General features: G+C 36.2%; 1 protein-coding gene and 2 pseudogenes across 1 annotated transcript; 1 reads left to right on the top strand and 2 right to left on the bottom strand.

The window, feature by feature from the left end:
- Window positions 1-11,646: 11,646 nt before the first annotated feature.
- On the bottom strand, window positions 11,647-63,379 carry LOC115624425 (dopamine D2-like receptor). The gene is made up of 6 exons (XM_030519164.1): window positions 63,149-63,379; window positions 25,756-25,988; window positions 25,470-25,698; window positions 22,086-22,224; window positions 21,641-22,000; window positions 11,647-13,517 (listed from the first exon to the last, which is right to left on the bottom strand). Exons 1-6 carry the CDS (start codon window positions 63,369-63,371, stop codon window positions 12,122-12,124), a joined length of 2,580 nt encoding a protein of 859 aa, XP_030375024.1. The 5' UTR covers window positions 63,372-63,379; the 3' UTR covers window positions 11,647-12,121.
- Window positions 32,903-33,430, top strand: LOC115624427 (annotated as a pseudogene).
- LOC115624426 lies at window positions 36,389-37,169 on the bottom strand (annotated as a pseudogene).
- Window positions 63,380-72,089: the final 8,710 nt, after the last annotated feature.

The following is a 72,089-nucleotide window of genomic DNA, read 5'->3' as shown; positions in this document are numbered from 1 at the left end:
GCTTCTAATGCCTTTGGCCTGTCACTGATAACGAATCTCATTGCTTACCTTCGTCGCACACGTGCAACCCAATTCGAAAGAAGGAACAGTCCTGAATGAAAATTTGTGTCTACTTATCTGTTTGAGCCAACAAAAAAAGTTGAAGCTGAAATCGCACATGACTGCCGCTGAGATTTGTATGCGCATTGAGTTCTGCATGTGTGTGTGTGTGTGCGTGTTTGTGCTTGTGTGTGTGGGAGTATTGGCAAAAGCCTAAAAAGCGACTTTAATATTCCTGTTTGGTGCATTTGCCAAGACACGTACGGGTCGCGCGCCAACTTATGGCAAACTTTTCAACTCATTTGCGATATTCATTTTTCATTGTGCCAAAGACAGTCACACATACATACACACACACACCCACACACCCACACTCCCATACACACACACTGAGGTAAAGTTTCGCTCGCTTTGGCGCACGTAAGTATGCTATGTATATTTATAGTGACTCATTTGTTTCACTTTTTGCCTGTTATTGCTTGGCCTCTTGTTCGTCTCCCCCTCTTTTAGATTATTACCTTTTTGCTGGGAGCTTTAACGCTTTTGTATTTTTTTTTTCTGCGGAAATACTTTTTACTTCTGTGTTGTTACTTCCTTTGTGCTAACTGCCTTAACTACAGTTATGCGTGTGGCAAGGCGGGCAAAAAACTGTAGTCAGGCTTTTATTACATGATATTTGATAAGCATTGCATTGTGCACTGGAGCTATGGAGAGAGTGTTTGTGGAGATAAATGTGCACGCATATTTCTTGCCGAGCTAACGTGAATGGAATGGAATTGTGCTGTTATGTATAATATTTTAAACTAGTTCTCTGAATTACGATCGACTCGTTGAGTAAAAATGAAATACATTTGCAGTATAGATAAGATTTGAAGTATATCTTATTTTGTTTATTGTGAAACCAAGTGAACCTCATTTCAGAACCAGTTCCCATTGCAGGGAGCAAACCATTTCAGCTGGCAACGATAGCAGATAATATGTAGTGGCTGTCTATAATAATCCAAGGTTGCCGGGGTCGCTTTGTTAATGGCAGCTCGTTACCATTGAAAAATGCATAACATTCATATCCGAGTGGTGTGCTTTGCTGAGCTAAGCTGCACTGCGTCCCTGAGCTCCACTAATTGCCAATGCAGGGAGCATGAAGTGCGCCACTTGGCCAAACAACCCCAAATGGTTGTGGCAGCTTAAAATCAAAATAGTTTATGGCATGAATGCAAAGCTGCGGCAAAAATCTGTGGAAAAATGAACAAATCAAATTAAACGAGCAACGCGTTCTAGCCACTCAGCCCCAAAAAGATGGAAACGAAAAAGGTTCTGTGCGGTTCGGAGTCAGTAATGCGCGAAAATATGTTTACAAACTAATTTATTTAGAGCGATGCTCAAGCTTAAAACTGCAGAATGCCAATTTAAATTGAGTGGATGAGTTGAAGAATTTTTGCTGTCAACATGGCGGACCTGGCGCCCGCCCGTATTGACAGGCAGTTGGACAGATGCCAAGGCTGCGCCAACTTTGATGTAGACTCGTGAAATTGAATTAACACAAAAGCCGCTTGCCGTCAACTTTAGGCAATCAACTCGAGGCATTTTAATTGAAAACAATCAATAAAGAGCAACATCATTGCTGGGGCAATAGACAGGCGTGGCGTGGTTGATGCCATTGTCTTAGGCCCAGAAATACATTAGCCATTATTAAATATTAAGTTCAAGCCTCAAGCATGGTACCCTTGCCAAATTTCATTAGCAGGTAATGTGCACTTATGTAGATTCAAAGCCCGTAGTGGCTGAAAAAGCACACTTCGGATGTCCCTCCATACAACACTTCCAGGCTGTCTTTAAAGCTAGATTCTCATTGATTTTTAATGCGTTTTTGAGGTCATCTAGTGGGAAATGCTATTGAATGAAATAAATAAATAATTTTATTTGAATTTAAATTGGTTAAAAAGGGGAGCTTTTCCAAAGTACAAAAAAATCAATACCTCTTACATCATTTGTAGAATGCTTTAAAAATGTTGAAGGCCAAATAAATGTTAATTTTAGCTGTCTAAGGAATAATTATTTATTTTATAATTTCATCATCAAGAATTCAAAATTCCTCTCAAGAACTTTGAAGTTTTTTGTTTATTTGAAAATTGTGTATTTTGAAGACAAGCTTTAAGATATTGGTATCATCCTACAGAACTCCTTAATAGCTGGTGAACGGAAGCCGCAAAATAAATGATACAAAAATAATAAATATTAATAAAAAATTAAAATTAATTAATCATACTTTTTTTGATTAGTTAAGAATACATTTGGAATAGAACGGTTATTTATGCATGAAAGACCTCTAAAAGAAGCTAAAAATAATTTATAAAGTATTACAGTTAAAAGTCTATTAAAAATTGAAAGTAGTATACAAGTATGAAGATTGTGAAAATGAATTAATAAATTATTTGTAATAAATTATATAAAGTAACAACTTTGAGATTATAAAAGGAAAAGTAACATTTTCATGTTTTAAAGCATAGCTTCTATTCTTCAAATGTTTTCGAGTGGTTTGATTAAAACATCAAAACTGTGTGCAACACCTTTGCTAATTTAAACAATTCTAATTATCGCTCAACATCTGTTGGTTTTCTCTTAGATTAGTCGCTCAATTTCACATAAACAAAGCCATCCAGGCGACATTTTATGCAAATGGGTTGGCATTTAATTTTTGTCATACAATGTGACATTGTGAGTTATTTGAAATTAATTGCGTCGAAGCGCGCTGCACAAAAAAATAAATAACTATAAATAACAGAAAAGAAAATGCTGTCAACCCATTAGGCAAACATGCAACATGCCGGCCTACATGTCGTATACACAATACCGATTATACCATGGCATTATAATTGTTTTATGCTGTCATAAATTGCATGGTCAGCGTTCCAACAGAGCAGAAATCACAAATACATACCGCCCTCCAGATTCCCACACACCCATCACACACACCTACAAGTACAATGTGGCGCACAATCAAAGTTCAACACAAAACCGTCATATAATTTGTCATACAAACTATGCATAAACTTTTGTGCGTGGGCAGTTATGTGCATGTGTATGTGAGCGCTCTATGTGTGCGTTAATAGCACAACGTGTGACTTTTCCACACCCACAAGTTCGGTACCGCCATAATAATAATACACTAAGCGCGTTGAAATGCAACAATTCAATTAGATGTGACATTTCAATGGGCATTGAGCTTTGACATTGCATACATCAAGGCGCACAGGCAGTTAAGCTCTCAGTCTAATACTATTATGGTCACTATACGCACCAAAAGGCACTTGAACTTGCCTTCGAGTTGAATAATTCCAATGCATTCAATGCCCAGATAGCTTTAATGGTTTGAATTCTACGAATATGAATGTTTGAACTGCTTGCTCTGGAGTGTTTGGCCTCAACCATCAACTGAAAAGTCAACTAAAGTGGTTATAGAATGCTGTAACAAGCCCAAGTTGCACAAACACGTTATTTGAATGACACGCAACTTTCAGGGAATGAATAAATATATACAGCAGATCGCTGCACATTTCAATAGAGATGGGCATTTTAGAGAAATTGGGGAAAGGATGTGGATCATGGCGAGCCATGTTGAAGAAATTTCGATCAACTATGTTATTAAAGGGTTAATTATAAGTATACTTGAGAAGACTTGCAATATGATTATATAATAATAAGTAGAACACTATGTTGAAGAAGTATAAGTATATCAGAAGAAGTTTAAAACGTATTTTCATATTTCATTTTTCAATTTTGCAATTTTATATATTTTTTATATTTTTCTTAAATTACTTTTCGCTTCTTGGTTATGGGTCTAATGGACTTATTTTGTAAGCCAAATAGAAACAATTCGGCAGATTTTCGTAAATATTTGTACACCTGAGGTTTTTATTGTCGTTTAATATTCACAATCATTAAAAAGTCGATTAGGCACAAGAAAGAAGGAACTTTTCAATAATAATTTCTCATGAACATTTTGAGAAGATTACAATGTTTTCATTTAAGTTAAAGTAAATTTTGATTAATAATCAATTAGCTGGATATGCCACAATGTGATCTAATTATGTACTTACATATTAACTTTGTATTCATTTGAATTATTTAATTTAAATGCTTGCACATATTGCTAGCCATAGCTTTAGTTTTCTTCTTTGTGTTCAGCGCTCGTTAATCTCCTTGTGGATCGCCACATTTGACATTTGTTCTCACGATATATGCAGAAGTTGCAGGGATGAGGAAGAAGGAACACCGTAGAGAACTTTATTTGTTTAGTTGAAGGAGAAATGGAGATCCTGCACTTAGCTCAATTAATTAGCAGGGGGATTTATATGGCACCACAATTGGCCTCTTAAGGGCTAACCAAACGCTGAACATTTCATGAATTCAGATAGAACATCGCTAATCCCAAATATATGTATATTTGTTCATTGATGTGTGCATGAAGTGAGGCGATAAAGTTCACACTACTGACCAGGCGTGAGCCTTTTATTCTTCCTCATTGTTCAATTTCATTTTTATGAGTTTTTTTTTACAATTAAACAAAAATATTTTACAATACTGTGCAGGTAAAATGCACACAAATACCAAACCAACAAAAAAATCTCGCTCACACAATGATGAAATACAAAAAGGAAAACAAACGGATGGCGACGATTTTCACATTCTTTGTTGTAATGCCCGTAGATTTTAATGCGCTTATTTGTGTACAGAGTGGCCTGCCACACCCCACCTACCCTACCTACCTTCCACACCGCACTCTGCGTTTATATGCACAGTTGAACCTGAAGAATAAACAGAAATATTTAACACAAAAAACCATTAACGGGCTGTGCACTCGGTTTGTTTCTTCTCTCGGCCGTGGCACGCACAGAAGCGCACAACAAGTGCAGCTTTTCGCGAGTTGCAACTGTGTGTCTCTTTGTGTGTGTGTGTTAGTGTCTTTGTATGTGTGTGCATGACTTTTGTGGGCGCACCAAACTGAGCTGCTTTCGTGTATGGTAAGAATGCTTGAACCAATGGTGAATGCTGCACGGTTTTATTTTTAAAGCCTTCCTAATACTCGTACATACAAGTACTCGTAACAAGTTTGTGTTTATTTTCTCAAATATTTATTTAGAAAAAGAGAGAATTTAGACAAAAGATGCAGTTGTTTATTTACAAGCTTTAGGGATAATGTTAAAAAATATTATTTTCTTATTTTATGTATTTCTAAGTATAAATATATAAAACATTTAAATACCAATATATTTAAAGTGCCCACCAAAAAGAAATGGAAAAAATAGCAGTGAAAATATTGATTTTTGATCATTATGGAAATTGCCAGAATGTTTAAAAATAAGCCATTCCGCCACTCCCCTTGGGCGGGCAAAAATTGGCCGACTGTGAGGAAACTTAAGGGGAAACTTAAATACTTTATACACCGATCGAATATTTTAGAAAAAGTGTCATGTTGGCTGGCAAAATATAATTTCCAGCTATCTGTTTCCAATTAGATGACTTCGTATAAGTATAACAGTCAACAAACAGCTGACCACCCAATGATTAAAAATGCAAAAAAATGTACTGCTTGTTTAGGTTTTACACCAATAGCCAAAAGATTGTAATTAATTTGCTAACGTTTATTATTGACGAAATGTTAGCTACATTTGTGGATATTCTGGAATTTGGATTAGTTAGAGTTCACTCGAAAATTATCATAATATATATTTTTGATTAGAAACCGTATCCATCTACAAAAAAAAGTTTTTTCTGTTGCTTAAAATTGTTTGTGAATTGATTTTTTGGCTTTGCAAATCGTTATGGAAATGCTATGTTTGGAAGCTCATGCTTTAAATTCGTCTCACATTTTCATGCGAAACTTTTCTGGCGTTTTTTCCAGGGCTCTTAATGCTGTAAATAAATAAGCACGCCTTAATGTTCCAGATTCTGTGTAGTTGGCTTTCAGACTTGATTTCGTTTGAGTTTAATGGCTGTGCTCCTTTTTAAGGATTTCCTTTGTAACTTTTCTGTCGAATTTGCGGCATTAGCGTGCATTAAATGTTGTTTCCTTGCATTTAAATATATAATTTCCATTTAGAAGCAACAGGAAGAACATAAAATGTCGTGCTTCGTATTCACCCTCCCGTGTCTGTCTGTTTGTTTATTTGTGTATTTGTTTGCTTTTCACAATGTTTGTGTATCTCTATGTCTGTCAACACAACTGCCCTTTGCTATTCGAACACGTGGCGTGTACGCGATGTGCGAATGTGTGCCATTCAATTGCATTTTTATTGACTCGTGTGCAGAAAAGCATATAAAAAGAGCAAATTGGCAAAAACGCTTACATCGATGTGCGTTGCTTAATTGAGTGGAACTGCAAATGGAAAATAGGGCAACAGAACTTGCAAAGCTTCATCGCCATTTGCTGCCACGCGTATGAATTGCAATTTGCTTCTGATTTCTTGTTGTTGCCATTTGATGGGTTTATTATTAGCATCACAAAGACTGTATTATTTTTAGTGCATTTATAAACAATTCAATTGAAAGACTTGGGTTCGTTTACATTCAATGCACATTTATTACAAATCATAAACAGTTTAAGACTTTATACAAAAGAATTGGTAAGCATAAAAGTTTAGTTCTAATATGTTTCACATATGTATTTCATTAACTACAATTCAGTGTCTTTGACTTAGTCTAGAAGTTACAACTACAAACACATAATACACATATCAAATTGTACACAGAAATGTATAAATACTGATATATGGTAGATAATATAGTTGTGCTTAATTAGCAGTTACATGCAATGCTTAGAAACAATAAATGTGGATATGTCTGTGTGGGATTAGCACAGGCTTAGGGCGAACTTTCTCCTTTAGTTCCACACCGCGTGTGAAAGTTACTGTTTGTTATTAATGGTTGTGGCTTTTGAGCATTATTATTGCATGCTTCTAATGGCCTGACAGAACATTCGTTCAGCCAACCACTTTAAATTCCAATTAGAAACACCATCATGTTTAATATTATTATGTTTGCTGCTATTTGTGGTTTTCTTCAATGTTTATTTTTACTTCGTAAATTACCACACAGAATAATGTTTCGGATTAGTTTTCAACAAATAGTGGAAACCTTAAGGTGTAGTTCAAAAATGCGCTGTTACCCTTGGTTTTGTTTGTCTATTTTCTAAAATACAGTGCCAGATAAGTTTCATTTTTTTACTCAGATTTGCAGCCTTTACTTAGCTCGTATATTTGGTTATCTTTTCATTTATATTGCTTAGCCTATTTCTATATTTATCAGGGCACGGCTTGATAGGTTTTGGAAATAGCTTTGTTGTCTCAGCATTTTAAATACAACAAATATACTATACATACATATTTGTAAACACTACGATATATTTTCAATAAGTTTGTATGCCCCAAGGGTATTATTGTTTTATTTTTTTTTTCCTACACACACATACATGAAGCTACAGATTAGCTATTTAAGTAATTTCTAGACTTAACATTCATAGCACCCAAAGCACGCGTGATGCTATCATTTTACTTACAATCGTTTCATTGCCATTCTAATAGTATATAATCGTACTTCACTTATCGTCTAGCTAAGTTTTAAAAGCGTTTTGTCACAATGCTCCCCTTTTTTTTCGGCCTAACATTTACAATTTTTGTCGTACTGAGAGAAAAAACACTAATTAAGACTTATATAATACATACAACTAGTTATCTTATGATACACAAACACTTAAATCACAAACAACATTCGGAAAATGAAAACTATTTTAAGTTTTCTCGCATTTAATTTTTGAAAACAAACTATTTATTCATTTATTCGTGTTTTTTTTAATGCCCTATTAAGTTGTGTTTTTATAGCATATGTTGAATTTAAATTCGTTTTGTTGTCGGCATGCCGTGTTGAATATTAATGTTGTTTAATTACTTACGAACTTTTGTTATTATTTGCATTTTTTGGTTGAAGGGCGCAAACTTTTTGGGACAGACAGCTAGACAGGCTGGGCTGGCAGTCAATTTGGTCAACTTTTTAATAAGACGACGAAATAATGCCCGACGGCAAAAAGTTTTCAATAACTGTCAGTGCGCAGAATAGACTTTATGTCAAGTAAATATAAAAAAAAAACACCACACATACATAGACATGTAAAAAGGAGCAGAGAGCAGACGTAAATATGCTTATTTATGGATAGAGTGAGTTGTGGAGTTCAAATATAGATGCCGCCTAAAAGCAGGCAATAGTTTTTGCAGGCCCCATTTATGCCAAAAAAGCCAACGAGTAATGGGCCCATAATGGCCAAAAGTCCAAGAAAATGTGCGCCATATGCAGTTGACTGTTGATCTGCCACAACAAAATTCGTGGGCTGCATGAACAATTCACAGAAATGTGCAGAGCGTTCTCGAGGGTCCTAGATGGTCTATCAACCTGGTGCCGAAATATCTTATAAGAGCGTGTACATATTCGTTTCAAATTAGTATGCTCTTCTAAGTTTTTCATCATATGTGACTATTGTTATTACCATTAGCCTTTAAAGGCTTGTACAGACCTTTTGCGAAAAGTCGCATTAAGCAAAACTGACTTCAACTGACTTTTGGTTTTTAAAACTTTTGCTCACCTTAGTTGCAGTTAAGAAAGACTTTGTTTGAGTTGAACAGAAATAAAATAAAACCCTAAACAAATTGAATAAGTCATCATTTCGTTTGATCGGAAAAAGATGAATTTGTACGTATGTAGAGACTTAAAAAATCACACACTTTTATTAAATTAATTAAATTGTGGTTGCAATAACTACTTTTATAGGTATTCAATTATTGAGTGGTGCTTATAAATTTTTAGTTTCAGAGTCACATTTATATATTGAATGAGTTTTGAATTCCATTATAGTGGAATGGAACTTAGAAGCATTAAGGTAATGAGGTAGACTTTAGAGAAAGATGTGAAAACTCTTGCAGATTCTGAAGTACTATATTTGTAAAGAAGTAGAGAAGAGTAAAGCTCTGGGAACTTAGTACTGGAATAATTTCTTGATAGTGATGTTCATTTTTACTTGCAGAAGTTAAAGTTGGGACTATTGCGTATATTTCACTATTATTATTTTTTCATTCCAATAGTTTTTCAAGTTAAAGTTGGATCTATTGCGTATACCTCTCCATTATTATTTTTTGATTGCAATAATTTTTCACGTGAGAACTGTTTTCTAAAGTCTGCATTAATCTGCATATTAACAACTACTTGATCTCTTAATAAAATATATTAGAATATTGTTAATACTTAATACTACCCTCGTTCAGCCAATATTTGTCGTCTGGTCTATTCAGTTGTTGCTATTGTTGTTTGCCCTCCGGCAGGCTATTAAAGTTCAATGAAGTTTCCTAAGCATGACACTTTTTCGACGATACCATCGTCTTCCTTTGCCTCTGCCTCAGTGTCGCCCCTCCCCGCCCACGATTTCCGCATCCGAAGAAAACGCCCACGCCGTCGCATCAATGAAGTGGAAAAAATATTTCCGTTGGCGATAAAATAGCTATAAATTTTCAAGTGCCAGAGGCAGGGCGTGTGACTTTACCGTTTTGGCATTTTGTCTGCCGACTCCCGTCTACCATCTACCATCTGGTTGCTGGCGCAGTGCTTGGTAAAAAATTTGTCAAAAAATTTTTCATTCGCGTCGCTTTTTATTGGGAAATTTACGCGCGTAAGCGATGCGTCGTTACTTTGGCGTTTAGGTGTCGCTTGCGTCTTTGTGTCTCTTTGAGTGGGTGCTACTAATGGCGTCATTACCTTTAATGCGGTAGTGTGTGTATGAATGGGTGTGTGTATGAGTGTGTGTGAGTGTGGGTCCCACCTCCTTGGTAGCCAACTTGTGAGCATTTCACTAACGAAAAATTCTTGCTTTAAACTTGTCTGGTGTGCGCTAAAAGTTTTCAGCAAATAGCTTTCGTTATTGCACTTGTTTTTGTTTTTGTTTTTGCTTTTGTTGCTGCTGTTGTTCAGCTGCCTATTCTTGTTGTTGTTGTTGTTGCTGCTTTCTAAGCAGTCCATAGACGTGCGCACAGCTGCCAAGTTCCAGTTTGACCGGCCACCATGGCCTTCGGCAGCTTCGGCTTTTTACGTGACCAACTGAAATTTTTCATTTAACAGCGTGCGCGCAAATAAACCAAAATGACAACAACAACAACAACAACAACAAAAACTGCAATGAAAATAAAGTTAATGCTGAAACTTTTTGTATAAAATGAAAAATTAAGGTAATCCCATTCAATGCACTGAAAATATTGTTCTTCGCATGTCAATTGTGGCTTCTTAACATTGCCCATAAATTCTGAACATAATTGCAAATGGCGAACGAATACCATTTATATGCGCCTAATCAAATTTGTTTCCCATGTGCCTGGATGCAGGCCATGTAATGTTCCCATTGCTTTAATTTGCTTGCTTTAAACGTACAAGCGGCTGAATTTCCTTAGCAGCTGCCTGGCTGGCGAAAAACAAAAGGAGCTTAGTGGTCATGGAACAAGACGGGCCAGAGAAGCGAAAGGGTTGGCCACGTTCCAAGACAAACTTAATATGGCCGAGCACCACAATTAGACAACGATATGCTTGCATCCTGGCTCGAAAGCCTAAAACATGGCGTGGGCAGACAGAACATAAGCCGGTCAGGCGGGTACATGACAAGGCGCTGGCATGGACAGATAGACAAACAGGCAGACAGACACCCTGAAAGATGGTGAGGAGGGGACCCCGTGTAGGCGGCATATGCAGATGTATAAGGGATCCATGGCATGCAAATTGAATTTGAATTTAATTAGAGATACATAAGCGCTTAAGCTTTGCATGCAAAACCCACAAGAAACGCAAAAGTTGTGCCAGCTTGATTGCTATAGGGAACCGGATCGTTCAGTTGAAAGCATTCTTGCTATTGTGATACGAAAAAGGTTGTATTCAGGTGTAGTATATTAGTTTATTCATTGTGCTTGGAGCTACATTTGTATTAAAATTTTCACACATTTCAACTAAATTGCAAAAACAAAAAAAAAAACAAATTACAGGGATTCGTTCATTCATTTATATGTTCCTGAATTATTTTCATAAATATATTTTATTTTTTGTAAGCAAGAAGAAACATATTGACTCGAGTTTTGATTGCCCTTTTAAATAGAATAATTTGTAATTTATTAATTGAAGCGTTTTTTGGGTTCAACAGTAAAAAAATATAAATTGTTTTGTGATGGCACCCTTTCTTTGAGAGCAGTTTGAAAGATGAAGCTTTGTGGCAATCGATTATCAAACTACCCAAAATTTCAGAGATTATTTTAAACACATGCATTTTCCACACAGCTTTTGCTCAATCCGTTGGTATACAAGTATAAGTGGAAATAAAAGCTTGCAAGAAACAAGAATTCAATTAATTTGAAGCCTTATCCAGACCACACTGCAACATGTCTCAAAAATCTATAAAATCTCTACAATTTTTTGAAATGCTATGTGATTTACTATCTAACCGTGCTAATTATGGAACTCGTTGCAACAGTAAAACTAAATCAAGAGCAGATTTAAACAGATTCTTTCGAATTTTTATCCATAGCTGGCCCAAACAAATTATATATTTGTTTGCATTGTATATACGGGTATTTAATCCAACATTAAAGGTCCTACAGATCCTATACAATTTTATGTGTGTTTGCAACTATGAGTTGGATCACAATTCTTCATTCTTTATTCTAATTCTTTCGAACCAACGAAGTTCTCAAAAAGCCAGAACATCTCTAATTTTCACACCCCCTTGACAGCCCCTCATTATGCAGGTTTACTGTTTAGACATCAGGTTGTGCCGTCGAATAGAAACAGACCGCAACCCATGGCCCTAAACCACTTTTCTGGGTCCATTTGTGGGTGCAGATTGTGCCGTGCTGCCACGTTTCAAGGCGCTGGTCAAATAACGTGTTTCAATGTTTGCTTCACCGGCTGCCCCTCCCCGTGAGATGCTAGTGCCTCCAATTCTGGCATCCTCGAAATCCACACTGGCGCACTTCACCGGCTTTATCTTGCCGGGCTTAACAGGCGTCTGCTATCTGCTGGGACGCCAAGCACTGGAACTTGAGTAACGACATAGCAGAACCTTCTTGAAGGCCTGCCGAAAGACCTTATTGAATATGGTATAGAATATGGGATTCACCATGGAGCTGGCATAGCCCAGCCAAGTGACCACATCGAAGACCCAATGACTGATGCGCTCCTCACAGTCTCCGCACACTGTGGGCAATAGATTGAGCACGAAAAATGGGGACCACAGTATGACGAAGGTGAAGAAAACCACGCCCAGCACCTTGGTGGCCTTCTGCTCCAGCCGTATGATGCGACCGTGGCGTGAAGAGTTACGGGAAATGACGCTCGAGTTGCGAGAGTGGTGGGAACGTACGGTTTGCTGACGTTGCAGCAAACATGGTGACGATTGTGGGGACTTGGACTTTGACTTGAGCCCCGAACTACTAGAGCCGCCCAGTTCCCCCGCAGAGTGCAGATGATAGTTCATGTTGTTGTGACTTCGTAGTGTTGCCGAGCGACGCAGCGGCGTGGCCGAATTCGAGGTGGGCACCATTGTCGTCTTGGTGGGTGTCAGCAGCAGAGAGGTACGCACACCTCCGAAGCTGGAGCCACGCCGTCGATGCCGACTCGAGTCCCAGGTGACCACCGAGGCGGTTTTCGAAATGCTGAGCTTACGTCGTCCGGGGCAAGGAGTGCCAGGCGCCGCCAGATAGCCGCTTCCATCGCTCGTCGAGTGCACCGTGAGGGAGCTGCCGGAGGTGTGGTTATGAGCAGAGTGTGGACTTAGGGTGGTGGCAGTTGCTGTTGTCATTGCGGCCGTTGTTGTCGCTGATCCCGTTGCCGTTCCGCTTACGCTCGTCGTGAGTGTCTTATTGGCCCCACGAGCTGCCACCACCGCCGAAGTTGTGGTGCACAGCAGTAAGTCAATCTCGCTTGGCGATGTGCTCACTGCTGTTGCTGTCGTCGTCACCTTAAAGCTCGACGATATGATCTTCACTTCTGCGGTCTTCACGCAGCTCTGGAGCGGTCGATCGCCGAAGTAGGGACACGTGCACACCGATGGTAGTTGCAGATAATCGGACTGTTCGCTACTCCGACACTGTTGTACCTGCTGCTGTTCCACATCTGTGTCCGAATGGCAGCTCTTGCTCTTCGCCAACGATTTAGTTTTCTCCGGCTGTGCCCCATCGCGATCATTATCATCGTCATCGTCCAGACTGCTGCCCAGTCCGTGCGAGTGTCGGGGGTAGAGCGCATTCTTCGGCAAACTATTGAAGCGTTTGCGGCGCTGCAATGTCGGAGTGTCCTCCTCATCATCGTCCTGATCGCCGGCTCGTCGCTCCCGTCCCGCTGCGGCCGAAGAAGCGCGTCGTCGTTTTTTATAGGCACGCAACCGTTGCGAGAGTTGCGAAAGCGTTCTGAGCAGAATAAAGAGAAGAAAAGACATTGTAAAGACAAGCGTAGATATTTGAAGACATTATAAAAGGGGTAAAATTAAAATTAACAGAACTTTTTTCTTGCTACAGGGACTAACCCGAGGGTATAAAATTTACAAATACATGAATAAGGAAATAAATATTTTGTAATATTTTTTTCATGGCCAAGGCAAGAGGCTCTAAAATAAATCTCTAAATTCTGCATCGATTGTTTTCAGATGATAAAAAAGTTGGGAAGTATGGAACGATACATATTAAATTGATGTCCGACTCGAAGTAGTATTTTCCAATGCAAACTTAATATATTTCTTTTAAACGAATTAGCTATGTCTTGCTACTTTAAATTCAATTTAGTCATCTTTTATGAAGAAGAGCATTTTGAATTCAAACCGGAACAACTAAGAGCATGTTTTTTTATGAAGTTTTCCTATAACTTTCTTTGTAACTAAACAATTTGCTGTGGTTTTTAGATATTACTTTTCATCAAAAACAAATAAAAAATGGTTTTCCTTTCGATATATTTATGAATTAGTTTTATATTTTATTTTGCTCGGAAAAATGTATGTCTATAAATTATATGCAATTTTTAATATCAAACGGAAATTGTTATTTGCATTCAGATGCATTTATTTTAAAAAGTTATACATTTCATAAAACATCCTGTCAACTAACAAATACTGTATCAGGATTTCTTGCATCAATTTAATTACACAATTTTGATTAGAGTCTGTCTACGCTTTGCATATTTTTTATATACATATGTATGTATATGTACATTCTTAAGCATGTCTCTTTTGCCTGTTTAAGTGCAGTTCTTTCATCAGCAACAAAGTATGTAAGAGAGAGCTGAAACTTTTCCCCAAGGCTTTTAGTTGTGACACCTTGTCAAGACTAGTCAAGATAGTTGCAGTACTGAAACTTTTCCCTGACAGTATGAGAGAGTTGAATAGCAACTAAATTATTAGTTGTGGAAGGAACACTTCAAATAACAGGAGTGCTACAGAGCTGGGAATTAAAGGCGTCTAAGGTTAAATAGTGTTAGGAAACGTTTTTCCTTATTTCTGTCATCTTTGATGAGATAGCAATGCATATTTTATAATTAGGTGTTTTAGTTTTCATGCTTCATTGTAATTAATTCAGTTGTTGAGACGAAACAGTTTCCGAGCTGAAACTTTTCTTTGAAAGTGTGAAAGCGCTGCAAAACGACTGGGTTCGTCGTAAAAAGTGTTGGGAAATTATTAGCAATTAGTGTCAAATAGTGCTGAACAACGTTCTTCCTCACTTTTGTCCTCGATGATGCCATATCAATGAATACTGTAGAATTATAGAAAAAGCGGCCTAAAATAATCAAAAAAAAACATACATATTTCTTTTATTTTCAAAAATGTCTAACCTAATATTTAATAAAACCCATTTGTTGATTGTGAGTAAATCGCTTTAAGGGATTTAGTTGAGCATCACTTTTATCTGGCTCGGAATTTTAATTAAAATTGTTCAACCAATTGGCAAACTGAAGGCACCTGCTGAATGCAGCTACAAAATATTTGAGCACACATACCAACGCACACACACATATGTATACGAGTGCACACATTTCTTGCACTTGTCCAACAAAATTACAACAAGTACATGGCCAACAAATGCGCTACAAGGCAAAAGAACATGGGCACGTTTTGTGGTCAAAAGGCTTGCGCAAAAAAGTACAATATAAGCATATGTATGTACGTATACTCTGTTGTTGTAGTTGTTGGTTGTGTGGTTTTACTTTATTTCCCTTGTTTTATGTTCTAAAGAAATGCGCTTTGTGGTTGCCCGCTGCTTTTGTTTCTCTTCGCTTATATCTACACACGTTTTTTCCGCCTCAGTTTGTCGCACTCGCTCAGCTCATTTCGCATTCATTTTAATAAAGCGCATGAATTTTTAGCTGGCTTGCGGCTTTCTTTTGCTTGTTGTTGTTCTTGTTATTGTGATTGTTTTCGTTGTTGCCGCTGTTTGCCTTGCATGCAAATTATTTCTCTTCTTTCTCTTTTTTCTGTGGACATCAGCTTAAGGAACTTCATTTGGTGCGTGTAAATTAAAAAGCAAAGCCATCAAGCCGCACCGCATGGGTTTTCAGTGGAGGCTAATGAAGGCGGGAAGCGGCTTAAGGAGGAGGCAAGGACAATCCCTAGATGTCAACACTTGGCATTACCGGTGTTGCTTTAGTGGATGTAGATCCAATAGTATTATTTTTATTATAAATGTGGCTTTAAACATATAAAAAGCAATAAGACCAACAAAGGGAGAATTGCATTGTACCGGTACGTGAATATTTTGAAGAAAATAAATAATAAACTTGCAAAAATATCACTTCTCTGTTAAAAAAAGTGTAATAATCAAAAATTATTATAAAAATTTATTAATAATAAGAGAAAAGTTTTAGAAATAGTGTTAATGATCAGTAATGTCGACACACAAAGGTAATTATATTTATTATTATTATTATAAAAGTAGTTATAATAACAATAATCAAAAAGTATTCATAATTATAAAAACACCACCGAAAATGCAAAATATTTGTTAATAATCAGTGTACAGTTATTTATTTATTCATTTAATTTGTTGAAAATAAATATAGTTTAAATATTTAAAAGTAATAAACAAGAAAGGGGGTTTTAATAAATTATAACAGTAGCAGCAAAAATGGAACAAATAAATGCAACCATTCGTTTTCAGTTATTTATTTATATTTAAATATTAATGAAAACAAGCAGATTCATTTTCATTTATATCAATTATTGTTAAAAGCAACAGTTAAAATAATTAAAGTAATTATCGTAATATTAATAAATTGTGACTGTTGGGTTTTAATTGACGTTTATTTAATTGCATGCTTTAATACTCGCTGAAATTGTCAATAATTGTGTTAAGAGACTAAGTTTTAGTCCTAATTTTTAGAGTGTATTTATGTATATGAGTGTCTTGGTGTTTCTGTGTTTCTGCTTGTATGTATGTATGGGTGTGTGTGTATGTGTGTCAGCGCCTAATTATGCAGTCCTGCCACTTTTGATTTGTTTGCACGAGACGCGCGCATAAATTGAGATGCGTGGAGTGTTATTGTGTGTGTGTCTGTGTGTGTGTGCTTCAATGTGTTTGTGTGTGGGTGTGCTTGTATAAAAGTGCGCATGTATTTGTGGCCGCCTCATTATGCAGCCGTAAAACAATGCGCCACATGCCAGCACCACACTGAGTTTATTATTGTTTCAACCACAAAGGAATTAAACAGCTGGCTGGCTCATCAAGGCAACGTCTTCATTGCCTTGAAGCCACCAACGGCCCCTCCCTCCCCTTGACAATTACAATTCAACTTTGGCACTCACGCACACACCGGCAGGGACTTCCGGCAGACTGCTCAAATGAATTGCGGTTAGTGTTAACAAAACTTGTGGCCATCTTCCAATTGGAGATGCAGGCACGTAAATATTTGCAATGCGAATCTATACAAATTGAAATATTATTTGAAAATCACAATACAATTGGCAGTCGAAGTGAGCTAAGAAATCAGTTTTGATGCCTTATTGGCATTTGGACATTTATGACCAACTTTTGTATTTAATAAGTAATGCAAACCATCAGGTATGACAACAACATGTGCAATACTCAATGCGGCTCCAGTTTATTTATATGCACAAAATTCTGCATACAACAACTCTTTCAAGTGATATAGTTTTTATGACAAGTAGAGGGTACAGTGAACTGACATGGTCGCTCTCGAAACAATATCTGTGATAGTTCTCAAAAACTGAAGAAGAAGTAGTAATTGAAACATAAAGATGCATACATATATAGATATGGATATGCACATAAGAATATCGAGAGGTCTACCATCTCAGAAATGTTAGAAAATTATACTATTGAATAGCATGAAGTGAGAATTATATTTTAAAATGTATATTCTTACATTTTTGTTAGACCCACAAAAGCACTCACAAAACAGAAATATACATTAATTCTAGAAATTTTGAATGCCCAATATGTTTACCTATTATTATATGTCGTTATTTTATTCATGTAATTAAGCTACTTTTAAACCAACATTTAAAATCAGTTTACAGTCCTTTTCACTTATTTTTTATTTTTTGGAAATATTTAGCTAATTTTCGTTTAAATTACTGAAAGACTTATTCACATCTTTTATAAAGAATATCCTTCTATTTATAATAAAACACTCATACCAATACCAATTTTAACCCGATTTAAAAACAGAATTTATGGAATTTTTCACGCTTCCATCCCTATTCTAAATACTTGGAATGCTTGGCTTGACGCGCTCTATTGTCCGTGGCATGCAAAAAAAGTTAACAAAAAATATTTGTTACATTCAATGACCATGGAATTATGTTGGATGCTCAAAGGCACGCAACAACAGAGCATTTGTTATGTCGAGGCCCGCTCGACGACTGGGTGGCTGTCAAAAAATCATGAAGCCAACGACAAATTGTCAAACAATTAAACCACTTTTTTGTGTGCCTCGTTTGTCGACGGTTTTTTGTTGCTTCACACAATGGCGGGCTTAAATTGAGCGCCACTTTAGACAGCAACTGCCACACAAAAAGGAGAGCGAAATCGTTGGAGATCAGGCACCCGGCCATCTAAGCCGAAATCCATTTTATTGATTAAACCGTTTTGTGCAGCATTCAACTGTCGAACAAGTTGCCAAATATGAGCACAATTGCTTTTGTCGCACGTTTGATAGCAGCCAAAAAAAGTCGTTGCTAGGAAAAGCCAACCAGACAGGGAAATTCGCGGCGGATTTTTACAAACTTTTTCGTTTTCTCGTTTCTTTGAAATAGACTTGCATATGGCACGTTAAGAGAACGTGAAGCAATCAAAGTTAAATTTATGCATTTTTAAAGTGCATTTTGGAGTCAGTTTTTCGGTTAACTGCCGTAGTCATTTGCTTTATTATTGCTTGCTAATGCAGGAAGCATTTTGTATTATTTAAAGATGAATAATCATTTTCTCAAGCGCTACTAATCTTCGTTTTTGTAGTCTAATCAATATTCTTGCAATTGCTAGGTCAAAAATTAAGCTGAAGCTTGAATATTAATTCTATAACTTTTGCTTCACCCAAAATCACTTTAAGGTGGGTAAGTTAGATAGATGTAGAACGAGTATATACGTAAAAAGCTATTGTGGTGGTTTGAATTAATGAGAAATTTTCACAGATAAAAAATTGTGGGTCTAAAATTCTGGCCTATCGTGTTTTTCTTCAACTGGAATTTTACATTTTATTGACTGTGCTTGAGCTTAATAAATTCTTGAAAATAATATAAGTACAACAAATCGCACTTTAAGAAAAATGTATACTCATATAAATTAATCCCAAAATTTAATTATATTTGTAGTTCCCTAACAACTAATAGAATTTTCGGATTGTGCTTTTTGTTTTGATAAGTTCATAGGTTTATTGGTTTATTTTATTTGTTTTTTGCATTGCTTATAAGGCATTCGGCCATGTGATGGCATGCCGTTAACTCAACAATTATTTCGTTTATGATTAGATGAGGGGTAAGTTATATTTCTTGAGCACTGCCCACTCGTTGTTCAAAAATAAAAGGAATTTATTCTCATTTTGATATTTTTAATTGAATTTATGAATGCTTCTGCTGCTCTCGGCTCGTGCCGTATGGCTCGTTATATGAAAATATTCAACTAAAATTAGAAAATTAATGAGAAAAACATTTAAGAAAATGAAGAAGCAATAGCACGCAATGCTAACGCCAACGCCAACGCCTACGCCAACGTTGCCAAATCAGTTGAGCGGCTCAAGCGCCATTAAAAATGCGAGCCCCACAGCTCCAAGTCGAAAGCAACGCTTCCCAAAACCAACTAGCTGAACAAAATGGAAAAAGTGCGAGAAAGACAGGAAAAGCACCTAAAAAAACATTAATTATTTCGAAAAATTTCACAACAAGTCAAAAGCGGAAGGACAATAAAAGACAAAATGAGCAAAAAAAAGGAGTATGAAGGAAGAAAAGAAACGTAACGTAATGTGAGCTGAGGTACAGGCCAAAGATGCGACAAGAAAGTGAGTCCACGGCAGCTGGTCTTTCGCCTTTGGTGCGTTCATCCGTGCAGGAAGAAGAAAAATGGACAGCAACAGCAACAGCAATTGAAACAACAATGGCAAGGACTTGAAATGGAGCCGGTGGCCTTTAAAGGTTTGCCAGCTACAATTGTTTGCCTGTGGCTCCTTTGTCAGGTGCACAAGTGAGCGTTCTAGGTGAAGGAAACAGGAAAACAATAATAAAAACACTAGTCAACTGCCATTTTGAAATAAACAACCCACAGATTTCTAAAAATTTGCTCTCACAATACACGGCATGTCCGTTTGGAAGGTAGGTACTTTTAATGGACTGCACAAAAATTAATTTAAAATGTTTCAAATTGTACGGAATTTAAAGAGATTTTTATTAAAATATTAAATATTCAGGTTGGGGCAACGGTTTTATTTTGCGACATAAAAGTTGAATGAAATGTTTGTGGAAAGTTTGTCGAAGAATGTGCGAATTTACGTTATCGATACAAATGCTGGTATTTCTTGTTTAAACAATTTGCACCGTTTGAGAGACAGTATTAACCAGTAATTGTACCAAAATAAATATATTAAAATTATTTATTAATTTGCTTGTACGCTGTGTGTGGAGCCATATAATATACAAATTGGTTAAATTGCTCAATGCTCTTTGTTCGCACTTATACCCGTATGCATACAAATAAGTATTGAAAACAAATTGTAAAGAAAATTTATTTAATACTGTCCTTGTGCGTGTGCGCTTTTTATAAGTATGTTGGCTTTATATTTGTGATGGGCAAGTTGTCAGACATAAAATCAATAGCACTTATTTGCATACGTATTATCTTTTATACTCATTGAACAAATTTAAAACAATATATATTCAGAGGGGAGATAATTTATCTCATTCAGTATTTATGCATTATTTTGTGTTTGAGGAAGAAAAATAGCTCACAACCAATTGTTGTATCAAAAGTTTTTTGTTTCAACATTATCTTGGACTTATTTGTATTTCTGTATTTTGTAATTTTTGATATTGTCCTCCTACGTCGACAGTCAATTTTTGTTGACATAAATATAAATAAATAAATAAATAAAAATATCGCAAAAACAAATCATTAATTTGGCAAATTTAGAATACAAAAATATGATGATGTAATTCAACCTTTTTCAAGCAATATATATAAAAATTGGCCAACCAGAAATATCTTTAAGAGACTCTCTAGCCTATGTTTAATATTCTAAGTTTCCGTACATTTTATTGTTTTTCCAATTCATGGAGTTGTTTTCATTTATATTATTTCGAAGGAATTTCTTTATCAACTGATCAATTTATTAAAGTGATGCTATTGATTCCATTAATTAATGTATCTAGTATACAGTTTTATTCTTTGTCTACCGGGTGTTAAAATGCTATCCCATTTAAAAACACAAATTAAGTTGAAAATGTTTGGATACACACTAAATTAAAAGACATTGTTGCGCCTCTACGTTATGTGATGCTAAGCTTCTACTTGAAATTGCATTTTCCTGTAAATTACGAAAATACACATTCAAATAGAAACTGAAACTTTCAAATTTAAAAGTAATGAAAATGTTAATTGGATTTTTCAAGTGACAAAAAAGCTCTGAATAAATAAATGTAATTGCTCCAATTTTATAAAAACGTTAAGAACATTTGTCATTGTACTTGAATTTTTTGCTGCCATCTTATGTGCATAAGACAATGTGTCAGCTAAAAAAAAATAATAATTTGGAAAAAAGGCAAATTATAGTCTACTCTTTACTTAAATGCAATCAGCCCATGTGCTTACACTTTCAGTTCATAGTTGAAATTGAAATTTATAGAAATTTTACGATAGAAGTGTGCCGCAGTAATTGTGTTTTTTGACAACAGCGCAGTTTCTAAGATTTTGCTCGCCCCAAATGTTGTTAATGAATTCATGGCTCGGAGAGAGCCTTGAAGAAATAATAAACCTCGAACTGCGTCTCTTGAAATTTACATGCAATTAGGCTTTCAATTAGCCAAAAACGAAAGTTTGCTCACCCCTCGCTCTGCTCCCCCAACCGACTGCTGCTGGCTTGCAAGGAGTTGCGCGTACTCTCGCGCTCCAGGACAAACAATTCGTTGGTCGTCCCAGCCGGTTGTTGACGACTCTTTGGCGATATCTGCTGCAAGTACGTGACGCCCCGCTGGTGCTGTGTCTCTTGCTGATGTTGCTGCTGTGTCGCATATCGTTGCGGACTGCAGGGGAACTGCAGGTGATTGGATATGGAAAATTCGGATTTGGTGGGTGAGCCTGTCGTTGAAGACGAGGCCACGGATTCCAGGCCGCGGGACAGCTTCAGCATTTCAGCGCCAAACTGATGCAAAGCTGTCATGGTAGTGGGCGTGGGTTCGGGTATGCTGTGGACAGGCACATACGGTATGTTGGAATAAGTAGAGCAGGTTTAAGAAACTAATGCAGAAATACTTGTGTATTGTGTCTTACCTTGAGTCTGGCAGCCAGAGCTCATGATTGTCGAGCGTTGACAAATCCGTATCCGTTGAATTGGCTGAGTGTGCATGCAATACAGATGAGGCGTGACTCTGGCCCGGCTTTAGGAGACGGCGCCAAGTGCAGCGACGTTCTGCAAAAAGAAAATCAAATTTACGTTTACATGCCAGCAATGTAGTATCTTTTTTGCTTTTCCACTTGAATAGTTGCAGCACTCAAAAGTCACATGCCAGCGATGAGCTTAATAAATGCGCTAATAAATCCGAACGACTACGTACAAAGTTACAAAGTAAGTTGTTGTAGCTACAGAGATACAAGTAAGTATATCTACAGAGAAAATTCCCTACAAGCAATTTTTCATTCACTCTCATATTTTATGAAATAAAACTGAATGTAAAAGAAAAAAAATTGTTAAAATATATTTTAAGTTAAGCATCATTTGTTTTAGGAGCATGCTTTCGAAATTTAATTTAAATTTGTCGTAATTCATTTTTGAATTTCTTTTAACAAGGGTTAGGGTTGATCTTAAGGTGATCTCAAGGTCAAAATTCTATTTTTTTTGAGTTTCGCTCGTAGTCCTCTAGATCAGGTTTTTTTTTTCAAATAAAATATTTGTAACAGAAATAAACTTTATTTTTTAATTTTATTTATTTCATCAACAAACAACGCTTCTGATGATAAAAAAAATCAATAAAATAAATAAAACTAAAGAATGAAACCGCCCAGCTGAAATTAACAATATCTTTATTTATTTATTTAATTTTATTTATATTAATATTCTTTCTTTGTTTTGTTCTATATATTAATATACAAGTAATTCCATCATCAAATAGTGGATATTTTTCAGTAGATTATTTAAATTGTTAGTTTTTTTTATTTTGTATTTTTGTTTTGTTTCTTTAGTTATAAGTGTTATCAGAAAACATTTGGCTGTTAATTGAGTTGAAACATGATTGTAATTTTTCGTATTTAGGCTGTTTTGTCTCGAAAGGCTCCATAGCTCCATTTGTCGACATAAAATAAAGTAATTAAATAAATAAATAAATAAGAACTGCAGAAACGAATGCTTAAACTCGTGTAACGAATAAAATAATAATGAAAATATCGCTTTTTTTAATTACCCAAAAAGGCTTCCTTCATATTTGTACATAATATTTTTGTTTTATATACATATATGTACATATTTATTTTTTATATTTTATCTTATTAATAAGCTAGAATTGTTGACCGAAATGTTCACTTAAAAAGCCTTTATTTATAGTGCAGAATAAGTAAAACAAATTTAATTTTGTGCCAAGCAACTTTTCCTGACTTGCGCTCTAAGTTCATTATGCATAAACCCAACTGTATGCATGCATATACTCGTTCATATGTGTCTGTGTGCGGATTCCTGGAGCTGGCCGTCGCAGAAAAACGCCAGCCAAAGAGCACGAGCAAAAGTCGTTCTACGTGCCTGCGCAAAATGTTTGCGCTTTACAGGAGATTTAGCTTAAAATAACTGCAATGCCACTTACAATGTACAAACACACACGCCGAATACACATGCACATAAACACACACACACACACACACACATGCGCTCTGGGACAGTTAAATACGTGTTAGGTGCTAGTGCTTGAATGCATTTTGCATCGATTGGCTCGATATGTGGCTCAGCTCGGCCATATGCTAGTCTGTGCATTAAACATGCTTGTGTCTTTATTGATTTTGCATTGTGCATGAATAGCATGCATTTATATAATATACACGTATAAGTATGTAATACACAGATAGTAGCAGCAGCCGCAAATTAGGCAATGAAATTTTTATTCCGCCATTTGCAATGTTGCGCCAAAGTCGGCACTCGAAAACGTTTTGTAACCACTATCAAAATTTGTGGTTTGCCTTTATGGTCAGCACTCTTTGTCCCTCCTACTCTCCTTCTGCTTTTCTATTTCTCTCCATCTCTCTACGTATTGTTGCGCCCTGTTTTGTAAAGGTGAGTAAGTCAGATGGTTACAACTGCATTGAAGCGACTCGAGTACCTTCCAATTCTCTGCCTACATAAGTAGTGCAATGTCTGCTTTTTGTACACACATATATGTGTCTGTGTTTGTGTGTGCATGGCTGTGTTTCTGGCTTAAGCGCTACTCTCGACACATGAGCCCTTGTTCTGCTATCCACTGTTTACACACCTTTCATTCTGGGCACAGTAAAATCTCCATAAGGCTGACTCAATAAACAAAATAAAAATCAGGTGCATATTTCGCTTCATACTTAATGCAATGCATGAATGTTTGAGACGAGAAACCAAATAAACGAAAGCTTTCTTCATACATCGATTACAAAACTAATTGGAGCAGGCTGTGTACATTTATGAGAAATAGTTTTGTAGAGATTGAATCTTTGGCTTCGCTTAAAATTTTTTAAATGCAAGCTGAAAATTGATAAAACGTGCAACGATGCTCTGGCCCAGGTATGCCCGCCGGCCAGAGTGTGACGTAATTTTTGTTCGGCACCCCAAAAAACTTAACCTATTGCCGTCCTGTTCCTTTGTGACGACCTCCTGCGAATTGCACCTGCGCGTCATTACAAATGTCACAGATTCTAAGCTATATAGAAGATATATAAAGCAGAGATAATCAAGTCATGTCCTTGACACGAATAATTACGGAAGTGTAAGAATGGGAAAAGTCGGTGCATTGCTAATACTGTCATTACTGGCTAAAGAAATATGTATAATATCTTTAAAAAATTGCACAAACATTATGACATAAATAATAACAATAATTCATCTAAAAATTAATATCACATATATAGTAATAAGTGGGGATCCGTGTTTATATCCGAGTCATAATATTTTAATAAACTGCTTCATGGAAATGTTTTTGTATCTAATCTATAAATTATTGTAAAATTATTACTACTTGCAAATTAATTTACTGGAGACTTATAATAAAGAAATAAAGAGCTAATATTCGCTCACATAAGCACTCTGATTTAAATAATAACAAATACTATACAGTAAGAAACATAGAAATTTACCAAATATATTTAGCAACTTTTATATTTTTAATTTGCACACATGTTGTTACAATCGAGTGCCCACTGTCTAAGTACAATATGCAGTTGCGTGTGTTTGTTGAGAGTTTTTCAGAGTGTCATGCTCAACTTTTGTGCATAATAAACGTGTGACAGCTCAAAAGTGCATGCAGGAACATTTTCGCCACAGAGCCAAAATGTGAAAAGGAAAACAAACGAAAATTACATTAAGCGTTGACAGTTGTGGGTGTGTTTTGCTGTTTCCATTAAAGTAGAAAAGTTCTGCTGTGCACATTTATGGCAAAACTTTCGTGATGCTCTAAACACATAGACGCAGACACACACATACACACTTACCCAGAGCAGGCGTCTGACCCAACCAGCCGCTGGCCCATCCCGGCGTGGCCGCCGCTGACTGATTTCCTCCGCCCAGATTCTGGCGCTGACGCGCCAACAGCCGAACTGTGAGGCAATAGGTTAGCAGCATGACTCCCAATGGTATGTAGAAGCAAACAATGGAGCCGACTAGCTTGTAGACCGGATCTGGTATCTGGCAGGTGCCATTGACCAGCACCGAAGCGTGATTCTGCGATAGAGCGACGCATTAGCCAAAGCAACGAATCGAATTAAGTCAACAACTCACCTTCGAGTACATCAGACTGAGGGGCAGACTCATCGCAATGCTCAGCAGCCAGACAAACACAATTTTTAGTGTGACACGTCGACGGGTTTTGTTGCGACCAAACCGCATCGGATACCGCAACGAGAGATAGCGATCCACAGAAATGGTGCATAAGTGCATAATGCTGGCCGTGCAGAACAGCACATCCAGACAAATCCAGGTCAGACAATGCTCCGAGCCGAGCGGAAAGTAGCCTGCAAAGAAATTCAATGATTGAATTACAAGTACATTGTCAGAAACTGGTTATATAAATAAAATATAGACCCTTAAAAGCAAATAAACATGCCAAAGCATCGACTTGAGAATTAATTCAATTTCATTTTAAGGCTAAGTGAAATTATTAATTTTTGCTCTCAGTGTGGCAAGAACAAAGAAAACGTGTTACAGCTGCATTATAAATTTCAATTTGGCTCGTCTGCTGTAAAGCCAAACGTGGCACAGTTTGCGGCACTGACTTATGGCCACTAAAGCGCTAGTGCAATATTTTCTACCTTAGGTGTCGCGTCTGTCACAATTGTTGGGTAGAGGGGCAGTAGGTAGAGGGGACCGCAAAGCTTTCGATGTGGTAGTGGCTGCCAAATGGCCAACGCCTGTCGTCGGCCGGACATTTTATTTGATATTTTGCGCTTGGTGTGTCTGCAAAAATAACAAACGCGTACATATATACTTCTATATATGTATGTATGTATGTGTATAGCCATATATTGTGTGCACGGCTATTGGCATTGCTGGCTGCCAAATGATATCCCCTGCTTTATGCAACATATTTGTGCTGCCCTCCACTGCTCCTGCTGCCTTCCTCCAGCCGAGCCGGTCATTCAGCACAGCTGTTGGACGCAATAACTCAGCGAATGCTATTCATACTCCTCCTGTAAAGCGCTGTGTGGGCGTGTGTGTGTGTTTATGTACCAATGGATGCAAGCGAGTTTACAAAAATAGGTGCTGTTGTATGAGTGGGGGTATGCGTGGAATACTCCGTTGTTATTGCCATCATTGCCGGCTAATATTGTGCAAGATTTGTGAGTTCTTTATGGTGGCAAATAAAAAGAAATCTAGGTCAATTGCATGGGTGTGCTTTTTCTCTTATTAGCTTTAGGAATGCTTTCAATTTCTGGTAAGAATCTGACAGAATTTAATAAACAGGAATGCAACGCAAATGAAAGTGATTTTTTGAAATCGAATGCATAAAGGCTTTATCTATGTTGTATTGCAAAGGGAATCGCCGAAAATTTATTAATATATAAGTTCAGCTACTATTATACAGACTGACTACTTAAATATTTGCAGTCTAAACGGCTGGAAAAAAAGAAATATCCCTTTAGAGCCTCTATGATACTGCCCATTTGATTCATTTGTCATCGTTTTCTAGCAGGCTTTGTTTCAAATCGTTTATCATCCACAACTGACTACGCTTTGCACAATCGTCTTCTAGTTTTTTTTTTTTAAATATAATGATTACAATTACTTTCTGTACACTTTAAAATAAAATTTCCTTGATTTCTGCCCACATACGGCTGTGAATTGAGGGCATAGCTAGACGGATGGTAAATTACGTTAGTAGTTGTGATGCTTTCTTATATTTATTATTATGTGAAAAGTATAAATCCTACATCTTATATCCTGTGCAACCAAACTTAAACTTTAAAACTTGCAGCATTTTTGAATAATGCTACAAATTGCTTTAAAAATTAATTTCGTGCAACATGTCGAAAATCATTGAAATTTCATGTCAAAAAGTATGACTGCGTGATTGAACCTGCCATCCAGCTGGTGTGATAGAGCTTTAGGATCGGCTGCTGCTGCCCCATTGCTGACATCTCTTTAAAACTTCTGAAATGTATCTACGCACCAACTGGCTGGGGTTCAGTAGAGTTTGGAAGAAAAATAAAAAAAGGGACAAGCCTGTTGCCAGTTTTTTGTGCTCCTCTTGGGCAGTGAATTTGAAAGTGTCAATAAGACAAAGCTGGGTACATTTGACTGGCAGGCTGGCGCGCGCCTGTATTTAAATCGGTGAGGAAACTTTTTGGCCAAGGAAAAAAAAGACGCATTGAAAATAAAATTTGTTTAAGCGCAAACAGAGAAAGGCACTAAAGAAAGGAGAAAGTTAAATTAAATTAAATCTGGCGTTGCCTTAAAAGCGTCAATAAAGAGCAATAGAGAGACTGATAGAGAAAGAGAAAGAAAATGCATGAGATAAATGGAAAAGTGCGAGAAAGGTACTTGCAAGTTCCTTTTTTTATTTCTCATTTAAAAGGCGACGCGCCATTCAACTAAAGTTTTCATTTCTGTTTCTGCCGCTTCTCCTGTTGTTGTTCTTGTTGTACTCGTTTCGCCTTCGCCTTTCATTTGGGACCACACAAAAGGACAGCTGCAAGTCTGAGGTTTGCTGCGCCTGTGGGCATGCTTTCAACATTTTTTTCTCCAGCTCGGTTTTGTTTTTTGCACAAATCGTTTTGCAAAACATTTCAACTTACAAATGCGAAACAAATTTCAAACAAAAGCAAAAAGTTTTGGCCCGACGCTTTTACAACCAAATAAATTTCAGCTGATTTCTTTTGTGTGTGTTCTCCTTAGTTTACTTAGAAGAGCATGATAATGGTTGCCGTCCAAGCCTTAGCGTTTGTGCAAATAAAACTAAACTAAAATATACAAATAAGATGAAAAACTTGGCACGAAAACGACTGAGTAAATGCGTTGAAACTTATTTAATTTGTTATAAGTTGCCGGACGCTTAAGGGGTCCTGGAAGATGAGTGCGATGGTAGCTGTGACTAAGCTAATGACGGCAAAATGAATTGACAAGTCAAATACGTTAGCAAATAAAAATGGGAAGAGAGACAAAAAAATAACTACTCTGGCAATGCAATGAAGTCTTCCGCTTCCACTCAAAGACCTCAGTGCGTATTTATTTGGCAGCAATTGTGATTCCACGAAGTGGCTTAATACGTAGTTGAATAGCTCACAGGCTTTTCAAGTGAATGTAATTTAATTACATGAACCTAATAATTATACGCACACATACTACTGCCAGCCACTGAACATTGGAAATTATGTGTGAATAAATAAATGTAAATGTGTGAATTAAGGACTACTTATGTTTTTAACATGTTTTTATATTAACACAAATTTTAGAGATTCATAATTTATGAATTACTTCTTCTATAAATTTTTTATGAAAGAGCTTGCAGGGTCTGTTATTCTCTTTTATATCTGCCTATTAAGAAATCCCTAATCAGAGAGAGAGAATTAATTCCTTTCCTGCTTATGAGCTCTATATTGCCAGCATTTCGTTCTGCTTGTTGCTCTTGTTCCCTGGACAACCCTGTGTCTATCTTAGCGAGAGAGTATCTGGCTTACATGCGGAGAGGATTAGCCCACTCCTGTTGCTTCTATTTCTGCTAATTTATTGACATCTTTTTGTGACACACACCTCCGTACGCTCCGATTCCACATAACTCGCACAGCTTATTTCCTTTTGTTTGAAAATCCCGTGGCAGGAATATGAAATAAAGCATTAGCCATGTTTTGGGCGCCTTCAAAATTTGGAATTGTAGTTTTCATGCCCACTTTTGTGTTTACTTGTATGTATGTGTGTGTCTGTGTAATGGACAGTGGTTTGGCCTTCGGCGAACGTTGTTTTTGTTGTTGGTCTAAGCTGAGCATGTTTTGGCAACGGTCGTGGCTGCCACTGAGGCTTTGACCTCTCTGTGTTGGTTATGCCATGAGCTTTTGTACCCCATACTTACATACATACAGCTTCTACATACACACCCACACACACACACACACACACACACACACACACACACACACACACACACACACACACACACGCACACACACAAACCCACACACACACACACAAACCCACACGCACAATATGCACAAAACAACAAATATTTGTATATGGTTTTTTTTTGTTGGGTTGGTAAACTAAAGCAAACAATTGTCGAGCGCTGCAAGCGGGTTAACTAAAGCGGCAGGCCACATGATTTATGAAAGAACCGCAAACAGTAGCGGCCAAAATAATAGGTATGAGTGTTGGATTAGTTGGTTTTGATAGAACAAAAAAATAAAAATGAAACTGTTCGAAGTTGTTGAAGGGATCAATTCCATTCAAATATTTAAGATGGGTATATAAAATTGTATTTCTTAGTAGTATTGATTACCATTTAAGTGAGAATCGAATTAATGTTGTGGATTTTCTAAGCAACACCAATTTATAATACTGTACTGCAATATAGTATAGCAATATAGTATGTATTGCTTGGCAAACTATTTTGTGGCAAGAAAGTAATTAACGCTAATTTAAATTCAAATTTCAAATGATTTCAAGTTGTGCTAATACTGATTTTGGTGTAATTATAGTAGTTCTTATATTTCCACAAAAAGTTGTCAAATAAAGTCCATAATTAGACTTCGGGGGTTTGGCATTGCCAATTTTTTAAGACAATTTTTGTTCTAATTTAATCCCCAAGCTTCAGATCTATATAATTGAACTAGTACTTTTTCAAATTGTTATTAAATATATTATATTTCTTTTTCTTATGATTTAATGTCGCATAATATTTTATCTGGCTACTCGCGGAGCTAATAACTTTTGTATCCAATTTTTGTTCCTTTTTTTATAAAGAATTATGCAAACTTCTTTCTCTATATTTCTAAACGTATGTATCTTGTGTGTGTTTGTTATTTTGGCAGTGTTCTGTCCTGTGTTGTTATTTATTGTTATCGTTATTGTTGTTGTGATTGTATGAGCATCGATTTCGTTTCTCGATGCGTGCAATTAGATAAACTTTTGCTCTGTTTGTTCAGACAATCAAGCTTGACGAAAACACCCAAAAAACCTTGTGTGTGTGTTGGTATGAATTAAGGAGTTGAACGTTCGGAGCTTGATTGGCATTGCCTGTTTACAGATTTTAAGGCAGACAGGGGCTTTAAGGATTTGTGCAAGAAGAATTTTAAATTGAAAATTGAAATGGCAACAGTTGAATGAGCAGAACACAGCAAATGTGCCAACCCAGAAATGAATAAGTAAATTCCAATTTTGTGTGTTAGTGCCTGTATTTGGTGTTAACAAGCACAAATAACATAAAAATAAATCACAATCCAATCAAGAGTGAAATATCAAATACCTGTCAACAAATAAAAACACCCACGCACATGCAAGCAAAATTATTTGTGTCAATAAAAATCAAAAGGCGCACACAACATTGACAATAACAACAAAAATGTCAAACATTTTTTTATGTGTCTGCAATATTCTCACGCTTTGGCTGTGATTATAAAGTTAACTTAGAGTGCGAGGGGGAGGGTGCGAGCAAAAGAGACTGATAGGGAGAGAGGAAGGGAGGGGGCGAAGGTGTCCCGCTCTGTTGTTGTCTGACAACAATTGACGCAGCCACAGCAATAACAATTTGGATATCAAATCAAGAAAGCAGAAAAATATATATATTCGTGAATGAAAAAAATGTAGCATACTTTTTGGAGCCGGTGGAAGACGCATAAAATGAGATTTGAAGTCAAATATAATGTCGCATTGCCTGCTGCTTTCATTTGACACTGGTTGCTGTTGGCATATGACAGCTACTTACTGTTACAACAACAATAGCAGCAACTCTGCATACACCTCACCCCCACCTCAAAGCCACAATGCCGCTAAAGTCACGCACGCCAACACACGCGGCACGCATTTGAAGTTAAACAGACAGCTGACAGACGAAACAAGCGACAATTGTGCCCAGGCGCTCTGCTTGGCATTGGCAGACAAAACGACGATGACAGTAGTGACAGGAAGACAATCGCAATAGTTAGGGATGAGACTTTGGCGTGAGCAGAGCTCAGGGCCAGGTGACACTTTTACAACATTGCTTACAAGCTATCTAACACCTAACAATTAATATTATAAATAAGTATCGTCTATGAAAAGTATGTTTGCGGAAGAATGCAAATATTGCGGATTTTTTTACAAGAGTTGAATTTTAATTACATATTTTTAAATAACTTAGTCTGCCAGGGCATTAATTTACAAATTTGTTAAATTCTTCAAGTATTTCGCCATATAAACGTTTATTTCCATAAATAGCTGCTGCCTTGCAAAGTCCCATATTTGAAACTGAATTTAATAATTGCTCATAATGAGATCGTAATTGTGTACGCAGTACTACATGGTGTACAATAATTCGACACTTAATAAAGATATTGATAAAAAATATAGCGAAATGTAGCGAACATAAACCCATCAACCCATTTTATAAAGTCCTGTTTACTTTGGGAAGTAATTTTTACTTTTACATAAATTAATAATGAGCCAGCTCTTCACAGTCAACCATTAAATGCGTACTGATCGCTCAGATCATGCAAAGTTGCCGGTAGGCAAAGTGAAGGGGTCCCTCGTCGCGACGATCAACTCAAAGATATATGTATATAAGTACACTTGTACTTATATGCACGAACGCACTGGCTTATGTACACTGAAGAGCACCGAAACGAAAGAAAGTAAACTGCACAAATCGACTTCCAATTTTCAAGTGCTTTATTGCTAGCCATGCAAGGCTTAGCATACGCATAACATAATGTGGACATTAACTTAACAGCGACCAAGAGACTAACATAAACAGCTGTTATTACAAATTAACATTTATGACTTATATTTACGGCTTAAGTCTACAATTCAATGATAATTCAAACAACTTATATCTACAATTCAGATTATTTCAACAAACTTAAATCTATACTTAAGTATATAGGCATGAAATGCCCATACACGTACTTCTTAAGTAGGAAAGGTTATATTTAAATTATTATTAATTTTCTAGATTTTCAAGATTTAATCTCAAAAGAATTCATATACCCAAACTCTATTAGTTAATAATGTAGTATGAAATCTTTGGTTTCATTCAAATGCACAAGTTTTGGTTTTTTTATTTTGATGACCAAATGATTTAACTAGACGAACTAGACAATTAATTTCAAAAGTTGTGCGGTAGTTCGATAGAAAGACTAGATAAATCGCACTACTTAGTTAGAGCGACCAAATTTAAAGTAGACCAAAGCAAGCATAGAAATATATTTCTTTTGCATCAATTGTTGTTTAAGAAGTGTCAAGGCAACATCAAATAGTGGTGTGCCAGAAAAAGAATTCAATTTAAAAAGAAAATCTAATAAAGGTAAATTCTTGCATTCAGTTTCAAAAGACAAATATTTATCTTGCGATATAGTTGAAATGCAGGAGCAGGACAGCACAAAGGACTACGGCACCCTTTTGGGCCCGGATGCCAGCTATGTGAAGCTCGTTTCGTCGGATGGGCACGAGTTCATCATAAAACGAGAATATGCGTTTGTCTCCGGCACAATCAAAGCCATGTTGAGCGGCCCAGGCGAATATGGCGAAGGTCAGGTGAATGAAGTCCACTTGCAGGAAATACCGTCACACATTTTGGAAAAGGTGTGCGCCTATTTCGTGTATAAGAGCAAGTACGCGAACAGTACACTCTCGATACCGCCATTTCCAATTGCACCAGAGATCTCAGTGGAGCTCCTAATGGCGGCTAACTTCCTAAACTGTTAGCTGGCGATCGAAATAAATGGAATGAAATGTGTTTCTCTAATAATAAAAAAGCAAAGATCTAATCAAACTCTTATAAATAAAAGACTGAATGGAAAAAAAATAATAGACAGAGGAAATATGGTACTAAGAAATACATACAGATAACTAAAGCGGTTGCTTAAAAAAAATTCTAAGCTAAATGGTTTTGATATCATTTCAAAAGGTATTGATGCACTAAGAAAAGAGAATAACAAATTTAATTTATTTTCTAAGCAGAAATAATGATAGAACGACCTACTTGTATAGTAAGTGATATTTTAAAATAAGGCTGTTGGGCGATAGCATAGAAATAATTTAACATTAGCTTTTGAGCTAAAACCAGAGCTTCGAAAATAAGTTCGATTTTATAAATTCAGTTTTTCGTGAAATAAAGAAACTTCGCGTGAGTGGTTTCTGTGCTTCCATCTCCAAAGTACATCTTCAAGAAGTACATATATCCAAGATGTTCATAAACTAAGGAAGGTGTCAAATGTAGTCGCGCTTCCTCGAGCATTTGTGACTTTCTGCGCTCACGTTTCTGACTTAATAATCAATCATTTAAAGTGCCGCAATATTGCTGCCTGCTTATGCTTCAGGTTCAGCTTTAAAGTCAACACGTAATTGGCTTGCCACGCATTTTTTCTTTATTTTTATATTCTCTTGTTATTTTTGTGCGTTTGCGACCCGCGGCGCTTGTTGACACGTTGTCACCTTTTCCGACTGTCAGCAACTTTAGGCTACCGGTGAGTGGGCAGAAAGGGTGTAGAGTGGTGGGTGCTGGGCGAGGACTGATGCCTGATGACTGAGGATTGAGGACTGAGGGGGTGCTGATGGAGGACACAACTGCAGAGACTGTTTATGGCAGATGTGTGCATGTGTGTGCCCTTAGTTTGCGGTGTAGGGCGTTTTTATCATATCAATTTGACTTTTAACGCATCTGCATAAAATGATTTTGCTCGCTTGACATATTCGCATATTTTTATATATGTTTATATGCGAGTATAATATGTAGGAAGGTGGTTAAATATGAATATATTTGTTGGTGCGACCCCTGGAATTTGCTTTTTTTTAAGGCTGTCAGCGAAATGTTGCCACAGCTGTTGCTCGGGATGTTGCTATTGTTGTTATGTATGCTGTTTCGGTTTTGTGGTCAAATATTTGTGTTGACAGCAGTGCGACAATCCTCTGGTGGTTTAATATGTTACATTAATGAAGACAATGGTGTGATGGAAGTGTCTAAATGCAAATGAGACAAATGACAGTGACACAGCGCAAAAATACGAGTATGTGTGCACAGAAAACGTGACAATTTAAGAAAAACATAGGTGAGTCATAAAGAAAGTATTCTTAATCTTCTCTTAAAAGGAGCGATGATAAGTAGACAGTAAATATATTTATCAAGTGATGAACGGCAATAGCTTAGGAATTTTTATTCATTATGGTGCACCAAATAATCGTTGCAGAAGCAATTTTGTAACAAAAAAGATTAATTATATGTTATTAAGGCCTTAGTTTAATATTTAATTAACAAACAGCATTTTAATGCTCGTTCGGTAAGCATTATTATTTTTATGAAAGACTTTCAAATTATTCTTTAAGTCCTACAAATTAAAATTGGAGCGGAATTCGACAAAGCTTCACATACATACATAGCTTCAAAACACATATTACGGATACGTATCGTAGTACAGCATAGACAAAGCCTTTTGCTTCATACAGGCATTGATACGTTTGCTTTTGAGATCAAACGTAACACTCGACGTTCATCGCCTAATCCGCAAGTACTCCAAAATTTGAGGTGTCAGCAGCGAAAATACAAAAGGTAATCCACACAGGCATATACTCGTACATACTTGTATGTATGTGTATACACATATTCCCACTTCGACCTCATGCATATTATCCATGCAAGGACAACAGTCAGCAGACGTGGCTCATGGCACACGGAAGCCATTCGCATTATGGCCATTTGCCTTAACGGCACATCAAGCGTTACTGTGTCTGTGTGCGTGTGTTTCAGTTTGAAGTGTCCCTGCTGTTCAGGTTTGCAAGTGTCTGTGCGAATGTCAAGAACTTGAAACGAAATCAAAAGTCAAAAGAATAGAAATAAAACGAACGTTGCTGCGGCTGCTGCTGATGCCATTGCTGCCAAAGCAAATTGCAAAATTTTGCATGAAAATAGAAAAGCAAATGAGTTCAAAGTCACAGCGACGATGGCAATGACGCTTGCGCCGAGGAAAGCGAATCATAGAAAGCAAAACGACGACAACACGAGCGCATCGAACGCAAACGCCGTAGTTGTAAGAGATGAGCGCGTGATGCGATGTAATGTGGGTCGATTAAAAGTGATTAATAATCTTAAAAATTAATGGTTGTGAAAATGGCTTGAAAAAAACTATGCAGTTCTAAAATCTGGTTCCATTCAGCAGCAGTGTTATTCTTGCAAAATATGTCTAGGCTTTTGATCGATATTTCCATTAAGACCTTTTTTTTATATAGTGTGTGGAAGGCAAAACGTAGTAGAAAACACAACACCCTGCACAATTACAAAAGACGTCTTCTTTATTCGGTGACTCGTCAGAGACTGAGCTCGAGCGAATTGCTCGAGCTACAGGGTACAGCGAGACCGGCAAAACAGCTGATAGGGTTGCCAGAGTTCTTATGTACATACTTATCCTACTACAAGTGTACATTTAAAGTAAAACGAAATACGAAACGAATTATGAGAATACCTCCAAATTCAGCTTAGATTTATTTCATGACATTCCAGCAATAAACTTGGACTAGTTTTTGGTTTAATTCATTTATCAAAACATTATCTTTTTCTACTACTCTATTTATTTTAGTTATCTGCATTTAAAACTGTAGCCGTCTTCGGTTAGAGCTATGAATTATTTTAAGCCATATCAAATCTTAGAAATCCTTTATATTCCTTTATATTTTTAAAGAGAACACATTTTTAAATGGAATTTGATTTATTTTTTATTTATTTTATTATATTATTTTATATAATGGAAATGAACATTAAATCGAACTTGTAAGCACTTGTCAAATGCAACATTTAAATAACTATTCGTTTCCATTTGTTTCGTGAGAATATGAGCAAAATCTTAATGCAAATGTTCTTCTTTATGGTTACATAATACAAACTTTAAAATAAAGCCTTAAGGGATAGCAAAGCATAAATGAAAAACTCTAATCAGATTACAATAATATCTTATAATGCCTGCGATATGTTGTGGTAATCTTCATTCATTTAATGATTGTATTCAGCAGGAAATTTTGTTTGCTTTAGCATTTAGTTGGAAGAGAAATAATAATGATAGCCATATTGTTTTATACTTTCTTATACTCAATTTATGTTTGAACTCTTTCTTTTATCATTTCTCTTGCTGCTCCACAAATTAGCAATCCAGAAAGTGGGCCGCCATTAAGAGATCAACCGCTATATCGGGCTCAATGGCAAATGGTGGGACAGTGCTTGAGCAGTCCTTGAAATGAACCTTATACATGAAATACCCGCAGACTTTTTCCAAAATGTGCGACGGTATTTCGTGCAAATGAACATCATTGGCCTGGTCGTCAGCATAATCTCCAGGACCGGTCAACATAGCCTTGATTGTGCCAGAGACAAGAGCGTATTCACGTTTAATGACAAACTCGTGTCCATCTGAGGAAATGAGCTTTACATAGTTGGCATTCGGGCCCATTAGACTGCCATATGCATTAGCGCTATATTTCTCGTCCAAGTCATCCATTTGGTATTTTTGAATAGGTTTTCTTTTTCTGTTATGCCTGTTTAGAATTTGTATTATTGAATACTGATGCTATGATTTTGACAATATTTGATAAGGTTTTTAGAAAACTTTGAGTTACTATTTGAAGAGAAGGATGTTATCAAAAATATAACTATTGCTTTCAATCGAAATGCTTTGGAAATGTACAAGTTTTTTGCTCATCTCTAATCTCTATTATAGGAGCCCCCAAATGGCACCCAACTGCTTCTTATAGTATTCGATTTCCGCTTGACTTTGTGTAGATATCCTTTTGTGTGTTTGTGAATGTGTGTGGCGTGACAGCTTGGGGCTTGAGGCTTGCCGGCCAAAACCGTGCCCCTTCTCTGAGGAGACCCCCTGGCATCCTGCTTCAAATTGAGGCAAATGCGTTTATGGAACGATCGAAAGCCCATTAAATAGTTGACTTTATGCGTGGCAGGCACATTTTGCCTTCTAGTTATTTATTTTATTTGCTTGCTCTCCGGAACATTTGCTTGATGTCCTCCGCCTGCCCGAATGACGTTGATGATGATGATGATGACGATGACGAGCCCGTAAAAAGGATAAAGTGAGGAAGCAGCAGGAGGTGAAACAACAACTATGTGGCATGTGGCAACATTTTTTCGTTCCTCGTCTATGGACCCTGAAAATAACTAACACGCTTTAGGTGCGCTTCAACGCATATATATGTCTGTGTGTTCGTGTTGCTGTTGGTGTTGGTGTGTGCCGTGTGCCGTGTGGTGTGTGGTATGTGGCTTGTGGCTTAAGAGCTGCCGCATGTTCCGCTTTGACTTTCGGGGCCCAAATGCGGCTGCGGATTCGGCTGCTGTCAGCTTCTGCGGAAGTGTCTATCATATGCATATTAATAGCTTCCCCAGAAATGATTTTGCTATTTTCCAAATATTTGTTTATATGCAGACGCGCGTGCTTGTGTTATCTGTGGCTTTTTGTTTTGAGCTGTGATTTGTTTTGGGATTTTTGGCTTTTAGTTTTCAGCCTGAACCGTTCAACTGTTGAATAGTTAGGCGGCTAAGTGCTTTTTGGGATAATGGCCCAAGATGTGGCCTTTAAGGAAATGTACGTTTTGCTTTCTATCAATTATGCTAATATTTTTTTACTTTTCGGTACAGTTGAATACATAAATGGATATCTTTTGTGTGCTTATATAGGCCGTCATGGTAAATTAAAGATGATTTTATTTTAAAATAAACCAAGAGATTTTGTATTATTAACAAACTTTAGAGTATAATCTTACATTTCTCTGACAATATTAATCTGCACTACCAAACTAATTTGCAAATTTCATTAAAATCAAAGTAACATTGCGCCTGCAGCCACTGCTAATGCACCCATTTTTAACGCATCTGTCCATTATTTCAGATGCTGTGATTTTCCTCTTTAGAGGTTTTTGGTTGTCAAGCAGTTTTGCACAAGGCTAGTGCTTCAAATCGGCTGTCAAGTCTCCTGCCATATGGCAGCAAAACTTAAACTTCTTCAGCTCAACTGAGCAAAGTCTTTGCTCCTACATATATGTATATATTCAAGTCGTATAAGGCATAGACAGCTGTCAGATTGCACACACATTTATAAATAGTCTAGTTATAGTGCATCTTAGCCTCACCATATGCTGAGCATATGCTCGTGAATTTGATGTCTCGCTTTGGCAAGAGAGAAGCCTCAAACATTTTGCCACACTCCGCCACTCATGTGTCTATTTATGTAAGAAGAAAAAATAAAATTTCTAAAATGGTAAACACAGACAGATTCAACAAAAATTCAATTAAATTCTCAACATGTCTCATATAAACACATTTATATTTTAATAGATTTCCCATAGAATATTTAATATTTCATGGGATCGGGCCAAACGAATAAGGCAGCTGGAGTATAGGAAGAAGTAGACATACAGGCAGGCGAGTATTTCACTTTGTTTTCACACTTCAGCAAACTTAAGTGCCACAAGCGATGCACACACACACACACAAACACACACCCACAAGCACACATACACACATAGACAGACATACATTTTCCTATACTTCGAAATTCGAGTCGACCTTTGCCTGCCTGCTCGCCTCGCTGATTCTCATTGCTGCCAGTTGTTGTTAATATTTTTTTATTAACATTGTTGTAATTGTTGCTCTTAATGTTGTCGAGTGTTGGGCCTCACGACCCCGCAGCCACACGCCTTCACGACCCCATATGCCGCACTTATGAGCCGCATGGCCGCATTTTATTTCCATGTACTTTTCAATATTTGCACTGCTTTTCCTCAGCTTACGCTTCACTGAGCTTTAACACCAACACTTGCAGGCATATGTATGCGCATAAGACAGATAATTGTTGGAGCCTTCAAATCAATTACCAACTACAAATCTTTTTAATTACAAAATAAAACGCGAAATTTCAAAAGTGAAGTAAAACTTCGGATTATTAGGGATAATTTCCATTTATGTAGGTCTGAGATGCGTTCAAGCTGTGCCAGCGAATTACTAACTAAACATCATCGTATACTCACTATGGGCTCCAATGTAGCATTTATTTATCTCTGTGCCCTATCAGTTGGTTCTTCTACTTTTCCCATACCCTAGAAGTAATCTCTAGTTGATAGGCCTGGCATGTGACGTTTTCAAAAAGTCACGCGAATTTTCTATTTAAAAATTTTACAATTAAAACCAATACAGGTGAGATGTTTGTGGCTATATAAGTAGAAGAATAAAAGAAACCCAATTACAACTATTTTATTTGATTTTCCCGACTTCTGTTTCATATTTAATTTTTTCAAATAATTAGTTTTTTTTATAAATTGCCTGGAATTCAATCAGATTTTATGACAACAACAACGAGCATGTTTTACAAAAATGACAATTTCCACAATATTAAAAAAAAAGACCAAATTAATTGAAGGTAAATAAACAATTTTATTTTGAATTATGAATATCTGACACTGCAAAAGGCATGCAGAAAAATGTTGTTAACGTTTTTACACTATTTATATAGCCTGATTTGAGTGAACGTGTCGACTACTAGCGTCTGTGCAAATTGAAAATGCTTCATAAATATTTGAACAGTGTTTATTTATTTATTGCCAGTTGCATATTTACTTGTCACATGTACGGGTACATATGTCGATTGCCTGAACAAATTTGGAAATATGTATATAAGAGGTATACAAATATATTTACCATCTAGTGTTTATAATTGCTTTCACAGTATCCTGACCAATTCCTCACCACCACCTCTCCTGTGCTCACTCATTTTAGCCATAACTTTTGGCCAACACAATTGACATTTTCGAAAATTGCCGACCCTAATGTGGCAAATAAAGTGGCACTTTCGATGCCATAACGAGGCAACTGCGACTCCATTAGGTTGAGATCAGATCGAAGCCCAAATACGGCATCTGATGCTACACTCTGGTAAGCTTCAAAGCTTACACAAATTGCTTTGTTTCCGTTGCCTCATTACACGCTCCTTTAGCCTTTCATTATGCTCATTGTTTGTCTATTTGTGTGGGCGTGCATTGATGTGTGTATTGGTGTGCGTGTCTGTCTGTGTGTTGGAAGAAACCTAATGCGGCTGATATTGCTGCTGCTGAGTAGCAGTTTACTTTTAATGGCAGTAAAGTTTTGCCTGCAACGCTGTCGGCACTGCAAATAGATTCCAAAGCACCTTAGCCTCTGCCCTTGCACCCGATCCCTGCCCCTGAGCCAACACTTGGGACTAAAGTTATTGCAACTTTGTTGAAATAACCCAGCACTAAGCGCTCTCGTATTGATGATGAGCTTGGCATCTCAGTGTTTTTCTTATAAACTTTCGAGCACTTTGCTAAAAGTTGGGGGCCAATAAAGCAAACGTCGAGCGTTTAACGAAACGAGCAAGCAGAATGCGAAAATTTGTTGCATCTTTTAGGCGCGCAGGATAAAACTATAAATGAGACTTTATCTATTGGCTTGATCGCGAATAATTCGCAAAATAAACTCTGCCCTTTGCTCTGTTCTGCTTTCGTTTTATGCGTTCAATTGTGCAGAATAGTTGAGGGGCGTTTTTTGATGTTTAATGCTAAATTTGTAATCATGATATTTGTTAAAATACTTTCTATTCAATAAATATATTTCGGTTTGCTATCGGAATCAAACGTTTATTTTTTTAACTCTAATTTTTTTAAATGTGATTTATTCTGATTTTACTTTATTTAAAACCATTTGTAAACATTTGCTTTTTTTGATAAAGAATATTACATATTTTAAACAGCTTTAATATTCTATTTAGAAAGGAAACAAATACCAAGAGAGTGTGTTTATTACATTTGATTTAACAAAAGCTGACTGTAACGCTATATGTAACGCATTTCATTTACATACAATTTGCAAGGATGCCTTAAAGTTTCCAATTTCTGCGAACACACCTGCACGCCATCGAAATAAATGTCTAAACTGTGCGCTTTTAAAGCAAAATATTGATTTAGCGTAAAAGTTTTGCGTTCAAATAATTCTGGCAAACTTTCTGCTCATGGAAGAACAACAAAACCCATTCCGTCGAACCCTATCCACTGGGTTGCGACAGACTACATGGTTGTATAGTTTTCAGGGTCATTAGCCGAGCAATCAATATATTTCCGTTATGGTTTTATTTAGGCATGTTCAGACCTTTCTTGTTGGTCAGCGACAAAAAATAAAATACGGAGAGGATGCCAGAAGTTCATTTAACATATTTGCTACCAAATTTGTAGCTACGAGCCCCGGGGGTGGCAGTTATGACAAACAACAATTGCAACAACAGCAACAAATATATCGCAAAGATATTACAAAGTTTTATACGAGCAGTTAGGGGAGGGAGGATGCAAAAGGTTGCCCCGGACTGACTCGGACTTGGACATACTCTAGATCCTTTTTGTGTAATAAAATGAAATTACAAGACGATGACAACGAAGGCGATGACGACAACTGCGATGCCTGGACAGGATGATGGTGAGCTGAGCATAGTATGTAAGCTATTTGCCAAGCATATTTCATCTTTATGGTTTTGTTTTTTCTTTTCAACGCCACAACATTTTGGCATCCCTCCTTCCCTTGATTTCTCGAGACATTTATGTAACATCAACAAGCGCCCACACAGCCCCATACCTGCATCCACACATAGCCTGATATGTAAGTATATGCTTGTGTATAGTATGTAGGCATATAGAAAAACAAGTATAAACAACTTTTGCCAGCTCGTCTGCAAATATGTTTGTTATTTTTGATGTAGGCGCTTCTTGGTTTGCTCATGGCCATGACATATGCCCATGCCCTGCCTCAGCCCCAGCTCCAATTCCAGTGCTTGCTCATTGATGCGTACACGCATATGTGTTCACATACAACGCCCACCTGCCTTGCCACGCCCCCGCATTTTGCTGGAACTCACACACAAGCACGCATTCTCAATGCCTGTTGATGCTTCTTGATTTATTTGAGTTTAAAGCAGGAAATATCTTGATTTTTCTTTTAGCTTCATCGCATTTCTGAGACCCAAATTTTAACAACTTGCAACTTTTGTGCAAATTAGCAGCAGCAGCAGCTGCAACAACAACAACAACGACAAAGTGACGAGCATCAAGAAGCAAACGCCAAGTTCCAAAACTTTTGGTTGCACAGATTTTTGGTTAGTTATGCGAAGCAGGCAAATGCAATGTCAGCATCAGCGGCAGCCATAAACTGTGGTTTCTTCGCCTACGCTGCACAATTTCTGTGCCAACTAGTTCAGTTTTTTGAATTAATCCATTTTGAAGATTGAAAACATGGGACTCAAACCAAAATAAATCGATAATAGATCACTGATGGTTCGTAAATTGTTTAATAAAAGATATGGTTTCAGAAGTTCTGATTTAAATTCAACTGACTCATATTTCTAAGAATGCAACATTTTTGTGCTTGGACTTTTAAAACTCTTCCCCGCAAAATGCAAATAATATTTGATTCTTTTGTTTTTGAAACCAACATTCTTATAGTATAGCATGTGAACGCTTAAAAAATGGTTGTTGGACCGTTGAATACAATTTGTTAATACGATTATGTTTATGTTTTCAATTTTATTCGCAAACACTTATAGCTACAAGTATATTAGCTGGCACCTCATTTTTTTATTATTCGCTAGAGAAGTCTTGCTTTCCATACTGTGGTAGCATAAAAACTTCTCAGCAGCCGTTCTTAAACTAGTTCAAATCAGCACATGTCTATTTAGTATTATATTCCTACTGAATCTGTTCTAGGACTACTAGTGTCTTATTTTTCGTCTTCTACATACTTTTCCTACTTTGCTGTACTTCAGGCGCTACTTTGATGCTTTGTGGCTGCGGCGGCTGCCACTTCCACTTCCTTTTAGCGTTGAATGAAAAACTTTTCGCATAATTTTACCATAAGTGCGCAGGCACACACACACACAGACACACACCCTCATACACGCTCCGACACCCACACACCCAAACATCGAAACACAAGCACAAGCACGAGCACGAGCCGCAACTTCGAGCAGTCAATTTAATGTGGCAACATTTGTGGCTCAATCTCTCAGCCCTACATTTACCAAAGACGAGTTTACACAGATTATTTCAATCTATAATGCAGTGTGCGCAAAATTATGGAATAGCTAATGAATAGTGTACGAAAAGGTACAGCTTCGAGGAAAGCTTGAAGCACTTAAAGGTGTTTGGTATGAAGTAGATGTATGAGGAATGGTATTACTCAAAACCATCCGAAAATATTTTTTGTGTTATCTAATAGTAATGTGTACTCAAGCATTAAAGTGCAGATAAGATAATGATACCATATATTAAAGCATAGACATACAAAGCCATTTCTGAAGGATCTTAATACCAAGTTAATACATATGTAGGTTGAATGCGTTATGGGGTTGTTCTCCCTATTATTTCACTAAAAATTTCCTTAATAGGAAAATAAACACTTGGTTTAAGGTACAAATAATATATTCTTAATCGTTTATTTCAGCGTTTCAATTTAACAAAATCCATGCGACAAATTCCTTCTGTCTTCACAACTCAACTTCTCTTTTCGATCTCCTTTATACTATCGATAATTCGTCTTAAAGTTAGGGCTGGACGAACATTAACGTACCAGGGCTACATAATCTTAAATAATAGCTTATTCCTACACGTATATTACTTTCATATTTTAAAATGTATCACCTTTTTTTATTGTGTATAATTTCGTTTTTATATGCTTGTAATATTCAGTTTATTCTGTGCTTCGTTTTAAAGTTTTCTTATAGTGTGGCTTGAAAAAGTATAATTTTTATCAGCCTATGGCGCTTTATTATTATTATTTTTTTTTTGCTTAGTGAAACAGTTTTATTAATCCATTAGGAAAAGTACATATTAGTAACTAAAAAATCAATCTTCTTTCATTTTCTTATTACTATCATCTCTTAAATATCTTTTAAATGTCTTAATCTTTTCATACGCTTTATGTAATTCATAACTGTTCTATCTAAAGACTGCTTTATGATCAACCACTTTCATTCATAATATATCTAGCAATGCCATTGCGGTTTGTCTTAATCATTTTCCAAGAGGGCTATTAAAAGACATGCCACTTTTTAAACGTCACAATTGCCCAGACCACAACACACTTTAATTGCCCAGACCTTGCCACTAAAAATAGTCCCCCAAGCTCATCAAAAATTGCACAGCGTACCAGACCACAGACTAGAGAGTGGAGACCACATGGCACAGAACTTTGTCCCCAAGCATCGAGCAAAGTCTAAATGTCAATTATATTGAGATTTATGCATAATTTAGCTAGACTTTTCTTGCGGCCCATAGAGCCGTGCATTAAAAATTCAAATGCGTACCGCTAAAAATACTTTGAATTCAGTTGTCTGTATGTAGACACGAGTATTTGCGTCAATTGTGCGTTGCCTGGGAAAGGGTTGAGGTCACAACATTTGGCAAATCGCCCCACTTTATAATAAATCGGAACAGTTGTCCAACTATAATTAACATGCATATGAAAAGTTTGCGGTAAACGCTGAACAAAAGCTTCTACAATACTGTACAACAATAGTCGACTGAATTCGAATGAATATTAATTTTTAAGCACTCATGCATGCAGCACACGACTAGTTAGAATAAATTGCTTGAAGTACAACAAAAAAAAAAAAGGAAAAACGATCCGTATGTCATCTGTAAATGCTGTCGTCGCTGTATATGATTATTGAAGCCTCATCGAACAAAACGAAAAAATACTGGCCAACATTGCTGTTAAAACATTACCATTTTATGCTTTGGCTGTTTGAAATTTCAGGATGCACTCGTACTGCTTACTGTTATAACGTCAATTAAAAAGACTTCACACTTTCCTATCATCGTTATCTGTAAGGTTTTATAACCTGAACTCTTTATTGTTAGTTAATAATAGGAATACTCCAATTTTTAAGCCAATTTTTTTTTTTAATTAAATGAAAATGAAATGAAGTTAAACATTAAAACTCACATTGATATTGTAATCGATTGGGCTAAGTATATGTACTTGTATAGCAAAAATGGGACACAAACGATAATTACATAACTATTTATAACAACAAGAACGATAAACAAATCCCAACTTAAAACTAGTTTTAATAGCATGAATACATAAACTACGTAAACTAATAAACAAATAATTGAATAAATGACAGCTTAAATCAAATATTTAATAAGAAAATAAATTAATAAAAAAAAAAAATATGTTCATGAATTTAAATTTATATTTTTAAAGAATACTCAGCAGCTTACAATTGAGCCGCTTCCTAGAGAAGAAATGCTTTTGAGCTCCAGGCGAAATATATGAAACCCAAAGGAATTAAAGGAAGCGTACTCACATATATTAAAAAAGGGTTTGAGAATGTGTTTTTGAAAATTATTAGATAGCTTCGAACCATAACATGTCTATTTTATAAAAATGTTTTCAAAATCTTTTCCTCAAATATATTGTTTTTCTCTTTTATTTGGCTAAACTACTTGTATTATTTTAAAATATTTGTACTATAATTATGCAGTAGTTGGTACTTGTTAAAACATATTCATATTATCATTTGTGTTGATTAACCACAAAACAGCTAAAATATTAGTATTTCATATTTTAAAGGAAACTGAAAATAGTAATATCAACAAGAAGCGCGTTAGATTTTAAGTTAAGCTTTTCTACCAATAAAATACAACCCAAAAAAATGCAAATAGGAAATTAATTTTGTGTAGCTCTCTCTTTAAGCTTCTCTAATCCACATTCAAATAAATACTATGTATTAAGAGCTGACCGACTTTAATGCACTGCAGCTTTATTGAACGCACACATGTAAATAGCCAATAAATTTGTTATCCTAATGATGGTTTCCTTGCCCACTCACATTGCGCATACGACATGTTGGCACGTGCCTGAACATAACATTGTGAAATGTTGTTTATTGTTAATTAAGGTTTTGTGTGTTTGCCAAGTGTTGCGGCGTGTCACTTTAAATAGATGTCTATTTAATTATAAGTAGTTGGTGTAAATAGGGTAGATTTATTTAAATGAAAATCCTACATTTGTACGGCTGGAGCATGCAAAATTACTAGATGTAACTGTATATTTGCAAACACCTATCAACACACACTCACACAAACTCAATTTTCAACATACACACCCACGCCCTCGGCAGTAGCATGATTGCTGCTGACTTTGTTTTCCTTATTGCCACTGTCATTGCCACTGTTGCTGCTTCTGCTTCTGCTTCTACTTCTGCTCATTTTGTTTGCTTGCTGCTCATGTTACAATTTTAATGAAGTCCAAAAAATGTGCAAAACAAACAATGTGCGGACATGTATGCTATGTAGGAACGAGGGAGTTGATGTTGGAATCTACACACGGCCAGTGTCAATTCAATTAAATGGAAAATGCAGTTGCAGCGCAGGCATTATTCAGGTTGCAGGCTGAAATGCTATATCAGTTAGTCTGCTAACTGGCCAGATGTAATATGAGTATCAGCAAAATATTGTGGAATTGAACTCTGTACTGGCACATCAAAGGCTTGCATTGGCTGATTGTCAAAGCGGAAAATGTTGGATTTTTCAGAAAAACTTAAAAACAAAAAACATTTTGGATTTTTTATTAAGGTTTAATTTGCTGTAATTACAGATTATTTCCCTTCAAATTAAAGGCTTATCGTATTGATGTATCGTATTCTGTATAACATATTTTTTTTACAAATAAAAAGAAAACGAAGCCTTCATTAATTGAAAGGTTTGTACTCGTACTAATAAAGCAGATTAAGTTTTAAGAAACTCAATACTGTTGCCTAAATCTATTTCAATAAAATTACATTCAAGCTTAAAGAGTACAATTTTAATACAAATTTATACTATCAGATTTTTGTTTTAAATATATTTACGAAGTTGTAAGATATATAAAAATATAGATATATAAGATATTGATATTTAATATATTTTATTTTCTCTAGAACTTGTAACTGTGCCCTACCCGCACGCGCATAGAACTAATGATAGCTGTTAATAAATTAGGGTGAAGAGAGCAATAAAAATATTGGCTAAATAAAGAACAGAGAACATAGTTTGACCAGCGATTCTTTCTCTGAGGCACCGGACTAAATAAAAACCGGACCGTGGCGGGTAAATCCAGCGCAATATCTTTAGCAGAAGCCTCAATCATATTTTCTGCTAGTACGCTTTTTTTAGCCGAATGAATTGATTTTTAAAAATTGAATTGTGCTTGATTTAATACTGAATCGTGCATCTTCTTTTATTTTCAATTACTGATATTATTTTTCAAATGATGAATAAATAAAATTCAATTCGCTTTAAGCACAATCCAAAAATTCACATATAAGCTATATGTCTTATTTTACATTTTATTCACTTTCCATTTTACTCTTCCCTCCTAATATTTCCTTTATTGTCGTGAAAAAACTAGCATTAATTACCCCTCCTCCTCCTTAGGTCCTCCCTTAAGCTATAGGCTTGCAATGCCCCAATACCATCAATCCCCTTGCAAAACCCTTTGGCCCACAGTAAATTTCATTTATCAAGCTTTGCCAATGACAAGTTCTAGCCGAGTTGTCCGAGAGTACGATTTCAGTTTTTGCGCTTGATTAACGACATTGGGGGCACAGAGTGTTGCCTACTTTCTGGGGCTGCTTAGCATAGGGAAGCAAGCAACTGGAACAACAACTGGAACTGTTCAGGCTGTCAAGTCATATTTCATTTTTAGCAACACCCACTTGGATATACGAGTATATCTTTATTCATACCTATATATCTGTGTATATCGGATATATATATATGTGTAAGTGTGTACATACAGGGGTCAGTCAAGAAAAAATTTGCACATATGCGTGACAATCGCGTTGACTGTCAACAGTGGCGACCTTGTCCTCAACACATACTTCCATACATACGCAATACACATAAACGCTCATGCCTTTTGACGTGTTCGTTGTCAGTCGCTTGGCTGCGTGCCACACCGGGCGTATGCGTAATACACAAGAAGCCTAAGCTCTACTCCTGCCACTACCTTCATCGCGGTCTCTTCCTGTTCGGCCCTTTGTGCTTGCGTGTAGGGCACGTGAGTTTGCCAGCTTGGACGCGTTGCTATAAATAATTATAGACAACCCAAATTATATCATTAGGCATAAGTAACTGCGCTCCCCATCAACAAAAAAAAAGTATGCCAAGCACGTTTCACTTTTCAAAACACCGCACAACAAATTTTATATATTCTTTTCTAAGCATTAGCATATGCGTATATGTGCGTAAGCATGACATTCTTTTTAAAAATTTCTGCTTCAAGCGAAGGCCATAGAGTTTTCGCTGGAAATGCTCTTTAAATGTTTAACTGTTGTTAAAATTTCTGCCCATGGACGCGGCACGCAACACACAAGCACACAGTCATACACACACACATTTATACAAAAACGTGCGCAAATTGGAATTATCCTTGTTATGTCACTCTATTAGTGGCGCTAAATTACTTAAGCCGCCGTTCCGGGCACGTTGCCCGCAGGTAAGTGACGTCGCAGTCACGCCCAATATGATAAAAATAAGTATATATATTTATCCAGCATTGAAAATAACTTAAGCTTGTTGTCACTATTAGCACGGACTGCGTTTCCGGTTCTCCATTTTGTTCTATCGCCCGCTGCTTATTTGCCTTCTGCGTGAGGAATAGGAATAAAAGAAAGAAGAAAAAATGGAGCCTCTTTGCTTTCGCACTCTTTGCCGTTGCCCTGTTTGCTGTGCCGTTACTTGTTATCATTTAATATCCTGTCACTTAAGTGCCGCTGCTTGACTAGGACGTGCGCTTCAGGCGCAAATATTTTTCGCCCGATGGCTGCTAAAGTTTCATGCCATTTTATATGCTAAAATGGTAGATGAAAATTGCTTTCGTCTCTGCTGTTATTTTTCTTTTCTTCTTCCTTTTTTTTGTCTAACCCTTAAGCAACATCAACCACACATCGCATACGTGATATTTTAAAACTATCGGACAAAAACTTTGAGCACTACAGCAGCTCTCAATTTGATTTTCCTCAGCTCTTATGACATTGGAAAACTCAAAAAAGAACAAATATATGCAAAAAGTATTTCATCAAGCTTAGCAAACAAACAAACAAACGAACAAGCAAAGTTCACAATTCTATCAACAAATAAATGTGACAGAGGCATACAGAAAGAGAGAGAGAGAAAAAGGGAAAGAGTGGTTGAAAGCTACAGATATACTTATACTATATACAATTTGTTGTTCAAATTTCAGCCCATTCCAAGCTCATTCAAATTTGTATGCAAGCAACAAAAGGAAAAGCTCTTTAGTTACGGTGAATAAGTTCTTTGACTGTATATAAATCAATTTAAATATCATTGCATGGTAGAGTTGACAAATATAATTATATTATTAATTTGCATATCAAATTCCTTTGGTGGCAGATTAATTCAAGAAATACTTGTATGAATAAATTTCTGCACGAATTCGTACATATAGGCCATAAAGAGGTTTTTTTTTATAGTAGAGAACTATCCTTTTGTATAACATTTTTAATGCTTCTTTAGTGAAATATAATTAATTTCTGCATATGAAAATTTCAAAATTTCAAACATTATAGATTTTATAACATCACACAGAAAGGTGCATACCCTTCTTTTTGCTATGAGTTACTAAAAAAGAAAAGTAAAATTATAAAGAAAAGTAAAAATTATATAAATCAAACTATTGATTATAATTTTAACTTTTATTTGTTTTTTTTAGATTTTTTTTATTATTTATTGAGTCAGATCTTCTTTGTAAACTATATTTGATGTTGTTTTATTTTATGGCAACAAAACAAATTGATTTTCAGGAGCTCCGACCCGCGATAGGCCAACACTTATTTCGTACAAGGTGCATTACAAAGTAAACAGGACTTTTTGAATATAGCGCCCCCTGGTGGCGCTATTTAAATGTCGACTGGTGCGTTAGAATCTGCTATCTTTATCGATTGTCCAGTGAGAATTTCATGACATTTCATCGATTGGAAGTGAAGTTATTGCGTTTTAAGTGTCAGTATATTTGTGTTATCGGTGCGAAAATGGGCTTCGAACAAAGAGCCAACATTAAATTTCGTTTTAAAATTGGTAAAACTTTTACCGAATCGTTTCAATTGATGGAACAAGTTTATGGCGATGATTGCCTATCCCGTAGCAGAGTGCACGAGTGGTTTCAACGTCTTCAAAGTAGTCGTGAGGACATAAATGACGATCAACATGTGGGCCAATCAAAATTCGCGATCACCGAAAATTCCATCGAAACTGTGCGTGAATTCATCAAAAATCAGCCGAAATCATCATTGAAATTGATGGAAATGGAATTGAACATCTCACAAATTGATTGACGACCAAAAATTGCTCTCATCGATCGACTCTTGTGACCGATTCTTTGACCAAAAATTACATTTTAACCATTAACCACTCGCCGTATTCACCTGATATGGCACCGTGCCTACCTTTTCGGAAAAATGAAAAGAAAGCGTTATGCAGACGTATGAGCCATTCAAAAGGCTTGTACCGGCATACTGGCGGCCATACCGGCCGACGAGCTAAAACACTCGTTCGACATGCTTTTGGAACGTGCAAAAAGCTGTATTGAAGCAGAAGGAGACTATTTTGAATAAAATAAATTGATTTTGCCGAAAAAACCATTTCTTCTGTATTTTTTTTAAGTCCTGTTTACTTTGGAACACACCTTGTATGTCGATGTCTACTAATTCGAATGTTTGGCCTTCGGATTTGTTAATAGTTAACGAAACAATGAACGAATCATTTAAATCGGTCCAGTAGTTTCGGAGCCTATTCAATTCAAATAAACAAACAAACAGCCAAACCTTTCCTCTTTAGAGTATTAGTATAGATGTAAGTATGTGTCAACGTCAGCGGCGAAAACAACAATAATTTGTCAGCATACTCCTTCGAAATTCAATCCCTCTCCCACACACACACACACTCACACACACACAACACAAAAACACAACAACCGCTAAACGAGCGCCATGCATTCAAAGCAAAAACTGTGTTGCTTACTTCTGGGCTGGGCCTTTATTTTTTTTCGCAAACACAGGCGAGACAACTGCAAATTGCTTGACTGGCAAGTAAAATGTCTTGGAGAGTGGGGAGTGTTGGTTGTTGGCTGTTGGCTGACGGACTTGCGGCAATTTTCGCACTTTTACAATGTCCGTGGGGCGGGCATATAAATTACATGCCACTTTCTTTGCGCTTTGGCACTGGCAAATGAACTTGTGGCCATTCCAAAGGCGGCAGTAGCTCACAACTTGGCACAATGCCAAGTCAAGACAAGTGAACCAACGGCTAAGAAAAAGAGGGGTTCAAAGCATGTCTCTCATTTGAACTTCCCAGTGTCAGTTGCAAGGCTTGCCCATTTTGATTCCGCCGTTCATTGTGCCTCAACCGCTCAAATGAAATATTCAACAAACGATTTTCGCACAGCTATAAAAAATGCAGCTGTTAATCCATTAGCATTAAGCGTTCCAACAATAGCACAAGCACATAATAAAAGGTAATAACAGACCAGCCAAGTGCCGGCCAAAGTGTGGGGCAAAACAAGCACTGCGAATGCACGCCCACGCGTGCGACTGCAAAGCGAAACAATCGATATTTAAATAATTACACAGACCTTGAAGGGGGTCCGGCTACACAGCCATACACACACAAATACAGATATGCATATGCGGACTGCATATGGTTGTACAACAAGGACCTACACGCACTAGAGGTGGGCCGGCAAAGGGATCGTGAATATATTTAAGAAAGAAGTTCAATTGTTGGGAATAGATAATCTAAACTTTCTTAAATAAAGGCTACCTCACTCGTTAGGAATTTTGAGAATCGGAATAATAAATAAATATGTAATAATTTATTAATTAATAATCAAATTAAATGCACCGTTAATGACTCCAACTGGACTACTAGATATTTCGCCAGCGATAAAGACGTAAATATAAATGAAAGAATAGTTTTATGTACTTTCTTTTATTGCAGCACTGTTAAGACTTTTCTCTGTTATTTATTTATTATTATTATTATTAATTCCTAGTGCTACAAGAATGATTCTTATAAATTAATGCACTAGTCACAACAATTAAATGTCCTTAGATATTATTAAAATTCAAGTGATTTGATTAGCCTACTTAACCTATTTATATTAGATACATTTTAGTTATACATAAATTTAAAACTTTAAGACTTTTATTTAAACTGCGAACTTTGTACTCTAATATCATATGAATAAATTTTACAGCACAACTTTTGACTTAACGACCCTTGTAAAATTAACAATGCAATATTTTGTGCAATAGTACCTATTTAAACAAATTTCTTGATCTAAATTTCAGTAGTTTAACGAGCTGACAGAAATCCCACAATGTGAGCTCATTCTTGAGTATATGACTCACGATTTCAAAGTTACTTGCAGCTTAACCAATTCTCTAAGAGTGGTCTCTTATCTAAAACAACTCACACTGGCGTGTTATGGCTAAATCCACATCCATTTCCGCAGCACAAAATTTAAAAATAAAAAGAAAGTAAAATAAAAGTGAAACACTACAACTTTTAATTAATCGATCTTTAATTATGTATATTTGTAGATTTTTTTTAAAATATTTTTTCTTTATTTAAGATCTGTCTTAAGGAGGACAATTATTAAATTATATGGTAACTTTGAAATTTGTACAATCATGCGTTCTGTCATGATGGTTGTGACGTGATTAAACTAGATCGCTGAGCCCTATATGTATTTAAATATAATATATGAAGTGAATAATTCTAGACCCTTAAAAGGTCGCCGAACAGAAGGACAGACTTTACTTTACCGACTTTACTTTGTGTATACAAATATAGAGTTAGTGCGTGATTTTCATCGCCATCTCTAATGCAACACACGTCAACGCATTCATGCCAGGCAGACAATTTACAAAAGTGCATTTCCAACATCCGCCTTGCCTTAACCTCATTTCATTTTGCTACAATATGATGTGTTTAAGTGTGTGTGTGTGTGTGTGTGTGTGTGTGTGTGTGTGTGTGTGTGTGTGTGTGTGTGTATGTACCTCAAGTGCCAAGGTGCTCAGTTAGCTTTGTTGTGTACAGCCTGCTCCTGCTGCTGTTTCTGCTCTTGCACCTGGCCAGCGGCGTCTTGAGGCAACGAAAAGCGAATGTCTTGCTCGACGCTTTGCTGCACTTCTACAACCAAGGGCTAAGGACTATGGCTCTTGGTCTTGTTGCAATGTTAAGTTTATGTACAATTTGTGGCATTGACTGTCAAGGCGAGCGACTGAAGTTCACTTACACTTACACACACACACACACGCCGAGAACCATTTACATGCAATGTGCCTTGACGTTTTGGCCCAGTGCACTTGTTTCTCAGTCAGTTTGTTTGTGTTGCTGGCTGTTGTTGTTGTAACTATAACCATGTCTTCGAGCTGTTCGAGGGTTTGTTTGTGTGTGTTAGTTGGCTGGCCCAAAGCAATTTGGATTTGGACAAGTTATCGATTCAAGTCAAATATTATTAAAGTAATGGCTTTTTGTCGTTTTTTCTTTTTCAATGCTTTTTTCCATTTTCTTGTCAATTAATCATGTAAAGTGCAGTTTGTGTGCGCTTAAATGCTTGGTAAATAGGCAAACATACAAAGGACTTGAAAATGACAATAATAAATATCTACGAGCAGGCACTTATGAAGCATTTGTCGATAACATGGCCGACAATTTAGTGGGAGTGAGTAATTGATTGATTGCAGCATTTTCGTAAATAAACTAGCTATTGGGAGAAAAGCTTTTGAAACTAACATCTTTTTATAGAAGAAAATTATTCTTAGTTCTCTAGAGTTGAAGCTGTTTAACAAGCTGCTTAACTGTCTATAGTTCTTTTTGCAAGTATTCTGTAAGGAGAAAATAACATTTATTATACGATATCAGATATTTATAGAGTGTTATTATTTATGCGGTGCTTTTAAAGGTCATCGCTTTTCAAAGAAAATTTCCACAAAAATCTTTTGCAGAAAAATAAATAAATATATAAGTTTTAAGTATTTGCAAATAACGTTTATGAAGAAAAGTAATAGTATAATAATACAAAGAAAATTTCAAGCATACAAATGTTTTGCAGAAAAATAAATAAATATATAAATTTTAAATATATGCACGTTTATGAAGAAAAGTAATAATATAATAACAGCAATGCACCTCTTCGATTAAAACAAAAAAAAAAACACAAAAACTTTACACCTTGAATTCCGAGAGCATCTGCGCTTCTGTTAAAAGCAAAGCAATCAGGAAATAAATGTAAAAACTCGATACTGGAAAACTTGAGCTCTGCTGCCAAAGTTCCTGCATTGCTTGACCAAAAGGAGAACTAAGTCTTGGGAGCCGGAAATAAGTATTGGAACAGCAAATTGAAAATTGAAAATGTTAAACTGTTTTTTCTTAAGAATTTAAAACAGCAGTGGCTGCTACAATAACAACATGGCGTTCAACCCGCTCGCATCTCGCGACTTTTGCTTGATTTACAGTTACATTTGTAAGTAGACACAAAACACTTAACAGCTGAAAAGGACTTTGCATAAGCAATGAGAACGAGAGGCCCGCACCACAAGCCGTTTCGCAACATATGTAAAATTTTGAGCTGAAGCAGCGAGAGGGAGGGGAAGGGGGGCCCCAACGGATGGGGAAGTTCGCTCTTCTGACGACTTAAAGAATGAAAAAAACGGAAAAGAAAAACTAAAATAGAAACGCGCATAACGACGGCACACGCACACATATGTTTAACTAACAAACAAAAAATGGGACATAACTATAGCAGCGCGTGTGAGAAATGGGATGTGGGATGACGAGGCGGCGAATTTCAACGGGTTGGATAAATTGGGTAGTGGATGAGCAAGAGATGCCTTGACTTTTTACACATAACTGCACATGGCGCACAAAAACACGCACAACGACTGCCAACTTGATTGATGGGCCAACCAAAACAGGCGTGCGTGGCTCAGTAATAGAAACAGAGATACACAGCAGAACCGCAAGTACAGTAGATATTGCCTATGACACTAGATTAGACTATACTGTTAATTAATGCTGGCGAGATGTCCATACAAGTAGCCTCTGCCAAGCAGGAAAATTGTCAGATCAGTGAAAGTGTGAATTTTATTCAGAAAACTTATTGGTAATAGCTGAGATACAAGTATATTGGTAACACAGAAATGTAGCACAGTGTTGTTGTAGAGTTCAACACATAAATAAACACACTATTTTAATGTTTGAAATTAACCATAAATTATTTTTAATTATAAGTTTCAGTGTCTTAAATATTATCATTATTATAGCAATATGACATTTTAAAATACAGACAGGCGCCTTTTATGAAATTAAAATGCTAGCTTCAGACTCACTTCGGAAAATAATTAGATTCTTATGAGTGCATTTGTGGGAAATACATTTTCTTTAATAACCGATTTTTTTTTACCTCTTTCTATAAAAATATTCCTTTTTCAAAAAAACATCTCAAAATCTTTGGTTTGGTTAATTTTTAAATGACAACTTCGTAGTACTCGAAATACTTATAAATTAATGTTTAATTAAATTTATATATTAACCCATAAATGCAACACTTGATAAATATTCAAAAAATTTAAATCACTAACCCGTTCAATTAAATGTATGATACGTTTAAACTTTTGAAAATAGCAAGCTATAAAACTATAAGTTGTATTTAAACAATTTCCACTGCATCTTCAGATTCGAGCGCAATGACCACAAAAAACGGAACATGGATTGCCAAAAGGGTTCGCAACGCCATGGCCACGCCTCAGTCAAGCTTTATCCTTGTCTGTTTGGACTCACTCATTATTTTGGGCAGCGAACTAACGGCGTTTTAAACACCAGGAAAACTTCATTACATTTCAAGCATACACATACGAGTATGTGTGTGTTGCCAGCTTTTAGGCCTTGTCTAGATTAATTGGCTGCTGTGACCCAGTCGACAGCTGCCATTTTGTCTTCTTGCCTGCTTGTGTCTCTCTCTGTATGTGTGTGTATGTAGGTGTTGGTGTTTTCTCATTTGCCATGCACAGACATGTCAATTTTTGTTCCCTGCACATCAGGTAGGCAGCCTAAAGATTTATGCGATAAAGTCAGCGAAAACGCAATAGACAACGAAAGGCACAAAGCAGAAAAAGAGGAAAAACTTTATCAAACTTTGGCTCATTACGTTGCGGCTCGTTTATCTATGGAAATGAAAATCTGCAAAAATCAAAGCAAGTCCAATGACAAGTTGAGAAAGCAGAAGGCCGCTACTGCTGTGATCTGCCAGCGTCGTCGTCCTCGCCGTCATTGTGCGGCGCCCAAGCGTCAAATCAAACACTTGAGATGGGAACTTGGACAGCTTGAAAAAGGGAAGCCAGCGAAGCGCAGACAAAACAACCAGTGTCTTGTCTGCTTTTGTTTAAAGCAAATTGTGAGACTTTGTTTTCTATATGTATGTCTCTATTGTGTGATGCTAGTGATGGCGAGTGGCATAATAAATGCTATTAACTTAGCCAAGAAATTATTGTTGATTACTTGGAAGCTTGCTATACTTGTAGATCTATTAAATTCTTACTGGAAAATGTAATCATTTTCAATTTTAAAACTAAAAGGTTGTTTTTTTTACACTCAACTAAAGAATATCTTTTAATATTTTCAAATAAAAGTTGTTTCTTGATTTCAGAAAAAAGATAGCATTTATTCCTTTTTAATGTTTACCTTAAGAATTATTTTATATTCTGATCAATTGTAATTAAAATTGTATCATGAAATTAAAATATGAGATAAAAACTGATCATAAAATTTATAGTTATCTTGTCACGCGCCCATCTCTAGTGCCTATGGGTATGTGTTTTTGCCCCTGTCTATGCCTGAGTGTGTGTTTGTGTGTGCGAGTTGCTAGCTTATGCTATGGATTATGCGCTTAAAATGCTTTTTGACAACAGTAGCTACAACAGCAATAACAACTGCCGTTGTAACAACAACAGTAATAATAGCAGCAGAAATAACATCAAGCACAACAACAGTATCAGCTTTAAAATGATAAATTTGTTTCAAATTGTTGTTGTTAGGATTGCTGTTCTTGTTGCTGACATTGTTGTTGCCGTTATTATTGTCACTGTTAGGACAAAAAGCGCTTGACAGCAGCCACGCGCGCTCTTCCAGCGCGTCTTTATCTAATTTGCTTTACACCCGCAAAAATTTCATTGCATACTTTGGCGGGCAGCCAAGGAAACGCCGAGAAAAATAAATCGCAGCCCCGCCAATTTGCGCTCAATTAATCTGGTTGCGTGTTTTCTTATTTAACAAATGTATTTGTTCCTTTTTTATGTTTCTGCAAACCGGACCATGAGTTACACAGAATAGCAAAGATGGTGATTACTAGTTGGTTTCCGTTACTTCGTCAGGCGCAGTCTAATTCACTTTTTACTTTTTTCGGGAAATCAAATCAGACTGTTTGCAATTTTGTTTTTCAATATTCGCACTGACATTCCAAGTACGTGTATCCAACAATGGGAACAAAATAATAACAACTTTTAGAATGAGAGCCGCTTACGCGCAGAGTAATTTTTTGTAGCTGCACAGAATTGAATAATTGAAAAATCACAGTCGATTACTTAATCCAAGTAATCAATATTACATTCATTGTATCGCACAAATCATGTAATTTTTGACGTCGCTTTTGAAGCAGCAAAAATTTTGTCCATTAGTGTTAAAAGCTTTTTACTTACACGTGCAACAAATACTGTATTGACACAACATTTTGAGTTGAAGGCTTGGCATTTTCCATTACCAGACGTTGTTGTGATTCTTTGCTGGTCTTAATTGCATTTACAGTTATTAATTAACTTGCATTTCATGCATACATTATAATGAATTAAATTATGCATTAATTATGTAATAATAATTTAAACATTTGCTGCACGTTGTCTGAATCCACAGAGCCAATGCATGACTTCATCAGTGGTTATACACATTTAAATATAAACATAAATATATGCATATGCTTGTTTGTAAGCGATTTCGGAGCAAAGGAGATTGCATACAATCAGCAGTCCGTGTGTGCGTAATTGAAACAACCGAGCAGCAGTTTGCCTCTGGTCAGCATTGTGGTCTGCTGAGATTGCGATTTGGCTTACAACTGCGGCGTGTTTGGGGATTTCTTATTATGTAACAGAATATACATGCATATTTACAAGTATATACACACGTATACATAGTCTTTACATCTGATATCACTAATAAATGTAACTACTTAATTGTATACATAGTCTTTACATCTGATATCACTAATAAATGTAACTACTTAATTGTATAAAATCCAATAAAGGTAGCATTTCTATTAAACAATCAATTTAACTTTATAATCTAGATAAACAGGAAATGGATTTGCATTTCCTTGCATGGTAATTATAAAAGCTCCTGGGCTTGCAATGTTTTATATAATTAAAGAAATTCTGATTCGAAAACTCATATATTTATGCTTCATTATTTGAAGAAAATGTTCCTAATTCTACATTTAATAAAAACAATTCTTTTCTTCTGTGTGAAAACTTTCTAATAGGTTGAAAAAAACTACAAATTCCAAACCCAAATTTTAATTTATTAAATTATTAAACACGTTCTTCGATAGTTGAGCGAAGGGAAATTGTAGTATTAACAATAAAAAGGGATTTCCAAAAAAGTCGAATTGACTTTTTCAACCCATAAATAAAAGAAATTGTGCCAAATCTCCATTAAATCTTAAAATGTGCTTTCAATTTAATAATCCATAGACATTTTACACGCAACTTCAATAAACAATTTATGCCGCAACAGCCTAAACTTCAAGCTAGAACTTCTTAAAATATTTATTTAATTACAAAAATTATATTAGAAAAACACCAATGACACACACTATACTATATAATGAGAAATTGCAGCACTAGTTGAACATTTCAATTGAGTACCACTTCATTTGAATCATATCTCCATATAGGCATTAAACATATAATTTATAGCAGTAATCACTATTATAATGAGATTTGAAATCTAAACAATTCTAATTTATAATTAAAACAACTCTATAAAATGAAATTATAGCTGCAATTAAAATAATCAGTCGCGAACTATTTATTCGACCCATCTTTTTTTCGTCACATATTTATATGTAAATATTGCTGGTATTTTCTGAGTACATATTTTAAGGTAGTTAATGGACTTCAATTATTTATTAAACATATTTTTCGAGCCTTTGCTCGATTTAGAAAAATAATGTCTATAAAGCATATTGTATTTGTTAATATAATAAATAAAGGAAAACATTTCTAGATTTCGTTTGATATTTTTCCGCAAAACATAAAAGGCAAACGCCTTACCAATAGCTACCAAATTTATCCGGCATTATTGACACTAGAGCTATTTAAGATACGAATACTGAACAAACAATCTAGGGCCAAGGTATTTACAATGTTAATATTAAGCTGCTCAGCAGTCACTCCCAGACCATTGTCCTGAGACCTTTCGCTTTCGTTTCCCCACAAAGCTGCTGTCAACTCAGTGCTCTCGACATATTCAAATCCTGCCTTTATTTGCTTTGACTTTGACACAAACGTACCTTCGTTCGTTAGTTCTTGCGTTCGTTGGTCGTAGGGCGCTGCATTTTCCTGGCTGCAATATTTTTCACACTTGATATAACAAGCAGCCATTTGTTTGCCTAGAAACACACACACACACACAGACTGAGACACTCGAGGCATTGCTCACTTTGCTATTTGCCAAGTGTGTATTTGTGTGTGTGAACTCAGGTGTTTGTGCGTGCGTGTGTAATGGCTCCCAAAGCGAACGAAAAGCACAGATGGAAAAACTTGAAAAAATAAGAAAAGAAAAAGAAAAATACTGTCATCATCCGTGGAGCGTGCCGAGAGAAGGCAGCCGGTAAGCAGGTAAATAGGTAAGCTGGTAAGCATAAAAGCAGTCAGGCAGACAGCTGCTATCGCTATTTGCCTTTGCCCTCCTCAGAGTTTTTCGCTTTCGTTTGCAGCCTTCTAATGCCATTTTTATGCTGCACTTTGTGCAGAAAAGTAAAATGCTTCCGTTTGTCTTAGCCATGCTTTTCCCTCCCGACATGCCTCGCTTTTGGTATCACTGAAGAGTCCAGAGTGGAAAACTAAAAGGCACGAGAATCACGATGTCAAAATTAAACAAAACAATTGCATTTTGACAAGCATTCAATGCCAAATAGAACATTAAAAGTTAAGGAAAATTAATAGAATGATGAAGAGCAGCAAAGAAATCGACCATTCGTACACGAATCGTTCGCAATTAATACTTTGTACTTCAAGTGAATTTTTCGTTTAAAGTTGCCATTTAAATTTCAAATATTTGCACAAAACATTATTCAGAATTACATAAATTTACTTTTTGTTTTCTCTCATTATATTTATTACATTTCTCAGCCTAAAATCGTTTAGTATTTTGTGATTTCACTTCTGATTAGCTGGGAAATGAATTAATGATTCAATTTAATATTTAATCTAAGCCATTTTATTTTATATTTGATTTTTATTGCTAAATCATTTTTAGATTTTTTTTCAATTTCTTTTTATTATTTTAAATTTACTTTGTTTGGAACCGGTTCCCATCGCTAGGCTGTATTGCAATGCGCCTGGAAGGCGTCGAACAAAGCGTGTCAGTTATTAAATTTTCTCAATTATCTTTTGCGCCCTGCTTATGGTTTATGTTTAGTTCCATTTTCTTTTGCCATCTGTCGCCGGCATGGCTTTGATCGAAACATCTTGCACACATAATGCAATCAGCGAGCCGTACGCTCCTCGGCAACTACATCTTCATTATTCGCGACCGTGTCAGCATCGCCCGATATGCTGCACACTCTATTGTGTGGCTGTTTGTTTGTTTGTCTGCCTGCCTGCCTGGCTGCCTGCTGATTGCAGCATCCCCACCAAGGGGATGAGAGTGTGGGGGCGGGTAAGGTGGTTATGGTAAGACGATATTCGGTTGCATTTTGCGGCTTAATGATGACCGCATTGTGAGCTTGCTGCTAACACAGCCAGCAGCTGATTGGGCAACGCTTTTCAAATGCTTATTGGATTTCAATTTTGGAATTTCTCTGTGAATTCCTTTGCAAATTCTTATTGAAGTTCCAGTCGTGCTTGTAGTACTTGTAGCTTGGGCACGAAATATAAACAAAAAATGACCAGATTAAAGCAAAATTGAATTGCTGTCTATTGTGAGCTGATAAAGTACCAAATGAAGGATACCTAGATCCTGATAGTGAATGATTTCACTAACCATTGATTGACTTGGCAAAGGTATTATTTTCTGCTGAAAGTTTCAAATCAATTTCTGGCATTAACTGAGAAAATAGCCTATAAATAAAGCCTCTCAATATCAGTAGTATTGGCAGAATCTATGCGAGGGGAAATAATAAGTACAAATAAATTAATTGTTGAGTTCAGCTTTTTTTTAAAAACTAGTATATGTTTGTACTAATTATGTATCGAAGAGCCAACTACGTCAGCAAACAAAATTAACAACAACATAGCTTAATTGTATCATACTGATCATTTCTTTTCGAATACACTTCATTTTAATGCATTATTTCCAATAAAGGTTAAATAATTTTCTAAAACAAGGCTAGCTTAAAACGCAGAAGAAGCTTCAAAAGACCTCACATAGACCCGTAGCTTCTTTGTGTTGTCGTATATAATACGAATAGCTGAAGCAGCTTACTTTTTAAGGAAAACTATTATAATTTGCAAAGAATGGGCAGGGATCGGCAATCTATACTTAAGTGTCATACTATATAGAACCTTCTTAGTTAATTTCAATTTACATAAATTTCTTGTTTACTGTTATCTTTTGCCAACAAGGGTTAAATTAGGGGATGCTATATAAATATAAATATTTATTGTATCAGCAGAGTGTTTTTTTTAAAAACTGTCCATCGTGGACAGGGATCGGCAATCTATACTTAAGTGTCATACTATATAGAACCTTCTTAGTTAATTTCAATTTACATAAATTCCTTGTTTACTGTTATCTTTTGCCAACAAGGGTTAATTTAGGGGGAGCTATATAAATATAAATATTTATTGTATCAGCAGAGTGTTTTTTTTAAAAACTGTCCATCGTGGACAATCATTAAATTTGTTCAATAAACTTAACGATTAATTATTTCATTTATGAGCAATATAAATATGATTATGAAATTTATTGTCTATCAGCTTTTGTGTTCAAATATTAAACATTTTTCTTACTTCACCTTCGTCATTTGGTAGCAAATGGAAGTAAGCAGCTAGGCAATTATTGGATAACATAATCAGTTCTCTATTGAGGTGTGTCAGCTAATACTTCCCTTTTAGTAATTTATAAAATAAGTACCGCTGTGTTGTTTTTTTTTTTCCACACTCACCTTTCACAAGCGTCAATATGCCCAATGGCATAACCAAGACGGCGACCATCAGATCGGTTATGGCTAAGGACATGAGGAAATAGTTGGTAACATTTTGCAGGCGACGCTCCCAGGCGATGGCCAGACAGACGAGTATGTTGCCCGCCGCAGTGCCAAAGACCAGAACTAGGGCCAACAGCGCCCAGTAATTGTTAGCGTCGATGGCGGGCGAAGGCGTGGCCATGTCAGATAGGCCTGCGGTCGCATTGAGGCTGCCATTGTGAGCGACAGCGGTCTCCAATGTTGGCATCAGCTCCTCATAATTGCTGTAGTTGTTGTTGCTGCTGATGATGTTGTAGCTGCTGCCCAGTTGACGGCTTTTGTCCATGGGCCACAATAGCAGGCTGTTCAGTCTCTCGACGCTTTCCAGACTGCTGCTGATGCCACCACCGCCATACCAGTACCGCTCATAACTGCCTGCATTGTCGTGATTGTCAGGCCACCCCCCATCGTCGCCGCCACTGTCATTGTAGAAACCGAGAGCTGCATAAACATCCTCTTCCATGTTCGACGCGTGTTGGCGTGAGGCGTGAGCCTTATAGTGTACACTTTTTAAGTATTCTACAGCAGCTGTTGGAACGCCCCTTTTTGTTGTTGTGGCTGCTGCTGCTGCTGTTTTTTATGAACAGCAAAACGCATTTGCCGCATGCTAATTAGCTCGCGCATATGCAACAATAACTACGAAAAAAGCAGCAACAAAACACAGAATGGAAAACAAATTGCAACGCTATGCACAAGTCTTGCTGCCTCGAATTCGAATTGCAAATGCAAAATGACGGAAACGCGCACCACGGAAATAAGTGTGCTCGTACACAAGCACACATACACACACACACACTCATACACGTTTAGTTTTAAATGCACGCACGCCTGTCTTTGACTCGTGTTGGTGGGGACGTTGGGCGGTAGGTGGTGGGTGGTGGGTGGTGGGCGTGTTACGGCATTACAGAGACGCAACGGATATTGGTGGCAAACATTTTACGGCACAAAATTGCCGGAAGTTTTGTGCCAACGCCAAACATAAAGTCCGGTCCGGCGCGGCCCGAACTGCCGACAGGTGGCGCCACCAGCACTTCCAGGGCCCTCAATTTATTCGGTGTTGTAACTGCAAAAATTTTTTTAAAAAAATAAGAAACAATTAGAAAGAGAACATGAAAAAATGTATCGCACTTTGGCAATTTTATTTTACAAGTTCAAGTATTTCCATTTAATTGATTTGTGTTGTATTTGTGTTTATGTGTATCTTGTGTTTCTTACAATTATTTAAAATACTATGTGCTATAATCAACTGGAAATGCTTTATTCTAACTTATGTGTACATGAATTTTGTAGGATTTTCAAACTGTTATTAAATTAATATTTAGTAAAAAAATAAAAAACAATTAAATACTTAAATACATAGGCATAAAACAAAAAGTTCATTTGTATTAGCATGCTTGCAAGCAACGCCAACAGAAGCCCAAAACTAACACCAACAAACCAATAACTAGAATACGTTTCCTTTCAAGAAGTCTTAACAATAAGGCATAATTCTGAGTGGTCGATTGATCACATATATAGGAGTGTTCACAAAACGCATTCACATTAACACAACTCAGTAACTAACATATAACATTGCCTTAAGAACAATACATGATTTCAAAATGGAACAGCAATTTTTTAGTCTTCCAGGAAAAATAGCCTTCAAAGTCTAAAATCATAAAATAAATTGCAACTTTTATTTTGTTGGATTATAAAACGGAAACTTCAAATAATCAATACAAATTTTAAAAAAATACAGTAGAGCTATACAAAATACAGTTTCCAACTAGGTTTATTGTATATTTTACTCCCGTAATTCACCTCCGAATTTCACAAACTCCATCATTTGGCGCACTGTCTTATTTATTTGTTTACTTATTTGAAAATTAATAGCAAATGATACTGGCATGTTCCATAACAAAGAAAAAGAAAACTTATAAGTTATAACATAAAAAAAGAATAGAAAAAAAAACAGAATTTAATATTAAAAAATGTAGAGCTATACAAAATATAGTTTCCAACTACTTGTAAATAGTTTTCAACTACTTTTATTGTATATTTTACTCCCGTAATTCACCTCTGAATTTCACAAACTCATTCATTTGGTGCTCTGCCTTAAACTTAAAGCCAGAAAGGAAAAGTTTCGCTTTATTCTGCATCCCTGCGCATATTAACCACACAGCTCCTGGTTCAGTCACCTCACTTGTTAGGCCGCATTTTATTGAATGGCGGCAGGAAGCGAAATAAAAATTGACCCACATATATCAATGATGAGTGGCAAAGCAGGGCGCTCGAATATGGTCAGCGAATTGAACCTGATCCCCCTTTGTCCCCACAGCCCACCCGCCCGCTCAGCTGGCCAAGCACCTTTCACAGTTTTACGACTTAATGACTCTGCTGGGATTAATATGACTAATGGCTCGCTGCTTTTTATTTCGATACAACGTCTGCCCACCTGCCCCATGCAAACCAATCCATATACGCCTCTATATATACATACTTGTATAGTATATACTTACAAACCTGCGCTCATACATATGTATATGGACATGGTTCTTGTGCAATTCATGTCCGAAATAGCCTATTGGCCCTTGCTGCCAGTCATGGCCCATATTTTTGTTTTTTTTTTTTTTTGGGGAGGGCTCTGCTAATGTTGCCACCTACCCAAGCAAATAATTATGGCCCATTGTGCTGACATGCGATTTTCGCCAACATTGGCCAAAAGTACAAAGATATGAAAATATGTGTGGCATGTTTTTGAACTGGCACCTGGAAATTTAAACACTAGACAAGATGAACTGCCTATTGGACTGTCATTAGGTGATCATCAAGCAGCAGCATCAACAACAATATCAACCGCATCAACCAGAGTTTATAAAGCTGCCAAGCCACAAAAACGCAAACATACTCAACGCATAGAGGCAATTGTGCGTAAAACCTACAAACCCTTTAGGACGTGTCTGCACCGAAGATTTTAAGTGTCTTAAATATCATTAATAATGTTATCAAATTTTGTGAAAATATAGAACCAATATAATAACCTTACAGCAAAATATATTATAATTAAAATAATAATTTTAATAGATAATAAAATAAAACAAACATTTTCAAAAGAAAAAATTAACTCTTGAAGACTCTAGGGAATGAAGAATGAGAAAAACCAATGTTTGTCTTTATTAGGAAATAAATGTGTAGCCTTCCATTTTGTGCAAGAAAGTTGATAGTAAATTTTGTTTCCTTGTTTAGTATATTCAGATCATTTCGTTCGAGCCATATAAAAAAAATATTATCTTTCAATACAGAAATTGTCAATTATGAGTTTTTTAAGAAATTGCAATATTTTCGCCTAGGCCCAGACATTTCCAAACCCAATACGCAAATTTAAAATAAATAGATTTGAATTGTTTTTTTATTTGAATAAAAATGAGACTTGTAAATAAATTTAGGGTATAAGTTATACTTCATTTATTTTTTATATACATCGCATATTATTTTCAATATAATTAATGCAAAACCAAATACAAACCTAAATTTCAGGTTTTAAAAGTTATACTATATATACTATATGAAAACTCATTTAAAACTATTTTTTTTTTTTTTTGAAATGAAAGCGCGCTTTGTCTTGTTAATGAGTCTATTATTACTTTCAAAACATAGAAGTTGATTAAAAATGAAAATTGCCAGTGTAAACACAACTTAATGGATAAGGAAAGCACGCAAACACATAGACCAGCACACATACGAGTAGAAACACTTGGCCCAAGGGTCAGCAGCTGCTCGGACTCGAACTCGAACTAGGGACACGGACTCGGACTCGGACCCGTGCACTCACTTATCAATGGCATGCATCAGTCAGCTAGGAAAATTAATTAACAACAACATTGACACTTGAACATTTGACAGCATGTGCAGACAGACAGATAGACTGACACAGATTGAGGCAGGAGTTGTGGAAGGAAGGAAGGGAGGGTGGAAGAGGCAGCATATGGATGGTTGGGCAGCAGGCTCGACACTTGTAAAGTCAACAAGGTGTTGTTCTCCTCTTTCCGCTTTTGTCATCTTGTTGTTGCTTGTTTATGGAGTGCCACACACATACAAATGTATGCTTAAGTGGTTACTGACCTGGCCACAACACACCAAAGACAACAATAACAACAACAAGCCAATTCAAGCCAATCAGACTTGAAAATAGTATAGAAATGCGTGCTCCTCCACTCAACACTCGAGTCTCGAGATTCGAGACTAGAAGGCTTTGGCATTGGCAATGACCGGCAAACGAAATGAAAAGCTTTTTACGTGTGGCCTTGTGTTTCCAAAACCCACCTCCAGCACCTCCACAACTGTAGCCATATCCCTCGATCTGGCTCTGTCTGCTCTGCGGTCTCAATGAAACTTTAGCACAAGTTTGACATGAAAATAAATTTCATTTTATTGTTATAAGCACTTTTGTTGCTGTTGTTGTTGTTGTTCCTCTTGTGGCTGTTGTTGGTTGTTTTGCTTAATATTCCAGATTTATGAACATGTGTGAATGTACATACATACATATGAGTATGTATGTGTTGTGGCTTTATTATCGTTACTGTTGCCATTGTGCGTTACATTCGCATGCCTGCCCTGCCATCTCAGTGTGAAATATGTCTCAATTAATTATAAATGTTTGTGACACATGAGAATTGATTTGATTTCTATTTTGCGGTTGTCCATTTGAGGCAAGGTAAAATGTTTACGAACTTTCCACTCACTTAATCAACGTAGGTTTGCGCCGCCAACTAAATCAAATCAGATCCGATCCCAAAAAGGCCTGTCACATTACGCAAAACGTTCGATTGGCCGGAATTAAATGAATGGCATGCTTTTGGCCATAATTTTGTTGGGTTCGAAAGCAATTTTATCGTAAACAGAGCTATATGGCGCAATTTATTACCAAATGCCAATTGATTAAAAGTTCCAGTATATTGAATTATGTGCCAAGCAAAAAACAAAAAACAATTAATAAATAGCTCTTGACGAATAAATTGCGGCACAAAATTCGATAAACAAGTAGCATGCCGGGTGGACAAATCAAATTTTGGTTAATTTATTTCAAATATTATAAATATGTAAATCAAATTCAAATTTGCCGAATTTGTGGCAATACGGTAGCGTCAAATCGAACGTAAATAATGTTTAGAGTTGATTAGTTAAACCTGTTAAGTGAAATAATATATTGGTGGTGTCAGCTTAAATTTAAATTATACGATTATATTACTTGGGAATTTATCTAGTTTGTAAAATGTTTGTGTTATATGTTTGTTATATGCTGCGCTTGCAAATAGATTGAACAAGTATTTTTGTTTTATTTCTTTTTTATGCAATTAAATTACAATATCTCGACGCTAATTGTGTTTCCTTTATTTTACAAGTAATTATATGAAAAATCTAATTATTTTGTGATCATTTAATTATTTAAGTTAATATTCAGTTTAATAATTTAGGGCCCAATTATTAACATGATTCCACCAATGCGTTTCAATAGAGCATTATTTGTAAGTATGTACACATTTTTCTATAAATAATACATTTAATTTACAAACATACGTGTAGGTATTTACTTTTCAATAGATGCAATTTTCGATATAATTTTATTTTTTTTGGCATTGCATTACTCAAATCTCTAACTACTACGGCATAGCTAATCCTCCTCAAGGAGCCAGACTGCAAGTTTCATGTTGATTTTTAATCTTATTCTTTCCAAAAAAAAAAAAATATATGAAACCAAAAAGGTGCTCCAAAAAAATACGCCGAGCCTTTGGCGCAGTGATAATAAAAGCCTATAAAGGGTAATCATAGCATACCTATTGGGGCAGTTATATACTGATGTTTGACATTTGAGCCCATATTCAGCAATGGAATAAAATGGTTACTGAACAACATATAAAGGCACATTCCAGCATTTTTTTATGTCTTAAATTCCACATAACTCCATTTTTTCCATTTTCATGAAAATTTAAATCGTTAACGTTTTGGTTGCCAATCGAACACTCACCAATTAGTATCTACTATAAAAACATTTTTCAAAAGTCTTGAATCAGATAATTGAGAATTGAATTAAGTGAACATCACAGACCCCTTACATTAGATCAATAAATAATTTGCCATATCAAGGTTCGACATTCAGTCACAAGTGCCTACGACATATTTTATATTTTACATGTTTTGTTTGTGGACATGAGCTTTACATTTACTGCCGTCTAGCAAATGTCTGCTGTCTCCCAGCTTGTAACCCTCTTTACTTTCATCTGGGGTTCAGTCAACCGCATTCAGCAATTAAATTACATGCCATTTTTTCTATAATTTTTCTGCGTATCCATGCAGTCAAGCTCCATAGTTACCTACAGACTATATATCGGCTGCCACACATCACGCATACGGCGTGCCATCGTCATAGTAGAAGTCGCGTCGTTGCTTCACCTCGGGCTACAAAAGTGCTGCGCAAATATTTGTTTAAAAATATTTTCCATATGTCAATGGTAATAGGAGCGACTCGGTAAGCCCCCTGGTGCGTTCCTTTCTGTGCCAGATAGCAGCAGTATTTTATTTACTTTGTCAGCTTTGCCACGACTTTTTATTTAATTTTTGTTGCTGCAATGCATTGTTTGTCTCCCTGGTTTACTGTCTCACTGTCTGCTCCTCTGATTGTTTGTTGGGCTCGTTGGCGTCTGCAATCGAAGCCAACGACCGTGCGAAATTCACAAACAAAATCGTACAAAAACATGTTAAGAAAATAGACGCACACTTTAAACGCTTTCGTTCGAGCTACGGCTGTAAACATTTTAAGCCGCGTGTATTGAAATTTGAGGCAGGTGCAAAAGGCCAACGACGCGCATTGGAACGAGCACCCAGCTAATAGGAGGGTGGTGGCATTTATACTTTACCTCTCACGGCCTGATAATGTAAATGAATTTTCGTTTTCATTTCTAAGCGAGCTGTGTGTTTTGTGTAATTAAAATACGCTTGGGATTTGGGAAACAAAATTGGTTTCTATATTAGGTAGATTTCTTAATAAACATAATTGTACGCATCAATGGGCCAAGCCAATGGAATGGATGCGTAGCAATTCAATCAAAGATATTAATTGATAATGCTCTGACCGTTGCCATCACAAAAAAAAATGTTATTGAAAATTATAGATTATGGAAAACGAATATCTGACTGATTTGAATTTCAATCACATTAGACATGTTCTTTGGCATGCACGGAATGATTGTAAAATTTAGTTTAAATATCTCAATCAAATACAATAAAAATAAAATTCAATAAAACAATTCCCCCACTTCCACAGTACAGTAATTAATGCGCCAACTAATGTTGCCAGTGCATGTTAGCTTTTAAGCTTTTAATACATTTCAAATTGTAATAAAATATTTATAAGCTTAAATTTTAACTGAAACGTCATAAAGAGTGTAAATTAAATTTGGTCTGATGTGCCATTTTGGCATTTTATTGAAAATGTGTTTACTAAATTCGACGAAAATTCATGCACAATAATAGATTTCAATAACAATAAACCGCAAATAGCTGTGAACATGACTTGACGCACAATAAAACCAAATGCTATTGTATTTATAGACACTTTTTTGTGAATACATAAAGAGGACATTGAGCCTGACAAATGTATTTACTACGTAGCTATTATGGGAAATCCGAAAATAGTGGCAATAGCAAGTGATATACAGTATCATTACTATGAATAAAAATTATCGCATAATTCCGGCAACTTTTTTTTACTTTTTATAGCTGCTGATTGGATGATACTCATTAGCCTATTCCAAATTCCATAGCCATACATTACGGCGCTTATGTCATATGCAAGGACTTTGGCATTGGCCCACCAAAACTCTTTAGCCCGAATAATGCGAGTGCGTGCCTAGTTGGGCGATAGTTGGCCCAAAGTCTCGCTGCATGCATTAAATATTTGCCAAGCGTCTACTTTTATGCGCTGATGTAATTCAGCATTGACTAGACTTTTCCGGTTTGTCGCCGCCTTCCCATTTTCTTAATTCGCACTAGCTGCCAAAAATATGGAGGAAGGCAAAATTCATTCATGCGCGGCTTCCGAGGAAACCGCGCCCACCAGACCCAGCTCGCGAACGATTAATCACTGTGGCGTTGCTTGTCACTGCTCAGGTTCCTCGACTTGCTCAGCATGCCATTATTATTTTTAGTCCTCGAGAAGTGCGAGTATTCGAACCGGCAAGCAACTTGCCGCATATGACAAATATTGTCATGCCATACTCGCCATTAATCATCGCGATCAGTGTGACCGATTGTGATGCATAATTAGAGCACATTATGGTGTTTTACTTCGTAACCAGTCCTACTGATATGTCTTATAGACTGTTATAGGTTTGCGTAACCCTATGAAATCATTTTGTAGACCCCACAAGTCAACAAATTGTGTTGTCATTCATATCTTTATATTTTAAATAATTGCAAAAGAATGTAACTTAATATCTACATATTGAGAATCCAACAAATTATTTTGTCGATTGCGCATCAGCAGCTTGGTCTTTCCTTAATTAGAGACGTTTTATTGTTTTTGACATATTTTGAAAAAAGAAGTTTCTTTAGAGGAAAATTTGACACAGCTTTGAGTGTTGAGGTAATGATTTCATGTAAAAAAAAAAATTATTAAACTCATTCTATAACACAATTTGAAACATCAAATACCTAAACATTTGTTTGTTTCATTAATATAAAATTTCATATGTAATAATATTAAATATATAGATTAACAAATATTATAAAACATTTTATCCACGGATACAAAAGACGCCTGACCATCGATAAGTATTAAATAGTTAAATATTATTATTTTAATACTTCTAGAATTAACTTAGCC

Source organism: Scaptodrosophila lebanonensis, unplaced genomic scaffold (assembly GCF_003285725.1).
Source record: "Scaptodrosophila lebanonensis strain 11010-0011.00,11010-0021.00 unplaced genomic scaffold, SlebRS2 tig00000053-arrow-pilon, whole genome shotgun sequence".
NCBI lineage: Eukaryota > Metazoa > Arthropoda > Insecta > Diptera > Drosophilidae > Scaptodrosophila > Scaptodrosophila lebanonensis.
Note: the sequence above shows the minus strand (reverse complement) of the source record. Positions and strands in the feature narration are given on the sequence as shown.

Coding starts and splice junctions, on each gene's coding strand:
- LOC115624425 (XM_030519164.1), bottom strand. CDS start 63,371: ATGGCCACGCCTTCGCCCGCCATCGACGCTAACAATTACTGGGCGCTG. Junction 25,699..25,755: donor TCAGTCTGATGTACTCGAAG/GTGAGTTGTTGA, acceptor GCTCTATCGCAG/AATCACGCTTCGGTGCTGGT. Junction 22,225..25,469: donor GGGTCAGACGCCTGCTCTGG/GTAAGTGTGTAT, acceptor TTCTTTTTGCAG/AACGTCGCTGCACTTGGCGC.